The sequence below is a fragment of the Berghia stephanieae genome, chromosome 4 (genome assembly GCF_034508935.2).
Source record: "Berghia stephanieae isolate SIO BIC M18660-M18661 chromosome 4, UCSD_Bste_1.3, whole genome shotgun sequence".
Lineage (NCBI taxonomy): Eukaryota > Metazoa > Mollusca > Gastropoda > Nudibranchia > Aeolidiidae > Berghia > Berghia stephanieae.
The window spans coordinates 49,277,752-49,342,751 of record NC_088363.1 but is presented as its reverse complement, the minus strand read 5'-3'; the positions used below and the strand labels follow the sequence as shown (position 1 = coordinate 49,342,751).

General features: G+C 37.7%; 2 protein-coding genes across 3 annotated transcripts; one reads left to right on the top strand and one right to left on the bottom strand.

Annotated features, from left to right (window-relative positions):
* Nucleotides 1–21,162: 21,162 nt before the first annotated feature.
* On the bottom strand, nucleotides 21,163–40,466 carry LOC144970750 (uncharacterized). 2 transcript variants are annotated; one of them, XR_013645018.1, is made up of 6 exons: nucleotides 40,184–40,426; nucleotides 39,322–39,609; nucleotides 36,270–36,407; nucleotides 35,441–35,545; nucleotides 24,667–27,508; nucleotides 21,163–24,405 (listed from the first exon to the last, which is right to left on the bottom strand). XR_013645018.1 is itself a non-coding variant. In XM_078910738.1 (5 exons), the coding sequence occupies exons 1-5, from the start codon at nucleotides 40,238–40,240 to the stop codon at nucleotides 26,807–26,809; spliced, it is 1,290 nt and encodes a 429-aa protein (XP_078766864.1). In that variant the 5' UTR covers nucleotides 40,241–40,466; the 3' UTR covers nucleotides 21,163–26,806. The 2 variants fall into 2 exon arrangements, 1 of the variants encoding a protein (XP_078766864.1); XM_078910738.1 differs by having other exon boundaries at nucleotides 21,163–27,508; nucleotides 40,184–40,466.
* A 37-nt stretch (nucleotides 40,467–40,503) lies between these two features.
* Nucleotides 40,504–58,201, top strand: LOC144970749 (serine/threonine-protein kinase Pink1, mitochondrial-like). Its single transcript, XM_078910737.1, has 9 exons — nucleotides 40,504–40,995; nucleotides 41,547–41,688; nucleotides 45,329–45,509; nucleotides 46,869–47,051; nucleotides 48,475–48,641; nucleotides 49,487–49,611; nucleotides 50,395–50,569; nucleotides 51,139–51,200; nucleotides 53,996–58,201. The coding sequence occupies exons 1-9, from the start codon at nucleotides 40,633–40,635 to the stop codon at nucleotides 54,404–54,406; spliced, it is 1,809 nt and encodes a 602-aa protein (XP_078766863.1). The 5' UTR covers nucleotides 40,504–40,632; the 3' UTR covers nucleotides 54,407–58,201.
* The last annotated feature ends 6,799 nt before the right edge of the window (nucleotides 58,202–65,000 follow it).

Genomic DNA, 65,000 nt, shown 5'->3' with positions numbered 1-65,000 from the left:
TGTTTGTGTTTATGTGTGTGTGTGTGTGTGTATGTGTATGTGTGTGTGCGCGTGTGTGTAGTGTCTTACCCAAGGACACAACCTCAGTATCACAGTGTGCCATCACAGTTTGACCATCCATATCAAAGTGCATTGATGGAAATGTCAAAATATTCTCACCACTGGCTACAGGTTCTGTCTGATACATTACGAATGAGAAAAGAAATAAAAGTGTTTGTACTAGACAATAGGCTTCAACAGTCGTGACGTCACGTCCCTCCCTCGTAATGACGCATAGTAACTGGTTCTAAATTATCGGAACAATGGCGGACGCCCTTATGAAAAAAATTGTGCTTAAAATTGAGCTTTTAAATAAAAAATGTGCTCAATGCGCTTTACAAGGGGTCCCTGATGAAATACTTCTCCGACGAGCATAAACATATATCCAGAGGAGAAAAACATAAATCTGATCATGTTTTGACTTTTATACATTTTGATCGCTTGACATGTGAAAAAGTTCTCGCCACCATGAAGAATAAAAAGTACCTATTTTCTTTGTTGGGCGGACGTGTCATCAGACTATTGAATCCAATCATGATAAGGTAACTGAAGTTTACCTTGTGGGCACTGATGGTGTATTGATGCTATGCGTTCAGGTAAAATACTCACAACATCAGCCAGTCGGATTAAACATACCAAACACACAAAACTGTGTAACCTTAAGCGTTTATAGTTATTTGGGCTAAGATAGATGGAACGTGTTTTTGTTTTTAGCCAACCATTTTTATGAGAAGTTCTCACTAAATTGTATCAATCAGACTGTAAACGTTTAAGGTTACACACACAGGTTGAGTGTTGGTACGTTATATCAGGCTAGCGAATGTTGTGAGTTTTTTGGCTAAGCGCACAGCATCAATAGTGAGAACTAACCATAAAAATAGCTGTCTAAAATCAATCACAAAGTGCTGAGTTACTTCAATTTCGTTAGGTAAATTACTCACAATACCCGCCTGCCGCATAAAATGTACAAACACACAAAATTGTGTGGAACCTTTAACGTTTAATGATTGATATAATTTAGTGAGAGCTAATCAGTCATCTGGCCATATAAAATAAAAAGAGCTGAGTAACGTCAATTTCTTGACATCTATAGATAGTATGCGCTTGGCTAAGAAGCTCACAACATTGCCATCCGGAAGTATAACGGACCAACACACAAAACTCTGTGTAACCATGAACTTTTATAGTCTGGATAAAACAGTTAAGTGAGAATTTCACAAAAAAGTGGATGCCAAAAATACAAAACAAAAAAACAAAACAATAACAATGGCCAAGTGACGTCAACTTCATGCCATTTATTCACATTCGCGAATATAAACTCGTACATCCTTCATTTCTCCTGTCGTAACCTAGATCCGACCCATTTTTTCAGATCTTATAGATAGTTCGAAGGTCTTAGTTATTGTTTTTTGCCATCCGCGTTTATGAGTTATGCTCACTGAACTGTATTAACCTGACTATAAACGTTCATGGATACACACAGTTTTGTGTGTTGTTCCGTTATACTTCCGGATGGCAATGTTATGAGCTTCTTAGCCCGCATACTACCTATAGATAGAATGCGCTTGGCCAAGGAGTTCACAACATTGCCATCCGGAAGTATAACGGACCAACACACATACTCTGTGTAACCATGAACTTTTATAGTCTGGTTAATACAGTTTGGTGAGAACAACTCACGCGGATGGCAAAAACAATAACAAAGGCCTGAGTGACGTCATCTCCATACTATCTATAGTCTGGTTAATACAGTTTAGTGAGAATTACTCATAAACATGGATGGGAAAAAAAAAAAGCAAAAAAAAAAATACAAAAAAAAAAGAAACAATAACAAAGACCTGAGTGACGTTAACTTCGTTTTATCTATTGACTTGTTCTTGTTTTGAAACTTTTCTCTTCACTGAGTTGTTTCGTTGCTTGTCTTAGGTTCACGTGAAAGTGGTGCTTATGAGTATGAGATTATCTCAAGGGGTGTTCCGTAAGCCATCTACCACGAGCTCGTCACAGCTAATCAATAATATGGTGATTTTATTACTTTTGTGTTGTTGGTTTTTTTGCTTTTTTTACATATACCGCATTTTGATTGGTTTGCTAAAACGAAAGCAGGGTTGTCGTCCCGTGCTCGACGGTTTGCTTAGGGAATACGCTCCCATAGTGTCCGATTGGGCATAGTCACCCTCTTCTTCAGTCACAAATTTAGACCTTGTTGGTCTTGGTAGAGAAATCAGCTCCTCTCAGTTCAGTTGTGTGTTTGATTTAGCACGAGCCAAGTCATTGTGGCTTTGAGGCTTCGGCATTTAGTGCTATAGAATAACACTTTATTATTAGTACCACTCCAATTCTGCACATATCCATTATTGCTGGCATTTACACATTTCATGGGACAGACTACAGATACGGAGATTTTTGGTAAGTGTGGACATTGTGGTGAATTGTTTGATTATATAATTTATACGTGGCATTTATTTTGATAAAATGATACGATTTTAGACATGAAAGATTTTTCATTTTGGTTCTTCCTAACGGTCTACCTAAAGCAACTGCCTCAAAATGCAACTGACCCTAATAGAAAAAAAAAAATAAAAAAAACAACTCCGCATAGAACTTGGTCTCAAAATACTGATAAACGTACAGTGATAGAAAAGGGGAGTTTATTTTTTTCTATTAAGGTTAGTAGTGTTTTGAAGCAGTTCCTTAACCTTAACCTCAAGGACCGTAAGGAAGCCCCCCCCCCCCCCCCCCCCCCCCCCCCCATTATGAGGCAGCTCCTTTACCTCGTGGAACGTAAGGAAGACCTCCATAAACTGGATTTTGTTTCTATTAAGGTTAGTACGGTTGTGTTTTGCAGCAGTTGCTTTTCATTATAATTAAGCTTTTATATAGCGCAATATCCACTAAATGTGCTCAAAGTGTTTTACAAGGGGTCCCTGGCCAACAGCAACATTAAACATTTAGGACGGGACATGGCGCCTGTTAGGCGATGTTACATTTTTTTTCGGACAGACAGAGACAACGCTGATACCGGTCAGGTACTCATTTTACACACGCGTACGGTGAGAGAATGCGAGTAAAGAGCCTTCTCCAAGGACTCAACCATGCGCCGAGCGAGGCTCGAACCCAGGACCTTCCGATCCGAAAGCGAGTGTCATACCACTAGATCACATAGTCACATTGAGTATAGCACGGAAGGCCTCCCTTCATTTTTATACAAAATAACACATTCTAATCCAATAAAGTTACGTGCACATAATTTGCATTGTGATAGACAAAGACAATTTTACGAGCTTGTTTCAGCATTACAGTGTACAATATTTTGCATTAAGAGTGTTTCCATTACAACAATTACAATGGGCCCACATCAATGCTGTTTATCAGGCCTGCAAAATTGTATACTCATTACTCAGCTCACGCCTGGTTTAGACCCGGTTCATCATGATACTTTGAAAGGGGAACACCACCCACCACCTCTTCCCCTTCCGTTAGCCCTTCTATAGAACGACCCTTCTCAAAAATTTATAGTGTGCGCTTGGCTAAGGAACTCAAAACATTGCCACCCGGAAGTATAACGGACAACACACAAAACTGTAACATTCAACGTTTATAGTCTGGTTACTACCGATTGGATGGCAAAAAAAAAAAAAAAAAAAAAAACAACTTCGTTCTATCTATAGATTTCTTCTTTGCTCACCTTTCTGAATTATTGATGTTATGCGTTTAGCTAATATACTCACAACATCCACCAACGAATATGACGTACCCAAAACACAAAACTACTTTGTATCCTTAAACGTTTATAGTCTTGATTGATAGAATTTAGTGAGAACTTAATAAAATGGCTGTCTAAAAACAATTACAAACTGCTGAGTGACACCAATTTAGTACCATCGATCCCAACAGCCATATCCAATTCTTAGAATTGAAGATTTTCTCATTGTCTATAATTGGTTGACCTGTGGGTCATTGGCGGGAGTTGGGTCTGCATGATTATTATTATTATTGTTGTTGTTGTTGTTGTTGTTGTTGTTGTTGTTGTTGTCGTCGTCGTCGTCGTCGTCGTCGTCGTCGTCGTTATTATTATTATTATTATTATTATTATTATCATCATTATCATCATCATTATCATTATCATTATCATCATCATCGTCATCATCATCATTGCTTTTTTAATGATTCCTTCAAGAATGTTATTCTTTTTACTGTAAATGTAAGAATACTTTGTTCAGAGATGTCATGGTTATTGGCCAATGATGGCCTAAAATAAACTCTTGAAACTCTTGAAAAACTTGCATAAAAATGAAAAATATTTAAGTATGGGATTGGTCATCGATTTCACATATTATGGCATTGGAGTGTATGAGTGGCTGTGAGTGTCTGCTTGTGTATCATACTACATACACACCCATGCAATGTAGACAGATACACACATACCTTACCGTCAATGTCACAGTAAGTCATCAATGGTCGAAATCACCGGGCGCATAAAAAAACAAACACTTAACTATTTTTTCTAACGTTGGCTGGGTTAAATTAGTTCGTGGAAATCGTGTTAAAGGTAAAAATTAGTATGAGGAAGGAATGGAATGATAACAAAGAATAACAAGGAAAAAGTCTGGACATTCGAATGAGTTCGAGGAAACCGTGCTGGAGTACAGTTTTTAGCCAGCCATTTTTATGAGTAGTTCTCACTAAATTCTATTTATTAGACTATAAACGTTCAAGGTAAGACATAATTTTGTATGTTACGTTATTTTCGGCTGGCGGATGTTATGAGTTTTTTGTTGTTTGTTTGTTTGAATAAACGCATAGCATCAATACGCTCAAGGTTACACACGATTTTGTGTGATGGTATGTTTGATCTGGCTGGCGAATGTTGTATTTTACCTAAATCCATATCATAATTCTAGACGCCAGTTGAATCGAACCAACACACAGAATTGTGTGTCATATGAGATGTTCAATGTCTGGTTGAGAGCATTTGGTGATGATTAATACCCCAACCATTCTTCAGTATTGATATAGACTTTTTTTTCATGTTGTGTATCATTGTTGCTGGACTGGCACCCTAATGAAATACGCTGGACATGGAAAAAATGGAGGGCATACGAGGAAGAGGAAGTTCAAGGTCTACATATGTGTGCCATATATCCTTGAATTGGCAGAGAGCTTTACAATGCCGTCAACAGACGTGAGGATTGTGCAAACATTTAATTTGTCATCGGAGATTTCGGGCATAGAACGTCATTGAGGACGACGCTTGATAGTAAGTAATAACCCAACTGGAGGTCTTAAACAATAAGAAAGGGTAGTCAGACGTCAACTTATGAAAGTTTAAAATGAATGAAAGAAACAGTGGTCATTTAGATCTGTTATTTAATTTAGGGCTAACCCATACCTGAGACTGACTCCGACGATGCGGATAAAGACGTCGGGCACGGACAAAATACGTACTAAGAATAAAGAGAAGAGCCGCTAGACCTACTCATACCAAGCACCGACGTCCTCTACCGTTTTTTTTTTTTTTTTTCGAGCTAGGTATGGGTAGGTGTAGCGGCTCTTCTCTTTATTCTCAGTATTTTGTCCGTGCCTGACGTCTTTATCCAGAGGACGGCAGTGCCTGGTCGTCGGAGTCAGTCTCCGATGTGGGTTAGCCTTTACAGTTGTTAGTGATTAGTTCTCATGAAATTATATCAGTCAGATTATAAACGTTAAAGGTTACACATCGTTTTATGTGTTGGTGTGTTTGATCTGGCTTGTGGATGTTGTGAGTATTTTACCTAAACTCATAGCATCAATACTAAGTTGCTAGAAGCTATAAACTGTAAAAAGTATTGAACAAAAATTGATGGTTCCTCCGTGACCTCTTTTATTACTATTAGCCTATGTCATTGTTAATAGTCCCGGGTTATTCAAAGAGCAAATATTGCTTACGCTTTTAAAAATTACGTGTCAATTTGTACATGATATTAGAACTACGTGTATCCAAATGAACGTTTCAATGGTTCTATTTTTACTCAAAATTTTTATTTAAAACAGGATTTTTTAAAACCCTGTCGTCGACCGAATCCCCTAACGCAATCAGATCCACAGATCCTCGGCATCAGTCAGTTTTAACTCAGGCGATTGGAAAAAAAAAAACATGCATAGGATCGTCAGGTGTTGCGATTCAATTTCTTCATCAGTGTGTCAAAATATTGTAATTAGTAATAGATACTCAGTAACTGAGGGACTAACATATTTCTTAGTTTAACAAGTACTAAAGCAGCTATGGGGTTGAGGAATGTTTACCCGGCCTTTTTGTTGGAAATAAATAGGGCAGAAAAGTCGTGACATCACTCATACTTTTCCGGCTCAAAAAACTAAGATGTAACCAGGCCTTCGGAGGACTAATAATGAATAGGTTACATATTAAATCATAAGGTGGCATAACTGTTTTAGAAGCAGGGTGTATAGAGGGAACAAAGTTGGCGTCACTCAGCTCTTCGTTATGATTTTTAGACAGCCTGTTAGTCGTTAGATCTCAGCATCATCTCAGTAAATTATATCAATCAGACTATAAATGTTACAGGTTGCACACTGTTTTGTGTGTTGGTAAGTTTAATTTGGCTGGCAGATGTTGTGAGTATTTTATCTTTAGCATAGCATCTATAGAATGCGGATGGGTGATCTTTCTTGACCAGCATATGTTTATTTAGACCAGAAACCAGATCAATTTTACACAAGTAAACCAGATCAATTTTACACAAGTCCTCCGAAAGAATGGCTTTATATTTCCTATGAGATTGGAACCGGTGTTTTGACATCACACTTTTGTTCCCTATAGTCAAGGGGTCGGAACAGGCTAAATAGCAGGGAATATTATTCTAATTGGTTAATGGTTAGTAACGCTCGAACCATCAATCGATAACACAGTAAGTCCCAACATTCCATTTACTTTCCTCTGTGAAATATTTTGTCATCAATAATATCATGCGACTGTCGCATTTTATTTTTATTTTGTATCATAATTTACAAAGATAAAATGTATGGAAGTCAGTTTCAATCTAAAGAAACGAACATCCTAAGAATACTGAGAGAGCAAAGGAGGATGAAGCCGCACATGAACTACTCCTCCTCCTCAGGGACGGCTGGTAATAATGGGCAGGGTGGGCAAATACCAGCCTGTTTTTTCAAGTTATATGCTGTATTACCAGGTCCGAACTAATCTAATTTAAATTAGATAACTTGATACTTCGTACTGAAATCAATTTGTGTGTATTTTTGATAGATTGAGAATCATCATGCACCCCGTAATGCATAAACCAGGATACGCTCCTGTTCTTTTTTATCGACCCCCCCCCCCCCCCCAACCACTCCACTCCGCCAACATCGTCATCTCATCGTCACGTCGCCTGACTACGGTGAACTCCCGAGTTTGCTGTCTGGCCTCTCTAGTTCTAGGTCGGGCTAATTCAAATGAGCCCACCTTATAAACCAGTGAACACTAAATAGAGATTTTGGCAAACGAACTTTTTCTTATTTATTGCCTTACTTGTGCTGGTACCATTGATGTAATGACTTTGGGAAGGTTCCAGTATTGAATTAAATTTGTTAATTTATTATTATATCAAGTTAGTATTAACTTGTGTTGTTTTTATATATTTGTTTATCCATTTAAATTATTTCTTTTTTTTTCTCTCGTTTTCTTTAGTGCTTCTCTAAACTCATTTATTTATATTGCTTTCTTATTTGTTGTTTTTTTTTTTTTGTTTTGTTTTTTTTTCTCTTTGTTTTGTCTTTTTAACAAATTAATATCAACATCATCATATAATTTCCGTCATCGTCTCCACAACTATCATTCTAACCAACAGCACCACCAAAACCACTACCATAATTACATCCCTCCCTCACCGCCTCCTCTTCCTCCTCCTCCACCACCACCACCGCTACCACTATTCCAACCACTACCACCACCGGAACAATCATTCTAACCACCAAGAGAGCAGTAAAAATGATGCAATTTGAGCTCTGAATGAAACTCGAGTCATATCGCTGTTGTTGCTTCTCGGTGAAAACTTTAAAGTTATTACGTACTACTGAAAACCAGTAATGTAACAGAAATATTAATCTCGCCGTTGAGGGATTAAAGCATCACTTTAATTTTTCGAGTGAACGAAATGGACCTGTATTGTCAAGGTATTGTCACATTATGTCTCGTCGCTTTATTTTTTAGTTGTGTTCTCTTTCGTTATTCATTTTTGATTACGTTTGGAATAATTAAAATCTACTGGTATTGTCATTTCATTGTGAATGTGATTATTTGTGGTTGAAATATTGTAAATTTTTTTAGGTGAAAAAAAAATATTAATAAACAAATAAATTAAAAAAAAAAATAATAATAATAAAAAAAAAAAAAAAAAATATATATATATATATATATATATATATATATATATATATATATATATATATATATATATATATATATATATATATATATATATATATATATATATAATGACCGAATCATCTTTGCCCCACCACTATAAATAGGCTAGAACCGCCACTGCTCCTCCTCCTCCTCCTCCTCCTCCTCCTCCTTTTCCTCATAAAGTATTACGTCACAAAGTCAAGAAGGAAATAAAGTCAAAACATTGTGTTTGTATTACAGGAGGACTTTAATTTTATTTTTGAGTATGAATGTGGTTTGCAAGTACTGTTGTGATAATAATTTAACCATATTTTAAAAAGTAGTCCTTCAGAACCACTAGGCCCACGGGGCCGGAGTTTATTCGGGTTTTTATAGCGTTAAACGGACAATAGCAATTACTTGCTACCCTTTTGATAGGACGCTAGTCTATCTCAAAGTACTTTCCACCAGAACTAATAGTCCCAGCTACCCAATCACAGGTGGGTAGACAGGGGGGGGGGGAGAGAAAAAATCTCGACTGCACCCGGGATCGATCTCGTTCCCTTTATTGTGAAGCGATTGCTCTACCAGCTGAGCTATCGGGACCTCCTACTAAATGTATTTTAAAAACACGTTCTAAAAATTATATGTATGTCTTGTCTTTAAATGCGATTTTCTAATGTTTTACAATTTGTGACCACCCTCCCTTCAAATGTAAATAACTTCGCCCCTAATTAAGATAACAACTACAAAATTCAAGCTCCATTTTGTCCAGAAACAATGCCTCAATTGACATATGAAGTATTTGATTATAATATTTCAGACATCCGACGGATTTTTACCAGATCACCATAAAATGGTAATATACCGCATAAAAGCTGCCATGAAGTGTTGCTGTGGCCGGGGACTGCTTGTAATGCGATTTGAGCACGGTTAGTAAATGTCGTGCAATATAAATTCTCACATTGTTTGTTTAACATGATTAAAATTTATGTATGCTTTTAGAATCAGATAGAAATGGTGGGTTTGAGTCCCAGGTTTGAGAGTTTTTGCCAAGATGAGAATGTTGATTTTGGTGTGATCTACTCGCGACATACCATCAGCTAAAATTGAGGGGTCTATAGAAGGAACGAAATTGACGTCCTGGGTGGGACCTTTGACCTCCCATGGTAGGCAGGAAGTCACGCTGTGTCTTCTATCTCCTTAGATCTGTTTTGCGAGTTGCTTTGTGTCTTGTCTTGGAATGGGGTTACTTGGTTTTGTCTTAGCCCTGGCCGGAACCCTTTGCTGTCAGGGAAACAGTCAAATGTCTAGTTATAGTTTTGAGAGATGATATTTTTTTCCCTCGTAAATCATCTCTCTGTTGTGTATTGTTATATATGTTGTTTTGAATGTGTCGTGTACGTATTTCAATGTTTTCCACTTCGTGGGATCCTGTGCTTGTCTCTGGATGAGACTTTTATGTGATCTCAAATTATGTACAATGACAGTATGCTCTTAGAATCTACAGCCATTCCCTATTTGTTCCCTTTCCCTTTGTCATACCTTTTCTTTGGCGCTTTAAGTGTAAATCTATAATATTTAACTATTCCATTTTCTTCCTTTTTACCGGTGCTGAAATGACCTAAACGTGCCGCAAGTGCCGTAAAACCATTAAAAGAATTAAAAACAAACAAATTGACGTCACTCAGCTCTTTATATTTGCTTTTAGCCAGCCATTTTAATACTAAATTGCATCAGACTAAAACCGTTTAAGGTTACACTCAGTTTTGTGTGTTGGTATATTATATCTGGCTTGTGGATGTTGTGAGAATTTAACTAAGCGCATAGCATCAATAAAGGTGTCCTGATAGCATAACTGGTAGAGCACTCGTCTCACAGTCGATGAGACCCATTATCGGTACCGGAATAAGTCAGCCCTTTCCTCCAAGTATTGATTTTATAGCTGCGCCCGTTTGATCGGTCCGAAAGTACTTGGTAATAGTAATAGACTAGCATGCTGTCAAAGTGGTAGCAATCAATTTTTGCTGTCGTATAACTCAAATCAAACCGTGATAAACACCTGCTTGCAATGTAGACATGTATTGCATAATTGTAATTGGTTAATGGGGCCATGTGGCACGCCGGTATGGTTCAAGCTTCTTACACAAATTATGGTACCCTAGTTTGTATCTCTTGCCTTGAGCAAGTCACTTAGTCAAAACTCAATGTGTAGCGCTGCACCGCGGCTAATGCCTGGGTTATACCAGTCTCCTCTTGGGATAGTTCCTGGACCAAAATTTCACCTTTAGGATGAATAAAGGCAGTTTTCTCTATCATAACAGCCTCGGGTCATCAGCTTTGTATCCCTAATAACTGCCTGCAATTAGGAACTGATAACTTATAGAAGAATCCACAACGTTATAAAGAAAATCAGTCTTTAGATTGTTGAGGTACAGAAATTTACTTTTTTTCCCCTCCAGAATTCATCAAGAGCTTGTCCATCGCCCATTAGTGGAAGGTCCGTTTTCCAGAAGTGGGGCTGTGAATTGTACCCCGTCAGCTCACTGAACAGAATGACTTCCTACAGTCAGATCCAAGGCAGAAAGAAGTACCAGCCACTTGTCCCACTTATTATTACTGAGAACAGTTGGCAGTGTGCTGAGTCTTGTTAGACTGACTGGTCTGCAGGCTCGCATACGCCATTAAATGGGTACGGAAGCGGAAGTCAGCTTGGGAGTCCCTGGATACATCGTCTCCCATCTTGAACCAGACGACTTGGGACACGTGGTGCTGAAAGCTTGGTCAGCTCCCTTGGTGGGAAACCCTTGACCAGCCCGTCGTCTTCCCTATCTCAAACCAGTCAATGGGCAGTGGCCTGTGACGATGTGACTTCCAGCCCTGCTGATAACTGGCTCTCCTCCTCCAATGTCAGCCCCCGCCAGATGGAAGTCTTCCATTTTGTCAAGAGGAGGATGTAAGCCCGCCGCCCTTTGATGGAAGTCTTCCCCTATGCCCAGGGGATGATGGAAGCCCGCTGGAGTGACACCTGTTAGCCCGCCCAGACGATGATGTATCCAGGGACTCCCAAGTTGGAACGTCTGACCAATGCCGGATGATACACTGGGACGCTCGAGGCATGGACCTGTCATCACCACGGCGGCTGATGTCCCTGGACTACCAGCGAACTCCAGTCGTCATCGACTGGACCCTCGAGGACTCCCGTCAGGACAACACAGGCTGCCCAACAGGATGTCCCCGCCAACGAGCTCTCGACAGGGGGATTTCCAAACACCAGCCTTGGCACCACCTACCAACCGCGAGGCAGTTACCGCTCTTTGGAACAAGTGGAGACCTCTGCTAAGAGCGGCAACCCGGGAATCCCTCAATCAATCGTCGAGGAGCGATCCGGGGACATCCTCACCACTGCCGGAGCTGGTCCCGATGGTGGACGCCGGGAGGAGAGACGACCCCCCGGGCCTTCGAACCAACCAGGACCACCTCAACAGCCTGGCAGGAGGGAAACGGAGATGAGACGCTCCTCCGGGTCCCAACCCCAGCCTGGCCCCTCAAGACAGCTCCGGCAGGGAAACCAGACGAGGCAGCAGAAACGCGTTCGACGGGAATGCCATCACGACCCCAGGGAAGCCAGCCACCTTCAGCGACTGTATAACCGCTTCCCTCGACGGGCCGTGAGATCGATCCTCGAGGAGAAGAGCCCGCACTACTCTGGAACTTTGCGGGCTCTGAAGGAGTTCACTGACCGGACCATCGGCAACACGGACATCAGATCCCGCCACCCTACACAAGGCCAGGACTCTATTCGAGCGCTGTAGCTTCCAAGCCCCCTCACCAGATGTCATGGAAAAGCTTGGAAGCCCTCCAAAGGAGGACATCGTACAGCGTTTGTGGAGAGCATGCAACACCTCCCCAGGACTCGACGGGGTGGAATACCATCACCTCCGGTCTGCCGACCCATCAGGTCAACTGCTAGAACTCCTGTTTGAGAAAGTCTGGACCCATGGAATACCGGAATGCTGGAAGACGAGTTGGACTGTCCTCATCCACAAGAAAGGGGACACCGAGGAGCCTTCCAACTTCCGCCCCATCTCCATGCTCTCGTCCCCATACAAGGTGTTTTCTGGATCCCTCGCATCCAAGATCACCGATGCTGCCAGGAGATGCAACTGGATCTCCCCCTCCCAGAAGGGATTCCTGCCAGCAGTCCGAGGGATCCAGGAACACACCTACTTGCTTCAGAGCGTGACGGATGACGCCCGCCTGAGCAAGAGGGACGTCGTGGTCGCTTGGCTCGACCTCGAGAACACCTTCGGGAGCATCCTGCATGAGGTCTTGGAAATCCTCTTCAGCACCCTACCAATTCCAGAATCCACAAGAACTGTGCTGAGGAGGATTTACACCGGGACGGAACAACAGTTCACTACGACTGAGGGAGACTACTCCTCCCCTTGTCACCGAGGAGTTAGACAAGGAGATGGCCTCAGTCCTATCACTTTCAACCTTGCCCTGGAGCCCGTGGTCAGGGCCGCTCTGGATCACCATGGATACGGCATCAGCCACTCCCCCGCCAATCCAGTCAGGTCAACATTCTACGCAGACGACCGAACTATCATCGCCGACTCCGTCCCTGACTGCCAGAGCGCCCTCGACCAAATGACTTTTGGACTGAGGTTCAACCCCAGAAAATGTAGCTCCCTCTACATCTCCGGCGGGAAGACAGACTCTACATCCCAAGGCCTAAGTATGTACGATCAACCCCTCCGACGACTTGAGATCAACGAACCGGAGATATACTTAGGCATCCCCGTCGGAGCAAAGTTACTCTTCCGTCCCCCCGACCAGACCTCAACAGCCATCGACAGCGACAGACGGCACTTTACACATAGACTGACCATGGACACCTCACCTCTCCACCTCAACTCCACCTCAACTTTGACACCACCACCACCACCAGCCACGACGACTACAACCGGACTTTCTACCCCAGTCGACGACGACCAGGAGACCCCTTTCGACGCCAACAGGCCCCCAGCGGTCGTCGACTGGGCCCTCGAGGACTCCCGTCAGGACAACTCACAGCTGCCCAACAAGATGTCCCCGTCAACGAGCCCTCGACAGGGGGATTCCCAAACACCAGCCTCGCCACCACCTACCAACCGCAAGGCAGTTGCCGCTCTCTGGACCAAATGGAGACCCCTGCTGAGAGCAGCAACCCGGGAATCCCCCAACCAACTCGTCGAGGAGCTATCCAGGGACATCCTCACCACAGCCGGAGCCGGTCCCGATGGTCGACGCCGGGAGGAGAGACGACCCTCCGGGCCTCCGAACCAACCGGGACCACCTCAACAGCCGGGCAGGAGGGAAACAGATGAGACGCTCCTCCGGGTCCCAACCCCAGCCCGGCACATCAACACAGCTCCAGCAGCGAAATCAGACGAGGCAGCAACAACGCGTCCGACGGGAACGCCATCACGACCCCAGGGAAGCCAGCCACCTTCAGCGCCTCTACAACCGCTTCCCTCGACGGGCCGTGAGATCAATCCTCGAGGAGAAGAGCCCGCGCTACTCCGGAACTTTGCGGGCTCTGAAGGAGTTCACTGACCGGACCATCGGCAACCCGGACACACCAGATCCCGCCACCCTACATGAGGCCAGGACTCTCTTCGAGCGCTGTTGCTTCCAAGCCCCCTCACCAGATGTCATGGAAAAGCTTGGAAGCCCCCCCAAGAAGAAGGACATCGTACAGCGCTTGAGGAGAGCATGCAACACCACCCCAGGACTCGACGGGGTGGAATACCGTCACCTCCGGGCTGCCGACCCATCAGGTCAACTGCTTGAACTCCTGTTTGAGAAAGTCTGGACCCATGGAATACCGGAATGCTGGAAGACGAGTCGGACGGTCCTCATTCACAAGAAAGGGGACACCGAGGAGCCTTCCAACTTCCGCCCCATCTCCATGCTCTCGTCCCTCTATAAGGTGTTTTCCGGATCCCTCACATCCCAGATAACCGACGCTGCCAGGAGATGTAATTGGATCTCCCCCTCCCAGAAGGGATTCCTGCCAGCAGTCCGAGGGATCCAGGAACACACATACTTGCTTCAGAGCGTGACGGACGACGCGCGCCTGAGCAAGAGGGACGTTGTCGTCGCTTGGCTGGACCTTGAGAACGCCTTCGGGAGCATCCCGCATGAGGTCCTGGAAATCCTCTTCAGCACCCTACCAATTCCAGAATCTACAAGAACCGTGCTGAGGAGGATCTACACTGGGACGGAACAACAATTCAGCACGACTGAGGGAGACTACTCCTCACCTTGTCACTGAGGAGTTAGACAAGGAGATGGCCTCAGTCCTATCATTTTCAACCTTGCCCTGGAGCCCGTGGTCAGGGCCGCTCTGGATCACCGTGGATACAGCATCAGCCACTCCCCCGCCAATCCAGTCAGGTCGACATTCTACGCAGACGACGGCACCATCATCGCCGACTCCGTCCCTGACTGCCAGAGCACCCTCGACCACATGACAACTGCTGCAGGGCCTTTAGGACTGAGGTTCAACCCAAGAAAGTGCAGCTCCCTCTACATCTCCGGCGGGAAGACCGACTCAACCACCCCAGGCCCAAGTATGTACGACCAGCCCCTGAGATGCCTGGAGATCGACGAACCAGAGACATACTTGGGCATCCCCGTCGGAGCAAAGCTGCTCTTCCGTCCCCCCGACCAGACCTCAACAGCCATGGACAGGGTCTTGGACTCCCTCCTCGCCCCCTGGTAGAAACTGGAAGTTCTGCGGGCGAACGTCCTCCCTGCCATGACCCATCACCTTGCTTCAGGATGAGTGGAGAAGGCTGCTCTGCGAGACCTGGACACCAAGCTCCGGCACGCACCTCTCCAGACAGTCAGAGTGCCGGACAGGTTTTGCACGGCCTTCTTCCATGCCGACAGGAAGGTTGGAGGCCTCGGATTCACCCCACTGGTGGTCGAGGCTGACATCTGGACTGTTGCGACGGCATGCCAGTTTCTGGACTCCAATGACGCTGCCCTGAGAGACTCGGCCTTCTCGAAAATCAACATCATCGAGGAGGCCCTACCCGGGTCCACAGCCACTGCTTCTGACTTCCTCTCCGGGAGTCAGGAGCATGGCCTCTTTGCCTTTCGACACGACAGTAGCAAGTCCAACCTGTGGACCCGGGCTCGTCACGCTGCCTCCCGCTTAAACTGCAGGATCGATGTATCCGGCGACAATTCACCCCTCATCGTCGCCGATGACGTCTCCTCAGTTTCTGCGAAGGCAGTGAAGTCTCTCCGACTCGTGATTCGGCAACGTTGGACCCAGAAGCTACTGGAAGCCCGACACCAAGGAAGGGCAGCGAGAGCTCTGCAACCAACTGAAGGAGATAGGTTTGCCAACCGGCAAACCTCTGTCAACACAGCTCTCCTTCACCGCTTGGAACTGGTGGCACAAAGGACGACTGAACTGTCTACCAGTCCAAGCACCCTTCCCCGGGCCGCCGAGCGAGGACAGGATGTGCAACTACCAGGAAACGACAGGACACGTCCTCTCAGGATGTCAACAGTCCTGTCTACACTACACACGTCGCCACGACGCCATCCTGGATCTGATGGAACGCGTTCTCCTGCACGGTGGAAATGTGGAGGAGGTGGAGAGGAATCGACAGACCTGGGGAGGCTGACTCAGGCCCGACCTCCTGGTGAGATGCGGTGACGACTCAACTGTCATCATCGACGCAGCGATTACCTTTGACGACGTCGAGGACTTTGCTCGCGTCCACGCCCGGAAGAGGGAGAAGTATTCAACATACGGAGAAGTTTTCCCTCTCGTCATTGGCGCACTGGGCGCATGGGATCCCCAGAACGACACCATCCCAAGGAGACTGGGGATCCCCGCGTGGACGTGGAGCGGATTTCGGCGCCAGATGAGACTCGCTGCGATCGAAGCGTCGGCCGGACTCACCAGGGATTTCTTCAGCCAGACGGAGCTACCGAGAGGCGAGGACATCACCAGATAGAAATTTAGTTAGTTAAAAATAACAAACACACTAGTTGAAATTGTTAGGGTTAGTTAGATAAATAAATATTGCAGACACCCCCACATTAGTTCACAGACAAATACATACACCTCGTTCTTTGTTACTTGTTATACTTGTTCTGTGCGGGTGGTTGGATGGGAGCATCACCCTTGAATCATATACCTATGATGTTCGCATGGGTGTACGATCCGATAGTGATGTCGTTTCTTCTTGTCTTTACTAGCCTATCCTGCTTCTTTGGTTTGTGATTGTATTTTTGACAGGGGATATTTTTTTTATGATTTTGATTTACATTTGTACTATTTTTGTTAGATTGCTTGTTTTTTTTTGTTTCAGCGGTCTCTCATATAACCTCAATTGTGTTGGAAGAGACCTAAAGCAACAAACAAAAAAATACTTGTTCTGTGTCCAAATAAACGGCCTGCAAAATAAAGGACAATATCTGGTACGAGGTAAATTTGGCCACCGATATTAAACTGATTTTTGGATATAGGCGGGATCTCAATTTAACTATAACATTTTGAAAACCATAAAACTTTAATAAATTTATCCTTTGTCTTTTTCCTGGTGCTGAAATTACTTAAATGTGGTGTAAGTACCGAAGAACCCTTTAAAAAAATTAGTTAGAATTAGGATTACATTCTGGGTGGGGATCCTGACCTCCCATAGCTGGGTGGGGATCCTGACCTCCCATAGTGGGCGGGGAGGTACATGCTGTGTCTTCTATCCCCCTCTACCCGTTTTCCAATTGTTTCCTGTCGTTGTCTTGGAATGAGATTACTTAGTTTTGTCCGGACCCTGGCCGGAGTTCCTTGGCTAGGAGGGAAACAGTCGAATGTATAGTTAGAGTTTTGGGAGATATTTTTTTCCTTGTAAATCATCTCTCTATTATGCATTGTATTATGTTTAGTTTACATATTAAATTATTTGATTTGTAAACATTTGAGTGTATTCCTCTTGGTTGGGACCTGTGCTTGTGTCTGGATGAGACTTTTAGGTGATCTCAAACTAAGTACTTTGATAATGTGCTCTTGGAATCTACATCCGTTTCCTATTTGAACCAATTCCCCTTTGTCTCACCTTTTCTTTTGTGCTGTAATTGTAATTCTAGAACTTTTTGCTATCCCATTTTTTTCCTTTTTACTGGCGCTGATATGACCTTAATGTGTTGCAAGCGCCGTAAAATCCTTAAAAATAAAAACAAAAACAAACGACCTCCCATAGTGGGCAGGGAGGTACATGCTGTCTTCTATCCCCCCATACCCGTTTTCCAATTGTTTCCTGTCATTGTCTTGGAATGAGATTACTTAGTTTTGTCCTGACCCTTGCCGGAGTTCCTTGGCTGGGAGGGAAACAGTCGAATGTATAGTTATAGTCTTGGGAGATGATATTTTTTTCCTTGTAAATCATCTCTCCGTTATGCACTCTATTATGTTTTATTTATGTATTATATATTATTTGTAAACATTTGAGTGTATTCCTCTTAGTGGGGACCTGTGCTTGTGTCTGGATGAGACTTTTAGGTGATCTCAATTTAAGTACACTGATAGTGTGCTCTTGGAATCTACATCCGTTTCCTATTTGAACCAATTCCCCTTTGTCTCACCTTTTCTTTTGTGCTGTAATTGTAATTCTAGAACTTTTTACTATCCCATTTTTCCCCTTTTTACTGGCGCTGATATGACCTTAATGTGTTGCAAGCGCCGTAAAACCCTTAAAAACAAAACAAAACAAAACATAGGATTACATTAAGATAAGATATCAAAAGTACTTTATTAATTTAGTGGATGCTTATTATTCAATGACACCCTTTCTTTTAGTATATTGACATACACACACATTCACCTTTTTGATTTTTGCTCTTCTCATGCTCTGGGTAGGGTTCCTGAACTCCCATAGTGGACAGGGAAATACTTACTTTCCCCCTATATGCGTTTCCAACTTGCTTTCTGTCTTTGTCTTGGAATGAGATTACTTGGTTTTGTCCAGGCCCTGGCCGGATACTCTAGCTGGGAGGGAAAAGGTCAAATGTATAGTTTTGAGAGATTGTATTTTTGTCCTCTGTTTTGCACTGTATTTTGTCTTGTTTACATATTATATACGATTTGTAAACATTTGAGTGTATTCCTCTTAGTTGGGACCTGTGCTTGTGTCTGGATGAGACTTTTAGCTGATCTCAAACTAAATACTTTGATAGTGTGCTCTTGGAATCTACATCTGTTTCCTATTTGAACCAATTCCCCTTTGTCTTACCTTTTCTTGTGTGCTTTAATTGTAATTCTAGAACTTTTTACTATCCAATTTTCTTTCTTTTACTGGCGCTGATATCACCTTAATGTGTTGCAAGCACCGTAAAACCCTTAAAACCTTAAAACCAACCAAACTCCTCATGTTACTTATTCTGTGTTTTCCCAAACAAAAGGCCAGAAAATAAAGAACTTAAACAATTTTTTTCTGAAATGAGACCATTGGTTTTGCTTTGTGGTGTTTTGGTACGGCATTCGGCTTGCTGTGTAGAGTCTGTTGACCTCCCAGGTAGGCAGAAGGTCAATTGCTGCATCGTCTATTCCCTTATGTTTTCTCAGTAGTTTTGTCTTTGAATATGATTACTTGGTTTTATCCTGGCCCTTGCCGGAGTCCTTGGCTGAGAGGGAAACAGTCAAATGCATTGTGTTAGTTTTGGGAGGTGATATTTTTTTAATTTGAAATCATCTCTGTCATATATTGATAGTTGTATTTTTGTTTTGAACATTTGTAAACATTTGAGTTTTGGATGTGGTTCCTGATCTCCCATAGTGGGCAGGGAGGTACTTACTGCATCTTCTATCCCCCTATATCTCTTTTCCAACTTACTTTCTGTCTTTGTCTTGGAACGAGATTACTTGGCTTTGTCCTGGTCCTGACCGAGAGGGAAACAGTCAAATCTATAGTTAATTTTGGGAGATATTTTATTTCTTGTAAACCACTTCTCTGTTATGCACTGCATTGTTTTCTTTATATTATATACTTACTTACTTAGGCCGTCCCTTGAGGCGCCCAACATGAGCCACAAGTCTTTGCCATTCTGTCCTATATATATATTATATATGATTTGTAAAACATTTGAATGTCTTCCTCTTAGTGGGGACCAGCGCTTGTGTCTGGATGAGACTTTTTGTGAACTCAAACTAAGTACTTTGATAGTGTGCTCTTGGAATCGACACGTTTCTTATTTGAACCAATTCCCCTTTCTTACCATTTCTTGGGTGCTTTAAGTGTAATTCTAGAACTTTTTTACTATCCCATTTTTTCTGGGTGGGGATCCTGACCTCCCATAGCGGGCAGGGAGGTACATACTGTGTCTTCTATCCCCTTATATCTGTTTTCCAACATGCTTTCTGTCTTTGTCTCGGAATGAGATTACTTGGTTTTGTCCTGGCTCTGGCCGGAGTCCTAGCTGGGAGGGAAACAGTCAAATGCATAGTTATTGTTTTGGGAGATGATATTTTTTTCCTTGTAAATCATCTCTCTGTTATGTATTATTATTTTTATTTTGAATGTATAATGTAAGCATTTGAGTGTGTTCCTCTTTGTTGGATTTTGTGCTTGTGTCTGGATGAGACTTGTAGGTGATTTCAAACTAAGTACATTGGTGGTATGCTCTTGGAATCTACATCTGATCCCTATTTGTTCTCAGTTCCCCTTTGTCTTACTTTTTCTTGGGTGCTTTAATTGTAATTCTAGAACTTTTTACCATCCTATTTTCTTCCCTTTTACTGGCGCTGATATAACCTAAATGTGTTGCAAGCGCCGTAAAACCCTTAAAAACAAAAACTATCCCATTTTCTTCCTTTTTACTGGCGCTGATATGACCTTAATGTGTTGCAAGTGCCGTAAAACACTTAAAAACAAAAACAAAAACATTATTGCTGTTGGCTAAGGAACCCTTGTTAAGCGGTTTAAGCACAGTGGATCTTGTGCTATGTAAATGATCAAGTTTTTTTGTGTGCAGCTTTGTGGTCTTGTGGTATGACACACGCCTTCAAACCGGAAGGTCCTGGGTTCAAATCCCACTCTGAGCTGCGCATAGGAGGGTCCTTGGAACTCTTTACTCACATATTCTCACTGTATTCGGGTGGAAAATGTGTGCTGTGTTGTTTCTGTCGAAATCTTCTACTAAAATATTATCGCCTAACATGCCTCTTGTCGTTGAATCGGTACCCCATTGAAACTAAAACTATGTATTCTGTTGTGATGCCAGTAGAATACTGCAGCCTCAAGCCAAGGCACATGGCAAGTAGATTTCTAGTTAGAGCGTGTCCTAATCAGAGTAGCCATCCCAATCTTGCTGGTGACAAGTGCTGTGCCATGTTACAGACGTTTAAAATGGTCAGTATTTGTTTATGACTTGGCGCTGTCACCATTTGCCAAATACCCTATGCTATTGTCTTTGTAAGACTTTGGGACTGGGCACTCGGTGGGGTCTTTTGAGCATGGTGGGATATTAAATAATAAAAATAAGTATTATCATCATTATTATTATTATCATTATTATAATTATAATGATGATTATAATAATAGATTGTGATTGTTGAACGCTCACCATATCACGAGGAAGTGCTCAAAATGCTTTACACACGGGTATCAAGATATCAATATATCAATTTGGAAAAGAACAGTCTTATCTAACATGAAAAATAGAAAGCTGGATTATATATCAATTTGATTTTTATTGAAATGAACTCAGTGCGCAGTTTGATGTCAATGTAAAGTTGTGATGCAATTTTGTATAGAGTAAACCAAACGTTTCTTCATTCCATCAACCTTGCACATTACTCACTCAACTACACACACACAATCCAAAATAAATAAGAGTACAAAACTTTTAAACCAGACATCATGTTTGTTGTCACCAAGAGAGCAGTAACTGCAATGGTTATTGGCCTTCTCTATGCGTCAATAAAGTCTTGGTTTACAATTTGTCATACAACTTATACTTTATTGAAGCATCCAGAAGCCCAATGTGTAACAATTGTTCATCGTTCTGTGAAATCAGTCGGCTGTTAAATCCAAATACAGTGGAATCTTGATAAAGCCAACATCTACGGGCCAGAACGATTGGTTAACTACTTTAAGCAAGGTTGACTTTTATCCATTCTCAAGGAAACACACTTAGATGATAATAAAAAATAAATTTTTAAAAACCAAAATAAAACCCCAGAAAATTTGGGATCAATAAGAGTTGTTGACTTTACGCAGAAGTTGACTTTAAAAGAGTTTTGACTTTATTCGAATTCCCTAATAATAATAAGAGATAAAATTATCTCGAAATAAATCGAGTCTCACATGGTTTGACTGATAACCATTGTTATAATTATTCGAAATTTATATTATACACCTTAAGAAAAAAAGTAATTTTTAAACATTACCACACGGACATAAAGGTTCATGACAGCCCGCGTTCCAGATCATTATGCCTCTGATTATGACTAAAATAATGAAAGAAAAGAAAAACACAATTGAATCATAAAATATGACAAATATAAAATGGAAAAATACAATGTCATCGCCAGAAAAATTAATAGTAATTTTTTTTTTTTTTGTTATTTTTTTTTTTTTTTGGGGTGGGGGGGGGGGGGGGGGAATGGGTCATTGTATAGATGACCTAAAGTAGAAACTACCACATAACATGATTATAATAATAGGTTTGTACAATGTAAAAATGTGTGGGAAAATATGTTGAATTTTGAGAGAAAATTGGAATATGAATGAGTCAAAAATAAGATATTACAAAAACCAGAGCTTAATTTGTACAGCGCAATATCCACTAAACATGCTAAAGCACTTTACAATGGATCTCTAGCAAACAGCAACACTTAACATGTAGGACGAAACCTAACCCTTGTAAGCCGATATTACAATTTCTTTTTGACAGACATGCCACTGTTTATGTTTAGGCCAGTACTCATTTTACACCAGAGTGCAGTGAGAGAGAGAGAGAATGTGAGTAATGAGTCTTTTCCAAGGACTCAACTTTGCGCCACTCAAAACCTGGACCTACCGGTCCAAAGGCAAATGCCATACCACTAGACCATGAAGCCATGTGTAGTTATGCTATAATGATATTTGACTATTTACGGAATCTAATGAATAAACGTATGCGCACTCCCTTTCAAACTTCAATTTTTTAGAAATCTTCTTCTTAAATTTGTTAGTCTTTTAATAATACAAGGTTTCTCAAAATGATTCATCAAAACTAACCTCTTATTTATTTTAAGTCCTTCAGGGTCATTGGGCTTGTGGAGCCAGAGTTTATCATGGTTTCTATAACATTATACGGAAAATAGCAATTGCTTACAACCCTTTTGATAGAACACGTCTAGTGCAAAGTACTCTCACAGCTTGATTGCTTTTTGATGGATGGACATGTGTATATTTTTATGGGGTTACAAACAAGATGTTGTATAAGTACCACCTATTCCAACTGATGTCAACTAAATTAAAGGACCATGAAAGCGTGACTTGACTTCAACAAAAGATTAGTCAAAGTTCAAATTACAAAAGGAAGTCTTTTTGAACACTTGTAAAAAGTATGGTTGTCAATATATGAGGTATTGTTAAAATTACCTGATTGATATTATGAATGAAATCTTATGTGACTTAAATCTTATTAAGATTACCTCTAATTTGATATGTACTTCAGGTGTGCATCTTTATTGCTTACAGAGTTTTGGCCCTGAACTTTGATGAATCATTTTGAACATTCCTTGGAACAACCCTGTAGCTTATAAGCAAAACAAGTGAGAAGAAGAGAAGCCAATATTTACAATGAATTGATTACACAGCAATGAGTATTGAGAACATTTTTTTTTCAGGCCATTAAATGAATCATTCAACAATATCTAGATCATTTCCTTCCTTTCCATTGGTTGAATTTTCGATAATCAAGCAACAAAAGATCTCTTTTTTGGGTTATACAAAGGTCTGCATGAGTTAATGTTTTTTTTTTTTTAATATCTCAGGAATTGATAAAATTATGGATGCAATGCTATGTGAAGTGAGGAAGTCTAGCTGTTTTGCTGGAAAAAAAGCAATGTACAAAAGTTTTTAAAAAACAACTTCGAAGAAGAACAAAATACCAAGCACTGAATGTTTCGGGCTCAAAACCCTGTTACAGCCTACAACAAAAATAGTAAAAACTTTAGACGACCTTCTGCCTGGATTTTAAGTGGTGATGGTGCGTATTTATGTTTATCACACGCCAATACATACACGTATCATTTAAGTAAAGAATTTACAATTTAAATAGAAAGATCATTTATTTGTTAATGGAGTGAAAAATTATTTTTTTAAAAATAATAATAAAGAAAAAGTGGTAACATACAAACAAACCAAGATGAAATTTTGAAAATAATGAGCATAATAAAAGAATAAAAAATCTTATCTACTACACACGTCTAAATCAAAGATGAAAAGCATCCAGAATTGAGGTTTTAAAAAAGGTTTTGAACATGTTTCAACTAAAATGCAGATTTAAATGAAAATAGTATTAAATACAAAGGAACAGCAGCATTACTAAAATACATCAGTGTTATATGTAGTCTCATCCAAACCTGCCTACTTTTACGGATCGTCCATTTTTCTTACGGAAATTAGGTAACAATTTCGGACATACGGGAATGGAAGAAATATTACGGATTTTGATTTCACAGCAATTTGGTCTTAGTGTTGGAGAAAAAAATTATTTTTTTCTTTTAATTTATTAAGTTCCCTCAGTTATCAAAAAAGAAAAAAAAATGTTCCCTTAAAGTTATAAAGTCTACTGCTCAGTTCACGCCCATGATAGCTTAGTAATGCCAGCTCGTAATGGTGGAGATCAACAACATTTATTTTACACAGTATTTAAAACATTTTTTGTTGTTGTTGTTGTTGTTGCTAATTGGTGGAGTATTACTAAAATTGATTTCACAGCAATTTGGTCTTAGTGTTGGAGAAAAAAATTATTTTTTTCTTTTAATTTATTAAGTTCCCTCAGTTATCAAAAAAAGAAAAAAAAATGTTCCCTTAAAGTTATAAAGTCTACTGCTCAGTTCACGCCCATGATAGCTTAGTAATGCCAGCTCGTAATGGTGGAGATCAACAACATTTATTTTACACAGTATTTAAAACATTTTTTGTTGTTGTTGTTGTTGTTGCTAATTGGTGGAGTATTACTAAAATTGTACCATTTATTACTGATGAATTTTGTGTTGGCTACTGATTTTGAAATGTTCAAGTAGACAGGTATGCTCATCTCTTCTCAATAATTTCAAACCATGGCGCGAGTCTGATGAAGACGTCACACTGACATCAATTCTTGTCTAAGCTGAATTAATATTGATACTATAGATGTACTTTTACCATTGCTTTTATTTTAATTCACTCAATTAATCAAAAATAAAAATTACGCCCTTCTGCCACGTTAATCCTATGCATTCAATGAATGAATATAGATAATCTATCAAACAGGATGTCTAATGTCAACAGGAATCACCCATGTTGTCCAAAGTTTTTGATATCTAATATACATATTGCTTTATAAAATATGTAAATATAGTTTATAATGCGTATTTAATCATTCTTGTAATAAGAGTTTGTAAACCCAAGTTCCTTGTGGATGAATTAAGCTTATATATTATTTTTATCAGACAGCAATGATCACAAACACGTCAAGGAGATTGTTGCTTTTTGAAATTTATGGCATTTGATAAAGACAATAAGTTTGTTTAGCACTGTGCCTACAAAAGAAACTCAAAGTATTTCAAGTCATTCATCAGTGTGAACATCAGATGTAGGAAAAATCCCATGTATTCGACCAAAAACAAATTTCCTTGATGCCCGCATATACTCCAACCCTTCATCCATCACCCTTGTTTTATAAACATTATCATAGTCCAAGCAATGATGTTATAAATCGGTTGTATTGTAGACTACAAAAAATAATAACAGTGAGCTGCACTGCGTAAAATTAAAAAAAAAAAATGAACTAACAAAAATAATTTTTTAAAAACAAACCCTAACATATCAAACAAATAAAAGTGGTTTGCACAGTATTCAAATTCTAAAATAAACTAAATTGCACCGTACTCATTAAAAAAATATATATATATATATACGAGTTGCATTATATTCAATTAAAAAAAAAAAAAAAAAAGATAAATTGTACAGCATTCAACTTAAAAATACTTGCACTGTATTCAACTAAGAAAAATGGTTACATTATATTCAATTTAAGAAAACAAGCTGCCCTGTATTAATCCAAAACTATAAAGTTATATTGCATTGAACAAAAAAATTAGAGTTGAATTATATTTAACTACAAAATATCAATTGATTCAAGAGTTCAATCAGTAGCACTATGATTTGAGGAATAAAGTATATTGCAACTTTCTAATTCTGATACAAAACGTCCAATCTTCTACTTCATACATTTCATTTCACTTGGCGAGTACTTATTTGCAGATCTGATAACCCACATTGTCATGGTCTCATTTATGTAATGGAGATATACTCTCAAATCAACACAAAATATTTTCTATTACAACAGTGTTAAATCAAGATCTTATAATTGCATTCGGTTATCAGACCTGCATCTATGTGCACGCCAATCGCACACCTTTCAAACTGATTACTTCACATGACAATCAAGAGATACTAACGTCTATTATAAAATAACTAAATTAATTTTGGCCATTTCTAGAATTATATCGCCGTGAAGCAAATGCCATAAATTTGACTTCGAGGTGAAATGAAATGATAAAAAATTATTAATTTGGGTTATTAGCTGTAACTTACTTACACGGCGTCCCTATTATCCCTTGTAAAAAAACCCATTGCAACTCAAGAACTTTTTTCTCTGGCACACATAAGCTTTTACTAAAAATAGATTTTTACGTGCAATAAATTGATTTTTAATGCAAAATGGTTTCACTCGAGAACGAAGCATTGTAAAAAAGAATACATTTTGAGAAGAAATAATATAGGTGTGGTCATTGGAGGGTGTATAATAAAAAGTTTTATGAACTCTTGCGTTTTAAATTTCCAATTCATTTCCAATGCACACTCCTGGTCACACAGTGGCATTGGGACATGTTGGAAATTTGAATCTCAGGAGTTCAATAATGATATAGTAGTTTCCAGTAAAAACACAAATTTAACTCGAATGTTATATTTGAAGTCCAAATTCAATTTTCTGTGTTTACTTCACTCTGATATAATATAAAGGCAATGAGTTACAGATGACAAGAAAGATTGATTAAAATTTACATTAAATAACTAATTTGGCAAAATGACAAAAAATGAAATAAGTCACTATCTATCTCCATCTCCTTCGTTTACACAAAAATTTATATGCTATAACAACAAATACAGGGATTAAACAAACAAACAGTATTTCATTATAAGTCCAGGGTTGCTCAGGGAAAAATGCATTTGTTTCTTGAACTGAGTGCGTGAGTCTGAAGGAAACCATCTTCTCCCTATCAATTGTGTACTGTCGTCCCCGGTTCAGTATTATACTTAGAACTGACATATCATAACGATGACAACCTGTTGTTTTTGGTTTGCGGATTTCTATACAACCCGAATATCTGGCATTTTTGGGAGAAATACACTCAGCGTTAAAAACACATTTCAACCACGGCTTCATCACTTCAAACCAAGTTGCTTTAGTCCTATAAAGTACAATTGCTTCGGAGCTAAGAAGACTGCTGTCCCTGAAAGCACACCTGCTCTCATTCAAGTAATGAAATAAACCGTAATCAGTATAGGCAATTACTGATGTGAATACCATCGGATCCCACAGAAAGTAATCTTTTGAACCTCTCATTCGTAGGTACTTTGCAGAAGAAGGATTCTTGAATCGTGCTTGTGGTTCGATGTACATGACAGACCCGTACTCTTCCAGAAGAAGCTGAAGTACGATGGGACGCCAAGCATAGTTTGAGATTTGTCTCACGTGGGTTGGAAAGTTGTCAAAGTCAAAATCTCTAATGTCACAATCGCAGTATCTTTGAATCTGAGGGAAAGGAATAAAAACTGTGATTATGAAATACAAATAATAATAATAGATAACACTTCAATGGCACATTTTCAAAATTGATATAATGCCCAATAGGTTTTATCAATGAAAATGCATTTCTTGTAACAAATTGATTAGAAGACAAAGTTCTTCTAAACTATGCAGACAGTTGACTTCACACCCTCAAGATTTTGGGGTTGTGTGTCCATTAAGCGAAGTGTGCAATTAAGCAGAGAAGCTAAAAAAACATCTAAGCACCAGCTAGTATGTGCCATTTATGTAGGACATTCTTCTCTGAGCTTACTACGGGCTTGGGACCTTCATGTTCAAGATATGGCCTCATAAGAAGTTTTTTTAGGGGGGGGGGGGGGTGTTGTTTTTTTTTCCCGTTTTTTCTTTTCTTTTTCATGTTTTATCGACAACAAAATGTGACTTTATTGTTTGTAAGAATAGTAATCGTGAAGCGTTGATTGCTTTCTATTCTGTTAACCTGGTTTATAAGCCCTTGTCTCCAATATCGCCAATGTTGGGAGATCATCTGTCAAGCATTCTTCTTGGATAAAGTAGCGTAGGTTGTCCAGCATGTCTAGTTTTTCAGTGTTTGTCAGGGGTGGTGTGTCACACTCTGATGACTCATCCTCATCTTCATTATCCAGGCTTTGTTATTTATGTAGTATGATGGTTTCATACTTCTTGTATTTTTTTAAATAGCACTTTCTGTTATGGTCTCCTTCTATTCGTCTTGCGGTATGCTGCGCGCCGTCGCACTTAAGTGGGGAGAAAGGATAAAACCAGTGGCGCACCTCGCTTCAACGTCATTCGCCTCCCGACTCACGTCGGGGGCAATCCTAATTGAAATAAAACTATTAGATAGTAAGATTTAATAGTGTGTTATTTCTGTTTCTTTATTTGACAGGTATGTTGAACTTTTATTATTAACATTGTCATTATTATTATTATTATTATTATTATTATTATTATTATTATTATTATTATTATTATTATTATTATTATTATTATTATTATTATTATTATTGTTGCTGTTGCATTTATTGTTTTAATTATTGACATCGTGATTTCTTATTTTATTCATATCATTTCCGTGGATTGTTAATGCCTTTGTGTAATGACAGTAAATCGAATACGTGCCAGTATAACTTGTATCTGTCATGAGGAAAATACTTAGTCTAATTAATTGATTACATGAGTGCTAGCAATAATCTGTTTATCACGATTACAAACTTACCACGATCTTTATTACTGGTGATTTGTAAATAATATCGGCCTACTCTAATGTTGTTGGTATAGTTATCCTGTCACTGTCACATCCCTTCCATCTATCCATCTATATCTCTCTGTATCTATCTATCTATCTATCTATCTATCTATCTATCTATCTATCTATCTATCTATCTATCTATCTATCTATCTATCTATCCATCCATCCATCTACCGACCGACCTACGGACCTATCTATCTGTATACTTACTAATCTGTCTGCCTATGCACATATGTACCCATCTTTATATATTTACCTTTTCAATTACTTAGTATGAGATTACAGTTGGCTACATATCAATCTACCTAATAATCTATTCAACTATCTATATGCCTGTCACCTGATACACATATAGGCATAAGTACCTATTGTCTGACTAGCTGTATGCTCAGTTATCGGTCTGTCTGTCAAGCTTTCTTGGTCATTAATCGTTATAGCTGTATAATGTCCTGATGATGCCCTGCATCATAGAATTATACCAAACTTCTGAGATTGTTGGTAGTGATTTATATCTTATGCTTTTATGCTTAATGATGTTGGCATATTCGATGCCATTATCTCACTTGGTAAATATTCATGTTTTATTGATACATTCGATTATCATTATATTACTAATTTTGGCCGTATCGCCACTCGACTTACGTTGAGGGCTGAGTGCCAATCTTCATTTTCTATTCCATTATATAACATGCATTGGCCGTATCGCCACTCGACTTACGTTGAGGGCTGAGTGCCAATCTTCATTTTCTATTCCATTATATAACATGCATTGGCCGTATCGCCACTCGACTTACGTTGAGGGCTGAGTGCCAATCTTCATTTTCTATTCCATTATATAACATGCATTGGTCATTCGCCTCCCGACTCACGTCGGGGGCAATCCTAATTGAAATAAAACTATTAGATAGTAAGATTTAATAGTGTGTTATTTCTGTTTCTTTATTTGACAGTGTCGCCCCTTCCTTAGAACCAATCACGACCCTGAGCATTGCGCGAGAGAAAAAACTCAGCATATCTCTTGCGCAAAATAAGATCTTGTTTTGTTCTATCACTCCCTCTTCATTCGTCCCAAGCCTCAAGAAGCCTGCCACGCTGCCTGCCAAAATAGCGGCACTGGCAACTACACACATCTCATTCTCAACAACAAAAACTACACCTCATTATCAAGAAATATCTCGCCACCAAACCTCTCAGAACAACTCCATACATCCTCGCTATCAAATCTCTCTCATTTACTCCATCGACTATATTACACCTTCCTCATTAAAAACTACACGTAACTTGAAGAAAACTACAAAGAGGCTTCATTATTGTATGTACCCCTGCAACCCAAATAACAAGATACCACAATAACAAGATTATTACATTGGCGCCCAGCGTATGGGAAGGCCCGACACTGTGAAAATAAGGACCGCTTTGACTGTGCAATAGATGATAGCGATGTTGGCTGCATAGCAACCAAGAGAGGGCATCCGATGACAACCCTAGATAACAGTGATGACAACCCACGCTGAGACAAAGAAATGAAGTGAATGATCTGATGTGCGGTGTTAATCGTATTTTCTCTTAACAGTGAAAATATTATTTTTAGAAACATTCTTTACATCAGGCCTGATAATTTTATTTTATATTTCCTTTCATTTTTTGTTGTGTGTTTTAACGTGTCATTGTATTTCATTTCTTTTGCCTTTTGTTTCGCTGCCCGGTCTGATCAACCGAGTGGTGAGACATATTTGGTGTAAATTATTTACTTATATTTCCATCCCCCCCCCCCCCCCACCACCTCGAGTACCTCCTCGTCCCCTCTCCACGTGAATATTTACCTCGTTTGTTTGCTTTTATTATTATGAATTTTTAATTTGTATTTTTTCTCTCTTCCGTTACATGTTTTCACTATGCTCATTTTATAACAGCTCCATTTATTTGTTCTTGACACTTTGTCCATGCACGCAAATTTTATAGTGATTTTGTTTATGTTTATTTTGACTTGTACCTTTCTGGTCTGTGGGCAGTATCATGAAATTTATAACATATGTTTGCGTGTGTCAAGCACTTCACTCACAGCATGAGTGCTCAGAACACTTATCATTTTGTATGTTATGATCAGTAGAACGTAACCTCCAAGTAAATGGAAATAATAATACGTTTCCATCTTTCCTTCTTTTGGAAGACAGTTGTTAATGTTAGGTCATACTTTCTGGTTGATTGCGCACACTAAGACTCGCTGACTGGGTTAGGTGTCAGACATTCAACAACTCCTCTTTTTGCTTTTATCAGATATCTCAAGTATTGGATTCCAAGTAAATCCGGAAACAAGCCCTTCTGTCTCCCCTTTTCTCCTGCCTGCTATCAATTTCAGACAGGACTTAGTGGACTTAGTTGTTCTTTTGTTAGAGACGAAGTGTGACTTTTGAAAATGCATTTCTTTGTTTGGGGGCTTAGTTGGAATTCCCGCATTCCAATTTTCTCCCCTTTTGGCTGTTCAGTTCTTAATTTTATTTTACTTTGTACTGACATTCACCATTCTACGCGCCCCTCATCCACCTCCTACCTCCCTCCACTCCCTCTTCCCCGTCACTCACTCATCACTTATTGTTAATCACTTTTGCAGTCCTTACAACTCCACCGCCCCCCCCCCTCCCCCTTCTCTCTCTCTGTCTCACTACCTGTTCCCCCCCCCCCCTCTCTCTCTCTCTATCTCTCTCTCTCTCTCTCTCTCTCTCTCTATCTATCTATCTATCTATCTATCTATCTATCTATCTCCAACGCTCTAGTAAAATGGCTGAGTCGATTCAGAATTTGATCGACGGCATCGCTGCTCTGTCGAATGAGCAATAAAGAATGGAATTGCTCAATGCAGTGCAGGAAACAAAGAAAACGGAGCAACCTGTCAATGTCTCAGCCGTTAGAGCTGACGCTCCACGACTTTCCACCTTTTCCGGGGATGACGGGTCCCCTTCTCATTGTTCCTTTTTGCAGTGGAAACTGGAGGTTAAAGACCTCCAGTGCTCTCATATGTTCTCGGAACGCATCCTTGTGGCGGCCATGAGACGCTCTCTAAAAGGGCTACCGGCCGACCTCATTCTTCAGATGGGGGAGGAAGTGACCTGCGACGCGATCATTCAAAGTCTTGATCGACTTTATGGTAATATTTTGCCTTCTTCCGATCTCTTGCAAAAGATTGCCATCGCGTCGCAGGTAGAGAATGAAGCAGTCACAGCGTGGGCTGTTAGGCTTCAGGCCTTGGTGGCACAGGTGTCAGGCAAAGTGCCACCTCCCATTACTGCTGAAGGTGGAGCGGACATGTTGAGCGCTCATACATGATTGCATGGGCATTACGATAATTGCTATTTTATTAATTGCTATTATATTATTATCTTTTATGTATATTTTCCTCTTTATCTGGGATTAGTTGCTTATAGTTTATTAAGAAAATCGGGGACGATTTTTTGTCTTGAGGGGGAAGTATGTAGTATGATGGTTTCATACTTCTTGTATTTTTTTAAATAGCACTTTCTGTTATGGTCTCCTTCTATTCGTCTTGCGGTATGCTGCGCGCCGTCGCACTTAAGTGGGGAGAAAGGATAAAACCAGTGGCGCACCTCGCTTCAACGTCATTCGCCTCCCGACTCACGTCGGGGGCAATCCTAATTGAAATAAAACTATTAGATAGTAAGATTTAATAGTGTGTTATTTCTGTTTCTTTATTTGACAGGTATGTTGAACTTTTATTATTAACATTGTCATTATTATTATTATTATTATTATTATTATTATTATTATTATTATTATTATTATTATTATTATTATTATTATTATTATTATTATTATTATTGTTGTTGTTGTTGTTGCTGTTGCATTTATTGTTTTAATTATTGACATCGTGATTTCTTATTTTATTCATATCATTTCCGTGGATTGTTAATGCCTTTGTGTAATGACAGTAAATCGAATACGTGCCAGTATAACTTGTATCTGTCATGAGGAAAATACTTAGTCTAATTAATTGATTACATGAGTGCTAGCAATAATCTGTTTATCACGATTACAAACTTACCACGATCTTTATTACTGGTGATTTGTAAATAATATCGGCCTACTCTAATGTTGTTGGTATAGTTATCCTGTCACTGTCACATCCCTTCCATCTATCCATCTATATCTCTCTGTATCTATCTATCTAACTATCTATCTATCTATCTATCTATCTATCTATCTATCCATCCATCCATCTACCGACCGACCTACGGACCTATCTATCTGTATACTTACTAATCTGTCTGCCTATGCACATATGTACCCATCTTTATATATTTACCTTTTCAATTACTTAGTATGAGATTACAGTTGGCTACATATCAATCTACCTAATAATCTATTCAACTATCTATATGCCTGTCACCTGATACACATATAGGCATAAGTACCTATTGTCTGACTAGCTGTATGCTCAGTTATCGGTCTGTCTGTCAAGCTTTCTTGGTCATTAATCGTTATAGCTGTATAATGTCCTGATGATGCCCTGCATCATAGAATTATACCAAACTTCTGAGATTGTTGGTAGTGATTTATATCTTATGCTTTTATGCTTAATGATGTTGGCATATTCGATGCCATTATCTCACTTGGTAAATATTCATGTTTTATTGATACATTCGATTATCATTATATTACTAATTTTGGCCGTATCGCCACTCGACTTACGTTGAGGGCTGAGTGCCAATCTTCATTTTCTATTCCATTATATAACATGCATTGGCCGTATCGCCACTCGACTTACGTTGAGGGCTGAGTGCCAATCTTCATTTTCTATTCCATTATATAACATGCATTGGCCGTATCGCCACTCGACTTACGTTGAGGGCTGAGTGCCAATCTTCATTTTCTATTCCATTATATAACATGCATTGGTCATTCGCCTCCCGACTCACGTCGGGGGCAATCCTAATTGAAATAAAACTATTAGATAGTAAGATTTAATAGTGTGTTATTTCTGTTTCTTTATTTGACAGTGTCGCCCCTTCCTTAGAACCAATCACGACCCTGAGCATTGCGCGAGAGAAAAAACTCAGCATATCTCTTGCGCAAAATAAGATCTTGTTTTGTTCTATCACTCCCTCTTCATTCGTCCCAAGCCTCAAGAAGCCTGCCACGCTGCCTGCCAAAATAGCGGCACTGGCAACTACACACATCTCATTCTCAACAACAAAAACTACACCTCATTATCAAGAAATATCTCGCCACCAAACCTCTCAGAACAACTCCATACATCCTCCCTATCAAATCTCTCTCATTTACTCCATCGACTATATTACACCTTCCTCATTAAAAACTACACGTAACTTGAAGAAAACTACAAAGAGGCTTCATTATTGTATGTACCCCTGCAACCCAAATAACAAGATACCACAATAACAAGATTATTACATTTATGTGGCTGAATGGAGTCCAGTAGCTCCTGAGATATCAGTTCACCCCTGATGGGTATATTATAGTCCATTGTAACTAATCAATCGAATCATTACTTTTTTGTGTACTTTTTAGATTTTTTTCTCCAGTCAAGATGGAATCAAGGTGTAGCAATTAAGCGCAGAAGGTGTACAATTAAGCGGAGTGATCATATAGCAAAAATTGCATTTTTCTGGAAGGTGTAGCGTATAAGCGGAGCGTGTGATTAACCAATGTGCGAATAAGCAGAGTGAACTGTACTTCTAATGCATGGCTTCTTTCTTTTTTCTAGAGCTTTTATATAGCGCAATATCTACTAAACGTGCTCAAAGCGCTTTACAAGGGGTCCCTGGCCAACAGCAACACTTAACATGTAGGACGGGACTGACACCTGTTAGGCGATATTACAATTTTTTTTGGACAAAGACAACGCTGTTAATGGCAAGGTACTCATTTTACACCTGAGTACGGTGAGAGAAAGTGAGTAAAGAGCCTTTTCCAAGGGCTCAACTATGCCAGTCCGAAAGCGAGTGTCATGCCACTAGACCACATAGCTGCACATAGGCAGGCTTAGAGTCAGAGGTACTTCAATCAAACTATTACAGGTGCTTTCAATACAGTATCTTTCATGATTGATTTGCTCTTTGCTCTGCTGTACTCTGAAAAAATTCCCACATATTCCAGAAGACTAGTACTTCGTATATCAATTGATTAAAACGAACCTCATCTTGTCAAATACTCTCAAACCCGTGATTTCCATGAAAATATTTTTTTTTCAGAACACGGCACTATTGTCCTATATCTTATTGAATAGAATCATTTGCAAACACACTGAAGACTTCCATTGTCATCATCAATCTAGGTTCTTTGGTTCGGTTCGGTGTGAGCTGAGTTTATATGAATGTCAAGAAATTTAAGAATCATGAATTTTTCAACTTTTGCTCATATCATGTACTGACTCGAAGAAATTATTTTTCAGCCGTTTGAAGATTAATAACATGATTTTTAAAAAGTGACTAATATTGATCAAAGTGGCAAAAAATAAGAATACATATATTTCAATTTTCTTTTTTAATTTTGCTTTTTCCATGTTACAAAAAATCAATTTTAATTTTTCAATCGGCAGTGTGGAGGTTGCAGCATGTTCATTTTTACCATTTTGACACTAATATAATTCAATCATTACATCTTGTATTACTCACCAAATCTCTTTCCTTTTGATAAAGGCCCAGGTCGTATATTATAAGCCTTATGTCAGGATAGACGTCTTTCATGTCATTATTTATGTGATGAATTAAACCTTGGACCTGATAAAGAAAACAGGATAAGAAACAGTTTTATTCCAAAGCACTTTCTACACTTTACTTACAGAAACCAGAAAAAAACTGTTGGGTTGACAGGAATTGTGATGACAGTTTTTTTTGAAAATGTATTAATATTAATTTTATGGATGCACATTTACTATTACTTTTATATTTATTTTATTTACCTCATTGCTTTATAAAATTATGTAATTAGTTTTAATAACGATTTGTTATTCATTCTTGTAATTCTCATTTGTAAAACCAATATCCTTATGAATGAATAAAGTTTATTAATTAATGAATTTATTTATTTATTTATTCATTCATTCATTCATTTATTTTTATATTTATTTATTCATATATTTATATTTTTTATCTGGTTTATGTTTTTTTCTGAATCAAGTGTGTTTTGGACAATTAAGTTGTAATTTTTAGGTAATTAATATCTTCCTCTGTGTTACTTTCAATAGATATAGGGGGCATATATGTGTGTCACTGATAAACAATTAGTTTTGCACTTAACATGCTATCATAAAGCCAAGATATTTAGTTTAGTAATCGGAAATACAGTGTATTCATAAGAACAGATCTTACTGAAATTAAAAAATCTTTGTATCAATCTCTACAAATCAATATTAAAAGGAAACCCGATATATCAAGGATAGTGGGACCAGAGCAAATCCCTTTTATAGCCGATCCCCTGTGGTGTCCACTGTATTTCACATACCTGAAAAAAATCAGCTGAGGTGACAGCAGTGACCATAGGTGGGAGGGTGGTGGATTCGTGAGGAACATCCTCTTGCTCTTTGGCTGGATGAAGACGTATGAGATATGGCCCAGCATCGCCTGTTGGGTAACTCTCCACCTAGAGATGTGCAGTTGAAACAATAGTTGTATTTCAGTTTGAGGTATTTTAAATTTAAAATTGAAGTATTGGAGTTTGTTTTTATAGGTTTTAAGGCACTTGTGACTCTATGGGGGATAGAAGAACAATGAAGTGACCTCTCTGCTCACCATGGGAGGTAAGAAGACCTCACTCAGTCATTGAAGGATAGAGGGCACAGCAAGTGACCTCTATGACCATCATGGGCCGTCAGAGGACCTCACCAAGGACCCAGCTGGTGGGGTTTGATTCTATTCCCAACCTAATCTGACACGGCAACTGTTTTTGCTAAGAGAGCAGCGACAGCGATGAGACTAAGACTTCATTGAAGCAAGAGTTTCATGCCTGTTACTATCTTTATAGAAAATGGTTTGATCTATAATCATATCAATCTGGAATTTGGAAAAATAAAATTAATCTAGCTAGTCAAAGGCTGAGCATAATGAATAGAAATAAGTAGGAAATAAGCCAAATCGCTTATTATTGAGTTGTCAAAGTGCCTGAAATCAATGCATTCTCTCGTGTATGTTATAAATATTGGAATTGTAACACATCTCCAGAGTCAATTCTAATAATTCTTTGTGCAGCTTTGTGGTCTTGTGGTCTAACAATCGCCTTCAGACTGGACCAAATAACGCTTGTTTAATAATTTTTAGTAACAAAGATAAACAGATCTTCAATCTTCAATTTCTTGCAAAAGACCCCACTGGCCCATCACTGCAAATGTACAGTTACAGTCCAATCAAAACATGGAACAGTCACAGATTACTACTTTGACGAGTTAGTGCATTCAAAACTTTTGTGAAAGTTTTCAAGCATTCAACGCTCATATGTCCGGTGGCAGGACATTCTAGTCATTTATTGATTGTGGGAAAAAAAACTGTTTGTATGTGTCTGTTCTTGTAAATGGTTGTATGTATTGTGATGCATTGTATCTACGCGTAGCATACCTATCTGATTTGCTTTTTATGTAGTAAGGTAACAATACGGGATAACTTTCGCTGGTTTTTCAATGGTTTCCATTCAAGTGACTGGAGGGTAGATGTGACACAACCTGGGTCTCTGAATTTGCATCTGGTTGCAAATCTTGCAGCTGTTCTTTGTACTTTTTCAATTTTGTCTATGCCCTTTTTTTAAAGGGGTCCCACACAGCGCTAGCATACTCTGATAAGTGCTGTGTACCCCTGGCCTTTAATTCTTCGTGGGCATTGGTTTATGTTGAAACCCCAGCATTCTACTTGTCTTTGCTGTGATATGGGTTTGCCACTTTAGTGTCATATTGAGATGGACTCCAAGGTATTTTATGGAGTCAACATGTTGTAAAGGATGATCATACATTGTGTAATTGTGAGTATAAGGCTCTTTCTTGTTTGACAAGATATTGACATGACATAGCATTTTGTTGGATGGAACTTCATGTGCCATGTATCTGACCACGTCTGGAAGGAATCAAGATCTTTCTGGAGTTCATGTGCATCTGCGCTACTATCTATTGTCTTGAAAAGAAGGCTATCGCTAGCAAACAGTTTAGGCCTTGTTTGTGGAGATAAATTGTTTCCAAGGTCATTTATAAATATCAAAAAGCATAAAGACCCATGTAATGTTCCTTACTGTTCCTGATAAGACATTACATTTTTCGCTTTGGTTTCCACTAATGACTACTTGTTGCATTCGATTGCAAAGCCAATCCTTGAACCAAAATAGACGATTTTGCAGTTGTTCCAAATTCTCTGACTGATTTGTTTCATTACCCCCAATATTCCAAATTCCAGTCTTAAAAGTAATCGTTTGTGTGGCAGTCGTGCTGATTGTCGACTAGTATGTTGTGTTTGTTGTAGAATGGAATATAATGTGTTCTAATATCTTGCAAACGACTGAAGTTAGAGATACAGGTCTATAATTTGAAGCTAGGTTTCGTTTGCCCCTTTTATAGATTGGGGTTATAAGGGCACACTTTCAGTTGGTAGGTACTGTTCCTTTGTTCAGGGATTCTTGGAAAAGTTTACACTTGAACAGGGTTATTTCATCAGCACATTCTTTAATTATTCTAGTTGGTATGAGGTCTGGCCCTATTGCTTCGGATGGGTTTAGTCATAAACCTATGACTCTTGTGACCCTTTTTTCGTGATGACCATATACAGAAAAACAGCAACGATACTGAAAACTGGGGATTGCAATTGCACAACGAAGTTGCAGATAAACCTGTTAAGATGCACCATCAATGAACATTCAGAAAAACACTATTTGTTTTTTTCTATTTTAAAGCTGATAGATATCATTTTTTTAAAAATCTAATACAGTCAAAGACTAGAAAGCATTATCTTTTTATAATACAACAGCTCTTGACCACTGTGCACATTTTAACAGGTCTGATAACCGACAACAATTATGGTCTTTATTTGATATTGTTGTAATGGACAATATTTTGCATTGGTGTGAGAGTATTTCCATTACAACAATGAGCCCATAACAATTGCGGCTATGTGGTCTAGTGGTATGACACTCACTTACGGATCGGAAGGGCCTGGGTTCGAGCCTCGCTTGGCACATAGTTGAATCCTTGGAAAAGGCTCTTTACTCACATTCTCTCACCGTACTCAGGTGTAAAATGAATATCTGGCCGTTAACAGCATTCTCTCTGTCCAGAAAAATTATAATAATGCCTAACAGGCGCCACGTCCCGTCCTACATGTTAAGTGTTGCTGTTGGCCAGGGAAACCTTTCGCTTTGAGCACATTTACTGGATATTGCGCTTTATAAAAAAAAGCTCAAAGCTCAACAATTAGGGTTATCAGACCTGTAAATAAGTTCACGTTGACTCCTGAAATTTAATTCAAATTTCCATATAATGTTCATCATCAAGCAGTGTAGAATAAATGCCTTATTTATTTCTTACCCTTGCCATGTTTTTCTCATCTTTTTTACTAAAAGAATCATCACACATTTCCGTGAGATCATGCTCCTGTGTGATCCGAGCATACATGAGACCGTAGCTGATTCCCATATAGATAAGGAAGAAAAAGGCAGCCCAAAAAAATAAGGATGCTACAAACATGGTCTTGGTGACAGGAAATGCTTGCTTCCCACCAAGAGCTGGGTCATATAGCCTGAATGCACTGACGGGTTTCTCATCTCTCTCATCTGTCTTCTTTTGTCGACTAACTTTTCTCGCCGTTGAATTACCCTATACGGGAACAAAGAAATAAGTAAATCAATCAGTCATAATAATAATAATAAACCTGACACAATCATTAAAGAAGGATGTTAGTGTATGGAAAAAGCAAATGAAGTTTTTTTTTGATATGTTTGAATGGAAAATCTGATGGTAACCGGTTTCACTGCTGGACAGTGCAAGAGTGCGACCGAGGATAACACACACAACTTATCTGCGAGAAGATTGGGACCTACAAAAAAAAATCAATTTACTAACATATAAATTCTATCTCTCTTTCTTCTTTACTCAAGATATGTCTTATTTGGATCGCTAAACAAGTCACCTTTACTTGGGATCTGACAATCTTCCTTCGCACAATTTTTACTTTTATCCTGGGGGGGGGGGGGGGGGGGGGGGTTGTTGTTGTTTGTTTTTTGTCTGTTTGTATTTGGTTGATTGTTCTGTTGGGTTTTTTTTTTTTCTCTCAAATCATCCATGAGAATCGTTGTGCGAAGGTCCCAGACAAAATGGAAAGATCGTCTTCCTAAAACTTGATAAATATATAGCTACACGCGTGTTACTTTTATCCAGTCTTAAAACTCACCGTAAATTTTTTCAGCCCATCTACATAAGCTTTTTGAAGATTAGTCAAGGATGACATTGTGATTGTTTACGTTGACTTCTATCTTTGTTATCCTCCCGTTGCATACAAATAAACGGCAAGTCTTGTAATCAGGTCTGACACTGTGGAATTCGAAACAAGTTAGAATGTTCTGTCTGCTAGTCTGATTCCACCGGAAATACTACAGCGTGGAGTATGTTACGCTCGGGCATGACTGGTTCAATCAAAATAGCATTGTTGACATACGATCATGTAACCGGGCAACAAGAGGAGTTTCGTTGAGAGTTTCTGCCCTTGCTATCACGTGATCAAAATAAACACCACTAACAATAACAAGATGGCGAAATGAATTGAAATCCTCGGAACAACATGACATATTTTGTTTTTACCGAGAACGCTTTACTTCAATTTAGACCTTAATTTCAGTCAATATGTCGTTGATGAAAGTTATGAAAGGATGGAGGGAAATCCTGAAGCTAACTGTCTTCAGGAAAGGGCCCAGACTGCCCCTTGGGAAGACGACTGCAGTTCCCAAGGCAAAAACTAAATTGGAGTCAGATGGGTATGTCCATCAGAACTTCAACGAAAGATTCAAAAGCTCATTGCTAAGGTCGATTTTTTCAAGGTATTCAACGTTTGCAGGGAGGCATAGTCTAACATACCTACGGCCGAAATACGCTGGTGTTAACCGCATGAGAAACGTTCCTGTCTTTTCTCTGGTTGGTTTGAGTCTTGGTCTGGACATGGATGTCTTGCTTGACAGCTACACAGAGAGCACCTTGTCAGCAGTGAGGGTAAGTTGCAACAGCTACCCGCTGGTAGTGTATTCCCCATTTACATTATATGTGTTAGTGTTAGTGATACATAGAGGAATGGGGTGAAGTAAAAGTCCAAATACTTCCTATGCCTTATCATTTTTATTGCCAACCATATAAATAAGTTATCGTTATTCATTATTCACTTCACGATTCACAGAACGCGTCTCTAGAGTGTGAATAATCACAGACTGTTATTAGTTATTCAAAGACACATTAACAGATCATTTTTTCACATAATACCAAAAAGTCATGGAAATAAAACCCAAATTATTTGTAAAATTGTCACTGGAAATTTGTTTACCAAATCAGTATCAAAATTAAGTGATTTTTTTTTTAAACACAAAAGAAATTACAGTGTAGGGAACAGGAACTGGTGTAAGATAAGGATCTTAAAATGTGTGAATGAAATAGTGCCAGACAAAGCAAACTTTGTTTCAAACAAAACAATTTCAGATCTTTATCTGTCAAGGGCCGGTTTGCATGTGATTGTTGATGACTTTCTGGACTTGATTGCATTCTTTTGCCAGAATATTTTCAAAGATTACAAATGGGAGCCCGATCAGCTTGACAACAAACCACAAAGTCTTGATGACCTGGACATCAACAAAGTGTCTGTCATTGGCAATGGTTGTGAGGGAGCTGTGTTTGAAGCCAAACTAAAGACTGGAGGTAAGATTTCATACCACTTACAGCCATGTAGTAAAATCACAAGACATGTCCCCTTCCTTTGCCTTTGTCAACACCCCAATGAAACTGTAACACACCACTTGCTTGAGTGTCAACTTGAAGACCTGAGATCCACATGCCTCCCTCCAAATCCAAGAATCAGTAACACATTGTATAGTCACCTGGAACGACTAAAACAGATTAACTTCTACGTCATGGCACAAGACCAAAGGGCTCGAGCTCAACTGGCCACTGATTTGGACAAGTTAGTTATGGGTATGATTTATTCTACACTGACGTTGGTTAAAACTTGCCTAATAAAACTGAGGGTCAGTTATCATTATGTCTAACGTCTCAAATGATAATTTTTTTATTTTTAAAAAAATGTCTGGTGTTGAGACGGCTTTAAAGTGCCACACAAGCACCTTAAAGCCCCTAAAAACAGACCAAAAATTTTCTTCTCCCTTGTTCCTGGCTGATTTCATAGAGAAAGCAGCGACAGCAATTCAACTCAGCCTTCATTTAAGGCAATATCGAGTTACTGTTGTTTCCTCCAAATAAATACAACTTGGTATAAATGGATTGATAAATGAATAAGTTTCGTTTTAACAGATATTAAGTCTCGCTGTTGAAGATTTAAATCAATTGTCTGTTTGTGTCACTGACGTATGGCAATATGGTCTTGTTCGATCATGTGTGACTGATTTTTGGCAATACGTTCTTGTGGATCTGTTTATCTCTGATGGTCTTGATGGAATTGGGTGTCACTGATGTATGGGAATAGTCTTAATGGATCTGTGTGTCGCAGATGTATTACAATATGATCATGTTGCTTCTATGTGTCACTCACATAGTAGTACAGTCTTGTTGGATTCATACGTCACTGACGTGTGGCAATACAGTCTTGGTCTCACATATAAGGTTTGGATATTTGAGTCAATTAAAAGGAACCTTGATGATAAGTTTGTAGGAAAGGTCCCTCTAGCTACCCAACAGTGGTTGGGAAGCTGGGTCTGTTAGTTCTGGTTGCAAATTCTTTCTGATAGACAAGCATCCTATTCAAAGGGGTAGCAAGCAATTGTTATTGTCCCATTCATGCCGCAAAAACTGGGATAAACTTTGGTTTTGTAGCCTAGTTGTTTCTAAACAGGCTTATTGGATTGTAACAAATGGAATTTTTAGTTCCAATGTATTTTAAAGATGACAAAGCAGAAAAATAATTTAGCATTATATTCGAGGTAGATGTATTTTATGCTAAATAGCTTGTCACCATGTTCAGTGCTGAAGACACTGTTTCTGTGTCTTCTATTCCCTATATTTATTTTTCTTTGTTACTTTTTGTCTTTATCTTTGTCTTGGAATGAGATTACTTGGTTTTGTCCTGGCCCTGAGTGGAGTCCTTGCCACTGAGGGAAACAGTCAGATGTATAGTATAAGCTTTAGGAGATGATATTTTTTTCTTTGTACGTCATCTCTCTGTTGTATACTGTTATCGTTTTTTGTTTTGAATATATTTTATAAACATTTGACTGTGTTGCTCTTAATTAATGGGATCCCGATCCCGTGATTGTGTCTGAATGAGACTTTTAGGTGATCTCAAATAAATTCTTAGATTCTATTTCTGTTTCCTATATTTCACCATTCTTCTTTGTCTTACTTTTTCTTAGGTGTTTTTAATTGTAAATGTAGAATTTACTATCCCATTTTCTTCAATTTTTCTGGGGCTGAAATGACCTGAAATTATTGCAAGCACCGTAAGCCCTTAAAAAAGAAACAACACAAACACACAACTTGATCTCAAACAATTTCTTACAGTGATGTTTAAGTTGAGATATAGCCAAATGCTTCCACTTCTGTTATGACAATTTGTGAACAATAACTTTCATGATCATCAACATCAACATCATTATGAGCATCATCATTGTCCCCGTAGTCATCATGATCATCATCACCACCATCATCACCTTGATGATTGTTTTGTGATTATTTGTTCATGTTTCCTTCTCTGCTGTTAAGTACTGCTTGTTTCTACTTGATTGATAAATTATATGTAAGAGTCAATTGTGCATGTGTGTGGTTGTGTGTACATTTACATATAGCCTACAGGAGTGTGGGGTGTGTACATGTATATGTCCACTATGCTGTAATTATATTTTATATTGACATCAATGTTAACCAAAATGAATTTCCATTTCTTTGGACAATGAAAAGTTCTATCATATGGATGCAAACAATCTTTCATTTTTAGGTCCAAACTCACAAATTAATAAAATTGTCTTCATATGGTACAATGACGTTCTGTAGTTGTCATTAATTTGGGTGATACTCATAATGACAAATCTTACAAGCAGACCTGCCAACTTGGAATTAGAAAAATTCTTAGTTTTTAGAGTAATAGCAATGTGTACATTATAACTAGCCTTAAAAATTACCAATTTGTGTTTAAATACATTAAATTAATGCTTTAAACTCCTTTTGATACTAGCTCTTGCAACAAAACTTTGTTTTCAAGAAATTTATTGAATTATACATCTTTATATAATTGTCAAGTATGACCCGAAAATTCGTAGTTCTACGAAATGTTTGTATTACTAGGCAGGGCTGTATGAGGGTATCAAGGTTGACGTTGGTGTTTGGCCTCCCAATCATTTTGACTCAACTTGAATAAGATTGACTCCATTTTGAATTGTTGGCAGTTGACTGCCTAGAAATATTATTTTGAGATGTCATGGTAAAAGTGGCGATGATGGTTTGGTGGTAAGATGCTTCATCTTGTATCAAAGTCTCAAAGGTGGTAAGATGCTTCAACTTTCATCAAAGTCAAAGGGTGTGGCCAGTTGTTGGTAAGTGACAATGAATGCAAAAATATCTGGTGTTTCTTATGTTGAGCTCTCATTCGACTCGCTTGCTTATCAATGAGGACTTTGCTGAAAGCAGATTTACATTCGTGTGAATGTGAGATGCCAAGCAGATGACTTGAACTGTATGAAAGTTGTTTTCAAATAGCCGGCTTTGGAAATAAATTAAACATTTTCAAACACATTGTTCGTAACTATTAATTATCTGTGCTTTGAGCTGCTTGGTTCATTGAAAGCACTCAACAAGTGTAATTTATTATTGTTATTATTTTTATTATTATTATTATTATTATTATTATTATTATTATTATTATTATTATTATTATTATTATTATTATTATTATTATTATGACTATTACTATTATTATTATTATTATTATTATTATTATTATTATTATTATTATTATTATTATTATTATTATTATATTATTAGTATTGTTATTAGTATTATTATTATTATTATTATTATTATTATTATTATTATTATTATTATTATTATTATTATTATTATTATTATTATTATTATATTATTATTATTATTATTATTATTTTTATTTTGCATGCTGATTAGATTCCTTTAAAGTGTGAAACATAAATTTTCCTTTAGTCATTGAAATAAAATACAGCACAGTTAGTCTCCACCCCATTTGGAGCCATAGAGATTATGACACCAGATTATATCACATTTTCTGTAGAGAGATGGTCATTGAGGAATGTTTTCATGTCACTCAGTCTCATATCTCAGTAGAGTTTAGTCTTATCAATTCTTTTATATTCCAAATTAGACACCTCTGCTGTCAAGATTACTGAATCGAGTGAGAAAGACCACTACAATCTGGCAGTCAAAGCCGTCTTCAACTATGGTGCTGAGTCCAATGCCAGCAGCATCCTAAGGGAATTAAAAAGAGAAATTGTCCCCCTTCAGCCTTCAACATCAGAGTCTGTATCAAGTCAAGAGGAAGATTTGTAAGTCTAAAATTAATTAACCAAATTTTTTAAAATCATTAAAATAGAAATGTCATATTTTCAGTATTTGTATTGCCATCATATATCAAAATAAGCGTATGACAATCCATGTATTTGTAATGAGCGGACATTATCCTTCACACCGACATATGTACCAATTTACTGGGTCATATGAACAATGAAAACGATTTCGATTTTCAAAACTTCAGTCAAAGTATGCCAAGGCTGTTTACTTTCTCCCACACGTTCCAACCAATTCCTGGAGAAAATTATACATCACCTTACATCATAACCCTTCAACCTTTTCAATTTGTGGAAGAAATATCAATGACATCAGTTTGCTGACAACATTGATAGGAAACAATAAAGAAATCAAGATTTCACTAGCTGGCTGGTCATCGAAGAAACTGCATTTGGAAAGATAAATGCAACGTGTTGGTGAATAACAAAGATACCATCGAAGGTCAACAGCTGAGAGAGGTAACATCTTTTAAATACCTCGGAGAACTACAATCACCAAAAATAACTTATATAACTGAATTAATAACAGGATAGCATTGGCAACGAATACAAGGGCAAGACTGGATAAGATGTGGAAAAGCAAGAATATGGCACGCCATTCCAAACTTAAGGCACTTGTTACATCAATCTTCTTTCTGTTTATGAAAGCTGGACTCCAAAAAAAAAATAAAAGAAAAAAAAAAAGATACAATAATTTGAAAACAAAAACTATGACACAATTTTTTGCATCACCTGAACAGACCATTATAAGACAGATGACGAGGAATCACTCTTGTCTATAGTCTAAAGAAGGAAACTGTCTTGATTTGGCCGCGTTTGTCGCCATTGGGTCATCGACAAAGCCCATTTTACATGGGACCCTGGAGGGAGCAGAAAGATGGGCTGGTAAACGAAGTGCTGGAGGGACTATGCAAAGGATTGGACAATGATGGACAGTTTAACATTAATGATGAAGACAGATCTCACTGGAGAACCCTTTTTGCAAAATCATCTCTCATTTCTCTCCAACACCACCTCGGTGAAGAGAATAAGTGAGTGAATGAGTGATCCATTTACAGCTGAATCAAGTGGGCAAAATTGTGAGAAATGACTTACCCAAGAACACAATGCCAGAAATTTACAAACATTCACAATTTCAATCTTGGACTACTCAACAACAAAAAATTGACATTTGTCACATGACAAGCTCGACAACATAATGTTGGGCCGTGAGTTCAATCAGTCACTGGATGGGTCACAGTGAGATAAGATTCAGATATTTATATTATTTTTGCACTGTTAATATTTGAATTCTTTCAAAATTAATTTTGATAAAATTTTTTTGTTTATTTCCTTTAGAATAAACCAAAACGTACTTGGACTGCCATCCCATCCTAATGTGGTGGACATGCATGGGGTTTTTGTTGACGACATGTTGGTGACAGACCAGGGAAGAAGAGATTTCCCAGCAGCCTTGCCCAGACACATTGACCCAGAGGGCTGTTTCGGAAGAAGCAAAACACTTTATCTTGTCATGAGAAAGTAGGTGCTTAGGGGAACTGGAAATATCTTCTATAAAACATTGGTGTTAGTTTTGAATGTTTGTTTTGTGTTGTTGTTTCTTGTCTTGTGCTGCGGGTGGTTGGATGGGAGCATCACCCTTGAATCATATACCTATGATGTTCGCATGGGTGTACGATCCGATAGTGATGTCGTTTCTTCTTCTCTTTACTGCCTATCCTGCTTCTTTGGTTTGTGATTGTATTTTTGACAGGGGATATTTTTTTTTCTGTAAATCTTCTGCCTGTTTGTTCTTAGTTATTTATAGTTTAGCTTATATCTTTAGGTTATGATTTTGATTTACATTTGTACTATTTTTGTTAGATTGCTTGTTTTTTTTGTTTCAGCGGTCTCTCATATAACCTCATTTGTGTTGGAAGAGACCTAAAGCAATAAACAGACAGAGAAATTGTCTTGTGCTATGGGAGTGTCTAGGAATCGCCCATTTCAGACTGAAGTTCCTCTTCTCTGTCTCTCACTCCCCCTATCCATCTCTCTCTCTCTCTCTCTCTCTCTCTCTCTCTCTCTCTCTCTCTCTCTCCTCTCTCTCTCTCTCTCTCTCTCTCTCTCTCTCTCTCTCTCTCCCTCTCTCTCTCTCCTTCTCTCTCTCTCTCTCCTCTCTCTCTCTCTCTCTCTCTCTCTCTCTCCTTCTCTCCCCCTCTCTCTCTCTCTCTCTCTCTCTCTCTCTCTCTCTCTCTCTTTAAAAGTTTACTCTTTCTTGATTACAGCCAGCTGTGTAATTGTCATAATTATTATAAACATTTGTTATCAACTGTTGAACAATGCAGTAATTTTATTGTTATTTTATTTTGTTTTTTTCCCTTTTTGAATTAGTTTTATTTATAAAATCATAATGAGAATTTATTTTAGAGCCAGTTTATGTAGGATTAGGGGCTCCTGGTGAAGTCTAGATTTTTTTCTGATCCTCTTCTCCCCCCTGTCCACCCAACAGTGATTGGGTAAATGGGTCTGTTAGATCTGGTGGAAAGTATTTTGCGATAGACAAGCACCCTATCCAAAGGGTAGAAAATAATTTTCTCTTTTCCATCTCACGCTCTAGAAACTGGGATAAACTCCAGCTTCATGGACCTAATGGCTCAGAAGGACTACTTTAGAGAGCATTAAATGGACAGTAATAATTACTTGTTACCCTTTGAATATGACATTGTATAAAATAAGAACAAGTTGTCAAATGGAATAGACCCAGCTACCCAATCAATGCTGGGTGGACAGAGGAGCTGGGGGAAAAAAAAACAACCTTACTCTATGATATGGATTTGAATCAAGTCTATTTATATGTGAGTAAAGAGCTCTACTCATTGAACCAGCCAGCCTTCAAAATATTTTTTAAATGTCGAATAATCAGTTTTTAAAAACATACTGCTCCTTTGATTATGTCCCTTAGGTGTACAACCAGGCTGTCTGATTATCTAAACCCCAATGTCTCCATGACAACCCGTTGTTTACTGTTGACACAGCTATTGGAGGCTGTACATCACATGACTGTGAATGGTGTGGCTCATCGCGACATCAAGGCAGATAACATCCTCATTGATGTCCCTAGTGCACAGGGTAAATATGTAGATTAATATAACTCCCTTTTGACTTGACTTACTCGACTTGGCGCCTTTTGCCTCCTTGTCTTACAATTGGGACACGGCTGCTTCTTCTATCCTCTGTGTGAGATCCCTCCAACTTTCACTGTCTTCTGCCATGGTCTTTGTGGTAAACCGGGTTTCTTTGCAATGAATTGGACCGTTCACATGCTACAACAGCATTAGTCAAGAGTTCTTGTTCCTGTATTTTGGATTGGGTTCTCAACTCCGCTTGTCATTGTCACAATTTTGAGTTGGTTTATGTATGTTTTCCACTTAACATTATGGGGGCTAAGCATTCTCTAAACAAGCGTATTAAAGCCACATTTATTGCCTTCAAATATTTTGAATATAAAAATGTCAATTGAGTGATATGTACCTTTGCTAGAATGAGAATCACCACCCATCAACAGGCCTGACAAATACACATCGCTAATTAGGTTAAGCTTCGTTTTACTTTTGATTCATTGTCATCTGAAAATCTCAATAATGATGACAATTTTCTTCAGGAATGTGATTATATTTAACAAAATTGAGAGAAAAAACAGAATGCAATGGTGGTATTTTATTGTCCCAAGGCAATGTGCATCAATACTAGTCAAAGTTTTATCTTCACAATAAAAAATAAAGTTGACTTTCAAAAAATAGAATGTTGGGAATCTTGTATTTTGTCTTATTATCCAAATCACAAAATGTCAGTGTATGAATATTCTTTGTTTATGTCATTTGAAATGTGAAATATAGATATTTATTTTTCAACACCTCTTTTTTCGCTTTGTCTCACTAAGTGGTATGGGATAAAAACTGGTATTTTTCTTCCAGGTACCCCACGTCTTCAGATTTGTGACTTTGGATGTTGCTTGGCAGAAGAGAATAAAAAGTTAAAGATTCCATATGTGAGCAGTGACGTCAACTTGGGAGGCAATTCCTGGCTTATGGCTCCAGAGGTATTGGAAGGCCAACCAAGTATTTGATTTCAGTTTATGATATTTCCTACTGATGCTATTGTTATGTTTTGGGATTTTCCATAATCAGATCACACCTGTGTGTGTGTATATATATATATATATATATATATATATATATATATATATATATATATATATATATATATATATATATATATATATATATGCATGTGTGTTTCTGTTGATGCATTTCAATCTGTTTGTTTTTGTGGCATAACTCAATTTGTTTGAGCAATGTTTAGTGCACATATTGAATTGCCATTTGTTGGACAATAAAGATCATCATCATCATCATCATCATCATCATTATTATTATTATTATTATTATTATTATTATTATTATTATTATTATTATTATTATTATTATTATTATTATTATTATTATTATTATTATTATTATTATTATTATAACTATTATTATTACTATTATTAGGGAGTTAAAACATAGTCCTGAGCTTATTTTTTACGCGGAACAATCAACATACATGTTTTAATTAAGTTTGTTTTTTTATTGTCTACCATGATAAATGACAAAATATCTTTGATTCACCAAAAATAAGTTTTAAAGTGTTATATTATTGCACAATATTTACGTATACATTTTGTTATTCCCCCCCCCAAAAATTCAACTTTTGTATTTTTTTGAAAAAATACTTAATACTTTTCTTTATAGAGTTTTGTTCAATGGGCTAAAACTCCAACTGAATACTGATGCAAGGATAGAAACTGGTGACATTGATTCTTCAAACCAACCTCTTTCAGATTGCTTGTGCCTCGCCAGGGGAGGGCAGTGTGCTGAATTTCACAAAATCTGACCTTTGGGCTTGTGGTGCCCTCGCCTACCAGATATTAGGGGCAGATAACCCATTCTATCCTAATGCCTCCAAACAGTTGCGGAGTAAGACGTACAGTGAATATGAGTTGCCTCCTCTTCCAGGTACTATTATATGTAAATTTTTGTTGGTCATTTCTTCAAAGAGGGGTCCCGATACCTCAGTTTGTAGCACACTCACCTCACGCGTAAAGGGAGCAGGATCAATCCCGGATGAAGTCAAGATATTTTTCTGATCAACCTTTCCACCCAGCAGTGATTGGGTAGCTGTAAAGTACTCTGCAATAGACTAGCAGCCTATCCAAAGATGACAAACAATTGCTATTGTCCGTTTCAGGCAAGATGATGGCTCGCTTTTAGATCGGAAGGTCCTGGGTTCGAGCCTCGCTTGGTGCATAGTTGAGTCCTTGAAAAAGGCTCTTTACTCACATTCTCTCACCATACTCAGGTGTAAAACGAGTACCTGGTCGTTAACAGCATTGTTTCTGTCCAAAAAAAAATGTAATTTCTACTAACAGGCGTCATGTCTCGTTCTATATGTTACGTGTTGCTGTTGGACAGGGACACCTTGTAAAGCGCTTTGAGCTTGTTTAGTTGACATTACGCTATATAGCTCTAGTTATTTAAATACAGATTTGTGTTGTATTGATGCCTTTACCCATATCAATCTCCAGACAATGTTCCAATGCCGATTAAGAGGCTTGTGAAAAGTTTGCTGTCCAGAGATCCTGCCAAGGTAGGACCATAGTTTCTGATTTAACTCATCAAACTAATGCATCTAAAATAAGTTTCGGTACAAAAAAATATCTTGGCAGTCACCATAGTCAGTAAGGCTTGGTGGCTCAGCAGTTACAGTGTCTCGTCTTGTCGCAAAAGTCAAGCCATTTTAAGCATGGTCAATGGCTGGATGGGTGATAAGAATCATGGGAAATTCTGATCCTTCTGTTGTGTCCTTGGGTTAGGCACTTTATTCCACTTGACTCAGGTGTGAGTGGGTACCAGACCATAAGCAGTAAGAGTGTTAGCACAAAAGGGGCTAGGTACTTGCTGTGTCTCTATCCCCTCTTATCTGTTTTTCAATTGCTTTCTGTCTTTTTCTTGGAGTGAGATTGCTTGATTTTGTCCTGACCTTGGTCGGAGTCCTTGGCTGAGAGGGAAACAGTGTAGTTATAGTTTTGGGAGATGATATTTTTTTCCTTGTAAATCATCTCTCTGTTATGTACTGTTACTCTTTTCATTTTTAACATATGATTTGTAAACATTTGAGTGTGTTCCTCGTAGTGGGGATCTGTGCTTGTGTCTGGATGAGACTTTTAGGTGATCTCAAACTAAGTACTTTGATAGTGTGCTCTTGGAATCTACATCTGTTTCATATTTGAACCAATTCCCCTTTGTTTTACCTTTTCTTGTGTGCTTTTTAATTGTAATTCTAGAACTTTTTACTGTCCTATTTTCTTCCTTTTTACTGGCGCTGATATGACCTTATGTGTTGCAAGCGCCGTAAAACCCTTAAAAATAAAACAAACAGCAAACAAAAGGGGCTGGTATTGTATAAAATGGAAATATGGTTCCATATTGCCTGTCTGGGAAATAAATGAATGGAGTTCATTGATCTTCGTCAATCTGTGGAAATGCGCTACATAAATGTTCTTATTTATATATTTATTGTAATTGGTTTGTTGTGCTGAGAAATAAGTTCGGAAAATGTCATAAAATCTTTTTAAAACGACAATTCTTTACTTTGGACTCCAGATTGCCCAGTAGTAGATCATTGGATTCAATCTTCTCATTCCCTGCCATTGAAATAGTTTTGGAAATAACAAATTCCTATTACAAGTTTGTCTGAGTGATAAATTACAAATGCTTAAGGGAACCTTCAAAATGAAATCATGAAAGCAATGCAAACAAACCACTTAAACCTATCTCAAACAACAATTGTTAAAGTATTTATTGCAGAAAGCATAGAGAAGGCTAAGAATTTTTTTGGGAAATAGAATTAAAACGACTCTTTACATTAAAATGTTTAGATTTGCTTCTTATGGAAAAAAAAAATTGCAATATGAGAGAAAAAGCATACAATCTGACATAGGTGAAAAAAAATCATACCAATATGGTTTTTTTTTTGGCAGTTGACAGCTCTGTAATATGTCATACACAACAACATTCTGAAAAAATTACTTCTTGGGAAGTAGAAGATAAAAGTTCATATCTGACCACAATGAGCGGGATAACATAATATGTATATGTAAATAAGTAGGCAGATTTTGCCCAAATATAACATAAGAGAAATGCGACCTCATGACTTCAATAAGTTGTTAGAGGGATTCAAGATAGATGTAGTATGTTTGATACATTATTTTTGGTTGGAGTGGTGGAAGGAAGGCGTCGATTGCAAAACATCTCTCTCTCTTAGCCAGGTGGAGGTGCTGTAACAGTCGAACCCAAGTACACACCACACATTCATTCTATTCTTGACCTGTGATTGCCCAGTCTTGGATCCATTCAATGATATCCAATTATGATAAAACACACCGAAAGAAATGGATGCAAATAACTATTCATTCCTAAGGTGTACAAAGATGATTACATGATGAATTTAGAATGGACACCACTCCACAATACTACAGAACCAAGGATCTGGATCTAAATAACAAATTTGCAACTAAAAAAATAAATAAAAAGTCATATCCAGATATCAACAATCAAATCTTAATTTCTTTTAAGTATTGATAATATTTTGATAATCTTAAAAGGTGTTGTTTTTTTTGGGTTTTTTTTCACATCATTTTCATAGTTTTTGGAACCGAAATCAATCTCAGATGAAGTTGATATTTTTTTCTGAATCTCTGTCCACCCAGCAGTGATAGGGTAACCTGGGTGTTTTAGATCTGGCAGGAAGTACTTTGTTATTGTCCATTTCATTCGATGGAAACCAGGATTAAGTCCGGCTCCACTGATCGTATAGCTCTTTTTTTTTTACTTCAATATTTATAAATATGTATAAAATATGACATTTGAGTCCATTGATTATGCTTACATAATGGAGAATGAATGGACTTTATTAAACTCTAAGGGGAGATAAATATTGTGATTTGGTTCCAAAAAATAATTTTTAAAAAATGAAAATTAATTTTAGGCATTTAGTATATTGGCAAAGGGTCATCATATATTTTCTTTTCAACACGTCACAATCTTTTAGTTATGGAATTTTTGTTGCTGTTTTTTATTTGTTTGTTTTTTTCACTTCACTTTTTAAAAAATAATTTTTCTCTTTCAATTACACATGTTGGAAATTGCACCCATTTTTTTTAGTCAGTTTATTTGAAGCTGGAAGAGAATAGGAGAATGGGAGATGATGGAAACCAGGTCTTGGGAGTAACAAAGCACTCTAGTTATTTTTGGGGTTTTTTCTATTTGTTTTGAATTTTTGTTTTTGTTTTGTTTTTGTATTTTTTTGGTAATTATCCCCATTCACTTAGACGTTGAACTGAAGAAAGGAATTGTTTTCACATTGATATTTATTGATTCCAGCGACCATCATCAAGTGTGGCTGTCCTCGTTGTGCAGATGGTATTATGGGAGTCCAGAAGCAAATCAACCAGAAGTGGATTGGGTCTTAATCCCTCCTCACCAGCAGGGGGCAGCAACAACAACAACAGCGGCCCTAGGAAACGTCATCACAGAGTCGTGGTGACTAAGGCAAATTCCAAAACATCCTCGTCCCGGTACATCAGCCATGTGGACAAGGAGAGACAGAAAATGGGGCTGGTTCTGGGTCAGATGTTTGATCTAATCCAAAAAATGACCACGATGATGACAACAAATGAATCATCTCCTTCAACACCATTGAAACAGGACGTGTCAGACATTTCCAACTTTTTGTGTTTGTCCAGATTGACACAAGCAGATTTTTCCTCGGCTTTAAAATACTTTCATCAGTAAATAATCTTAGATAATTTGATATAAATGTACACACAAAGGCGATATTTATTTCTCTTCATATCATAATTTGTCCTGTCATTAATCAGGCTATAACTAAAACTGATCGTTTTCACACAGAGCAACATGGGCCAAGTAAAACTTTGAGTAAGTAATGCGGCCTCTAGTGTGTTGTCTGGTTAGAGTATTAATCAAATCTGATCTGCAAAGGGTTAAAAAGTATGTCCAGTTCTCTGAGATCCACAATTTTTATAATTCAAACGTATCTAGAATTCTATATATATTGAGGGTTACCTCCCTTCCCTTTCATTTGTACACAAAAATCAATGAAAAAAATGTTACTGTTGTTACTAACCAGACACATTTCTTCACACAAGGTTTTTGGATTACACCAAATCTGAAATTGGATTTTTATTTGTTTGTTTTAATTTTTATAGTTTCTCAAGAATCTCTCATACCTCACGGTATTGGCATATGCCATTCAATATTTACACAAGCCTGACCCACAGTGTTAATCTGGTATTTTGTCAGAATTGACCAAATTAAGAATTTGACTTTGAAAGTTAAAAGGATTAGGCAGGATGAGCAAATTGAAATGGTGAGTGGTTAAGGCATTGCAACGTGACCCAGAAGATCCCAGGTTCACACTTTCGTTTTTTCGTATGGCAAGAATATTAACCCCTCAATTTGCTCATCTTTTGACAAAATGGGTGATTTCTGATGACATCAGGCATTTGTTTGATGGATTATCTATATTCCTTCATGGAATGCCTAGGCAATGGCATCTAACGATACTGACGTGGGCGGGTGTAATTTATCATTTTTTTTCTCTTCTGAATCAGTCCCGTTTTACACCCGATTATAAGACACATAAATTTAGTAAAATCCTTTATATTTTATTTTGGGACTAATCAATTTTTATTTATTTTTTTAGATGGGACTGATTCTTACAAAGTTGATTTTAAAAATATAAGATGTTTAAAAATTAGATCTCCATGTCGTTTTAAAATTGTATTGAATTATTCAATCTTAAGCATGTTTTTTTGGGGTTTTTTTCATTATAAACTGTTGATGTTTTAACATGTTACTTCATTTGCCATGGTGTTATTTATAAAAAAGGGGCTTTTTAAAAAATGACATAATATACTATATGTTGCCAAAAATATGACAAATAACTATGATATTAAGGATATGTTAGATTAGTCAAACGTTTTTCAAAGATTGCGATGAGTATAAAAGGGTAGTGATTAGTTTTCAACATTAAAAACCCATCATTTTATATGACATTCAGGGCAAGCTGATGAATCAAGAATTAAATAAGTTTAAAAATTAAAAGAAAAAAAAATTTAACTGAATTGAGCACCAGCTGAGATTTTTTTTTTTTTTTTTTTTTGTAAACGGCCTTATCTTCATCTGTATAAAAAGTATGGTAAAATGCATCTACAGTAGAATTACTTTAAACCGAAATTTTGGGGACCTTCTAAACCATTTCGGTTTAAAGACATTTTGGTTTAAAGCAAGTTCCCGTTTTGCAATGTTTTTCAATGGTAGTAACTTTTTAAGGAATTTGTTCATTTAATGGTATCATGGGTTTCCCGTTAAATGGAGTTGTTGAATAAATGCCGTCTTCGTAACCTTAATTTTTTCATTTTTTTTGGTGTGTTTTAAAAATATTTTTGGGGGTTTTCGTTTTCAATTCAAAATTGTTGAAAGAGTTGAGTTCAGGATGCCGTGTTTTTTACATATCTCTGTCTTGATCAACTTTTTTTTCATCGACTTCACATAGTATTTTAATTTTAATCTCCAACGTGTAAGCACAGTGCTTTCTTTTAGACATCTTTTAGTAAAATGCAAAGCTAAAATAAGATCGAAAGTTCTTGTGCGATAATTGATAATGAATGACGCGCAGCTACTCAGAGGTGAAGTGAAATGGAAATGAAAAGGCGTGTCAATGCTAAGCTGTCTACTACTACTAGGCATCTCTCTTTTGTTGAAAAGCCATTAGGTTCAAAGGCCCAATTTCATAGAACCCCCCCCCCCCCCCTCACACACACACACACACACTTAAACAAAGTGGAAATGAAATGGCATGTCAATGGTAAGCTGTCTACCCCCCCCCCCCCACCCACCCCCCCTTCCTTATTCTCGTGTTTAAAATCCAGTCAGTTCCAAAGCATCAACACACGAGCGAGAACATCTCGCTTGCGTGATTCTACACCCCAACTCCTCCTCTTTTCTCATTTTTCGCCTGCCAGTCACCCGCTGTCTTCCTTTTCCAGTCTGTGCGATTGTGGTGTTGGCCGAGCCCATGTGCAGTGTTTGCCTACACCCCACCCATCACCCTCATCTTATACTTATGCTCTTTGTTTAATATCGCCGGGCATTATTACGTGTGGCCACCTTCCCCAATTTTTGAAGAAAAATTGAGAGAGAATAAAGGAAGGTGGTCTCAAATTGTTTCAGTTTAAAGAAAGTCCTTCTTAGAAGTATTTCAGTTCATCGTAAGAATTAGTACAAAGATAATGAAGAGACTAGTACAATTTATTAAATTCTTTGCAGTTTAAGGTATTTTTCGGTTTAGCTTCTTTCGGTTTAAAGTAATTTTACTGTATATCATTTGCAAGATTTTAAAATGTCATTTATAAAGTTAAAGTTATTTATACTTAACCCAAATTTAACACTATTACAATGTTTGTAAATAATCTGTGTGATTTTCTTCTTTCTTTTGTGAAGATTTGTGAAGAAAATTATTAGATTCAATCTCCAAAACATATTTTGGAACTATTGAGAATCAAAATTGCAGAGCTGCCTACTATTACGAAAAAGTCGTAGAATTACGAATTTTTGGCTCCAATTTCAGAACTTCATTAGCATCTTAAAATTGAACTAAATTGACTACAAAATGTTTATCTCCTAAAAACTTCGAATTTTTAAATGTTTAAGTAGGCAGGTCTGAAAATGGTTTTAGATTCTTTTGTTTTGTTACGGCCAGAAAATGTGTCCTTCAAATATCGATCATTTTAAATCAACTTCATCTTAGTAAAGACATTCAAACCTGGGAACTTCCTAAAATCAAAGAAAAGCAGTCTTGAGTGTCTCCATTTAAATTTTTTATAAGACTGAAGGGCTAGAGCTCAGCTAGTCACTGGTTCAGATAATTAAGCAAGTAAACTTAATGTTCTGTGTTTTCATTAAGTTACTTAAATTTCATGATAAGTCTATGACTTCCGTCTTTTTTCTCTCAAGTGAAAATGCCTGATGTGACTTCACCTTGGTCAAATGCAGTTCCTTTAATGACCCCTTTTGTTCGGAGTTCTTTGATTTCCCGAGTCTGTGTCTTTTCATTCGACATGCTGGCGTTCTACCAGTCCCCTTTGTCTTACTTTCTATTAGGTGCAATAATCTAGAATTTTTTGACTAACTCTTTATCTTCCTTTTTACTGGTGCTGAAATGACCTAAATGTGTTGCAAGCGCCTTTAAAAAGCCTTTAAGCAAGCAAATAAAACATTCATCTTAATTTTTATTGTCATTTTCATTAGTTGTATTATTTTTTAAATTGTCCAGCTGAAGAAAAAAAAGGATAAAATAAATTGATCCCCAATTAAATCTTTATCAATATTTCCCAGAGTTTTGTTTTGGAGTTTCTAGATATTAAAACAAATTGATACTGATTGTTCAGCTACTTTAGTCTTTCAAATGAGCGTTATATTTTACAGCATCTTCATTTTGTTGTTATATTTTTATTGTTGAGTTGTTATAACTTTCTGGCTTTCTAATAAAATGGACGAAATTTTAAAGCATTTTTTTTTCTTTGTTTCATAACGACTCATGCGTTTGTATTTATGTTTATGTGGATTTAGGGGATCCCGATATCTCAGTGGGTAGAGCACACATTTCACGTGCAAAAGGGACTGCTATCAATCTCTGATTAAGGGGCCTTAAGCTTCACACCATGTGTGTATCTGACTGTGGTGCCTGGGCTGCTCTCATCAATTCTTGGAAGTCAATCCAATAATACCAGTCTTGTGCATCAAGCTTTCAACATCGCAGCTCGCATGGTGGGCAGGGGGGTACATACTGTGTCTTCTATCCCCTTATATCTGTTTTCCAACATGCTTTCTGTCTTTGTCTTGGAATGAGATTACTTGGTTTTGTCCTGGCCATGGCCGGAGTCCTAGCTGGGAGGGAAACAGTCAAATGCATAGTTATTGTTTTGGGAGATTATATTTTTTCCTTGTAAATCATCTCTCTGTTATGTATTATTATATTTGTTATTCTGAATGTATAATGTTAGCATTTGAGTGTATTTCACTTTGTTGGATTTTGTGCTTGTGTCCGGATGAGACTTATAGGTGATTTCAAACTAAGTACATTGGTGATATGCTCTTGGAATCTACATCTGATTCCTATTTGTTCTCATTTCCCCTATGTCTTACTTTTTCTTGGGTGCTTTAATTGTAATTCTAGAACTTTTTACCATCCCATTTTCTTCCTCTTTACTGGGCTGATATAACCTAAATGTGTTGCAAGCGCCGTAAAACCCTTAAAAACAAACAAAAACAGCAGCTCGCATGCATATATTTTTCTGTTTTGTTTTATGTTCATCTATGTACTTTGTTCATAACCATGAGCATAGAAATCTGCACTGGACACTGTTAAAAAATCCTATGAACAAAGCGGAAATTTTCATCAACAATATGTAAAACAAAGAAAAATCAATAAATAAAATCTTGAGGCAACAATGAAAATATTATACCCAGTAGGTAAGAATGACCTAAATCACTGAGATCTGTTTCCAACTATGCGACTCAACTACAGAAAACCAACAACATGAATTTCTTGTGAAGACCCACCAAGCTGTTGGATCCATGTCAAACCTGGTCTCCGCAAACATGCACCATAAATATGAATACAGATAAATGTCTAAAAAGTAATAAAACAAACAAAAATTAATTAACATAACAGCTTCAAAAAAGAGCATAATACCAAACATGGAATGTTTTGAGATCAAAACCCTTCTTCAGCCAATAATAGAAAAAAAACCCAATGAAACCATAAATACATTACTTAATAAACCAGACCGACTGCTTATTAATTAATGTATTTATGTTTTCATTGTTTTTGTTGTTGTTGTTGGTTGAAGAAGGGTTTTGATCCCAAAATGTTCCGTATTTGGTATGATTTTTTTTTGAAGCTGTTATATTCATTTTTATTTTAATACTTTTTAAAGTCCACAGCTTCTAGCCGCTCAGGATCACTTGGACAAATATCAAGTGTTCCAATGGTCCATGAACGTTACAAGTGTTGTTATTGTTAAACTCTCAGATCGTGGGTTGGATCTCCTGACCTCCCATAGTGGGCAGAGAGGTCATTTGCCGTGTCTTCTATTCCCCATGTCTGTTTTTCAATTCATGCTACTCTCTATCCTTTAACTGGATTGGGATTGCTCGGGTTTTTTTCCTGGTCCTGGCAAGGATCCTTAGCTGTATAGTAATGTATAAATGCATAGTACCTTTTTTTGAGATTTTGTAATTTTTTTTGCCTTATAAATCATCTGTTATGTACCATTATAGTTATAAGTTTTGAATACCGTCAATTGGGGTAACTTTGCCTCAAGGGGAAACTTTGTCTCTGTGAATTTGGATCATTAAAAATAATCCCAGCTATGTTGCAGTTATTATACCCGTTAAAAAGACTTTAATTTTTATCAAAGCAAATAATTGCCATAAAACTAAACCATCTCTTATTGGTCCAAAATTCAAGAGGCAAAGTTTCCCCTTTAGGCAAAGTTACCACAGTTGACGGTAGATTCTAATTTTCAAACACTTGAGTGTAGGTATCCTTTATATCTGTTGCTTGTGCTAGGGGGGGTTCCTGGCCCCCCATAGTGGTCAGGGGAGGGGGGGGGGGGGGACTTGCTGTGTCTTGTATCCCCCTATACCTGTTTTTCAACATGCTTTCTGTCTTTGTCTTGGAATGAGATTATTTGGTTTAGTCCTGGCTGGGAGGGAAACAGTCAAATGCATAGTTATTGTTTTGGGAGATTATATTTTTTTCCTTGTAAATCATCTCTCTGTTATGTAATAATATTTGTTATTTTGAATGTATAATGTAAGCATTTGAGTGTATTCCTCTTTGTTGGATTTTGTGCTTGTGTTGGGATGAGACTTATAGGTGATCTCAAACTAAGTACATTGAGCGGTATGCTCTTGGAATCTACATCTGATTCCTATTTGTTCCCAGTTCCCCTTTGTCTTACTTTCTCTTGGGTGCTTTAATTGTAATTCTATAACTTTTTCCTATCCCTTTTTCTTCCTTTTTACTGGCGCTGATATAACCTAAATGTGTTGAAGGCGCCGTAAATCCCTTAAAACAAAAGCAAAAACTTGTGCTAGGATGTGAATTTTATGTCAGGTGCAAAGGGCATATTCTATGTGGGGTTCCTGATCTCCCATAGTGGGCAGGGAGGTACATGCTGTGTCTTCTATCCCCCCATACCCGTTTCCCAATTGTTTCCTGTCATTGTCTTGGAATGAGATTACTTAGTTTTGTCCTGATCCTTGCCGGAGCTCCTTGGCTGGGAGGGAAACAGTCGAATGTATAGTTATAGTTTTGGGAGATGATATTTTTTTCCTTGTAAATCATCTCTCTGTTATGCATTGTATTATGCTGAGTTTACATATATTAAATGATTGGTAAACATTTGAGTGTATTCCTCTTAGATGGGACCTGTGCTTGTGTCTGGATGAGACTTTTAGGTGATCTAAAACTAAGTGCATTGGTGGTCTGCTCTTGGAATCTACATCTGATCCCTATTTGTTCCCAGTTCCCCTATGTCTTACTTTTTCTTGGGTGCTTTTATTGTAATTCTATAACTTTTTACTATCCCATTTTCTTCCTTTTTACTGGCGCTGATATAACCTAAATGTGTTGCAAGCGCCGTAAAACCCTTAAAAACAAACAAAAAACATATTCCCCTTTATTTTCTTTCCAACAAGTTTTCTGCCTTTGTCTTTGGATGAAATTACTTGGTTTTGTCCTGGCCCTGGCCGGATACCCTAGCTGGGAGAGAAACAGTCAAATGTATAGTTAGTTTTGGGAGATGATATTTTTTGTCTTTTAAATCGTCTCTCTGTTATGCATCGCATTATGTTTTATTTACATTTTTATATATGATTTGTAAACATTTGAGTGTATTCCTCTTAGTGGTGACCTTGTGCCTGGATGAGAATTTTAAGTGATCTCAAACTAAATAGATTGCTAGTGTGCTCTTGAATCTACATCTGCCTCCTATTGAACCAATTCCCCTTTGTCTTACATTTTCCTGGGTGCTTTAATTGTAATTCTAGAACTTTTTACTAACCTATCTTCTTCCTTTTTACTGGTATGACCTTAACGTGTAGCAAGCACCATAAAACCCTAAAAAAAACAAAAAAACAAACAAGGGTATGTTCATGGCTTGCTCCTGGAATCTTCTGTTCCTTATTTGAATCAGGTTCCCTTTGTCTTACTTTTTCTTTGGTGCTTTTAACTTCAGAGTTACAATACAACTTTTCCTTAATTAATTTTCATTTTACTGGCGTTGAAATGAATCTACGAGTAATTAAGTTGCAAGCACTGTAAACCTCATAAAAACAAAGAAATTATCACCCCCCCCCCCCTCCCAAAAAAAAGTACAATGCAAACAAACAAATGAAGCAGTGACAAAGAAATAACTTAAGTCCGGAAGTTATTTTTGTGTAAATATAGATTAGTTGTTATTTTATTTATTGCTCTCCCACAGTTTAGAGTCATCACAATATAATCATATCATGTCATAGAGCATGACCTAGTCATGTTTATGCGCTATACAATTGCTATGCATTATTATTTTTATTATTATAACAATATCAATACTATAAATCACATGCAATGAATAGCAAATTACATACGTTGTATTTTAAACACACCACCAGTTCGACTTTTAAACATTTAAACCAAACAATTAGCATATCAACGGAACCACTTTTAAACATTTAGCACAGGCAAGTAGAATAATAACAGAATCCTTATAAACATTAAAAACCAAACACATCTCTACATGAAAACATATAGTAATCTGTGGTGCACTGATAAACAAAAATATATCTTTTTTCCCAGTTCGGCGAGAAAACTTTTACTTAAATAATGGATATATTAAAATGCCCCCAAATGACCTCCGACTTGTGATAAAGTTTTAAACTTGGGACTTCAAGAAGTACCTATCATGTTTAACAACTATTAACACATATGACGATCTTAATTGATCTACATAAAGCTATTTGAGCACATTATATGGATATTGCACTTTACAAAAGCTCACTGTGACTGTTTCTCTTCTTTTGTTAAAAGAAAATATTATAACTTGTCGATCTGTCAACTACAGTATAACACTTGTAAAATCTTGCCAATCCATCATCTATTGAAGGATAGAAATTGACGTCACTCAGCTCTTTGTTATTTTGTTTTTAAACAGCCATTTTGGTGATTAGTTCTCACAAAAGTATATCAATCAAACAAAAACAAACAAAAAAACGTTTAAGGTTACGCACAGTTTGGCGGATGTTCAGAGTATTTTACTTAAACGCAAAATATCAATATCAATTAACTTGTCAATCTGTCGACGATCAATTCAAAACACAAATCGTAGATACATTCAGTCAACCTAAACAACACGCTTTCATTCCATGTACTTGAGCTAAGACAGAGGTAAAAAAAAAAGTATTTTAAAACTTTTTAAAGAATAGTAAAGTGACAAACAAATTAAGGGAGAAGATACTGGCGTTAGACACAGATTTGAAAAAGTGTTTATGAAACAAAGCAGAGAGAATACAGGAGAAAAAACATATCAGTCTGCGCAGTCGAGGCAAGGCGACCTTTGGGGAGGGGGGGGGGGGTGTATTTTATTTTTCTTCTTGTACTTGTATATTTCTTTCTGTTTTTTTCTGGCACTGTTACATAAACACTTTTTCAAATCTTAGTTTTAAAACTTTTTATCTCGCAACCGCATCCCTTTTTCAACTCATAGTGGGCAGGGAGGTACTCACTGTCTCTTCTAACCCCCTATATCTGTCTTCCAACTTGCTTTCTGTCTTTGTCTTGGAATGGGATTGCTTGGTTTCGTCCTGATTCTTGCCGGAGTCCTTAGCTGAGAGAGAAACAGTCAAATGTATAGTATTGGTTTTGGGGGATGGTTTTTTATTTTTCATTGTAAATCATCTCTCTGTTATGTATTGTTAGTTATGTATCTTTTTGGATAGATCTGTGAACATTTGAGTGTATTCATCGTGGTGAGATCCTGTGCTGGTGTCTAGGTGATCTCAAATTAAGTAGACTGATAGTGTGCTCTTGGAATCTACACCTGTTCCCAATTTAAACTATTCCCCTTTATCTTTCTTTTTCTTGGGCACCTTTACTTGTAATTCTAGAATTTTTTCACTTTCTTATAGTCTTCCTTTTTACTGGAGCTGAAGTGAACATACCAAAACGTGTCGCAAGTGCGGTAAACCCCTTAAAAACAAGCAAAACACAACCTTATTCAACTCACTACAAATTCTCATCACGTTGCATGCGTATGTGTAAAAATGACCCAAACACTTTTTGGTACTCAAGAGCTAATCTGCCTTACTCTGAAAAAAAAAAAGCAATACGTTTTTTAAAATTGTGGCCAGAAAACTCGCCCTTAAGATATCCATCGATTAAGTTGAAATGATACTCATATTGTTATAAAATTCTCAAATCTAGAATTTCCCTGATGACTTTGGAAGTCCCAGGTTTGAGATTTTTAAAACAAGATGAGGGTCCATTTATAATTTAATCGATGGATATTTCAAGTACGAGTTTTTCGGGCCAAAATTTTTTATCTGTTGTTTTTTTGTTTTTTTTGTTTTTTTTTTTTTTTTTTTTTTTTTTTCAGAGCACGGTAGTTTGGCAGTAAAAATATTGGCTTACATAATAATAAGTAGTCAGCAGGTATTTAAAGTAAATGTGACCCTAGCTCTTAAAACGGTGTTATGTTTGTGTAAACTGGATGCTAGGTATATATTCCACAATACAAAAATAACGAACATTTTGATAAAATGCGTTATTGAGTGAATGTGTGTGCTGACTAATTTAGTCCCTTTATTAAAAAAAAATCAAACCCATGCTGCAATCTAGGCATTCCATGAAGAAATAATATAGATGTCCAAAGTGAACAAATTGGGGGGTTAATAATCTTGCCCGAGAAAAATAAAATAAACAAAAGAAAGTGCCCGAAACAGTGCCAAAATGTGAAATTTTTGTTTTTGTCTCTTTAAGAAACACTCTGATCTGTATTTATTCTCCAAAATAAAATTTAACCCAAATAGCATATTCCAGAAAAATTTATTGCATTTGAATCATCCCCACATAACACCGTTTAGAAGCAATAGGTCACATTTTAGACTTTACATTATTTTCATATTGAGAGCATGTACATTGATGCAAACAGGGCTTAAAATGAAAACCGAGTTGTATGGGAGTTACATTGCCCAAGAAGGATAGACATAAACACTTAGGTATTATATTGTCAGGTTAGAGTTGAACCGAACCCCATCC

Coding starts and splice junctions, on each gene's coding strand:
- LOC144970750 (XM_078910738.1), bottom strand. CDS start 40,240: ATGTCATCCTTGACTAATCTTCAAAAAGCTTATGTAGATGGGCTGAAA. Junction 39,610..40,183: donor ATGGGCTGAAAAAATTTACG/GTGAGTTTTAAG, acceptor GTTCCCGTATAG/GGTAATTCAACGGCGAGAAA. Junction 35,546..36,269: donor CCTCAGCTGATTTTTTTCAG/GTATGTGAAATA, acceptor TTTCTTTATCAG/GTCCAAGGTTTAATTCATCA.
- LOC144970749 (XM_078910737.1), top strand. CDS start 40,633: ATGTCGTTGATGAAAGTTATGAAAGGATGGAGGGAAATCCTGAAGCTA. Junction 41,689..45,328: donor AGCCAAACTAAAGACTGGAG/GTAAGATTTCAT, acceptor ATTCCAAATTAG/ACACCTCTGCTGTCAAGATT. Junction 48,642..49,486: donor TGATGTCCCTAGTGCACAGG/GTAAATATGTAG, acceptor TTTTTCTTCCAG/GTACCCCACGTCTTCAGATT.